Raw genomic sequence first — 72089 nt, 5'->3', positions numbered from 1 at the left:
CACGTCCCAACATGTGTTTCCAGTAACGCGGTTTGTGGCCGCTTTCTTGTTCTTATCGCTCCTCCCGTGACCTTTGCTGGTTACAGACTTACTGACTGGAGCCAGGTGGATTTGTTTGATTTCTGTTGATGTCATTAGGAAGAGGAAGTGCCAGAAGGGATTACCTCAAGTTTAAACCTATTTCCAGCAGAGTCCCGGGGCCTTTAATTACACATCTTGGGTCTGTTTGGTCAAGAAGTAGTCAAAGATGTGCTTTTTATCTCCCTCGGGATCTCCTGTGACTGGCAGCATTCCACGTGTGCCTGGCGTGCCTGCGGACTCCAGGCGGGCTGGTGGGGGTGGGAGGGGGTGGGGAGGGGTGTGGGCGGCTCACGGGAGGGGGTAGGGGAGAGGGGAGGACTCCAGCCCGGCTGGCGGGCGTGAGAAGGGGGGGGTGGTACGGGGAGGGGGGAGCCTGTGGCGTTCAGAGCAGAGCCTTTTGAAAAGCAGGGCTGGGGAGTCCTTGACTGGACAGGAACATTTTGGGGGTAGAGACAGTAGGGGGAACTGCACCCAAAGAGAATCAAAGATTTCGTTGAGGGGGGGGGCGGTAGGTGGAGGGGGGAGGATATTGGTCAGCTACTGCTGAGCCACAGTCACAGTCAGAGAGCTAAATGCCAGCCAGGTCCAAAAGCAAACTTCTGTTCCCCCTGACCCACCTCCCTTCTTAATCATCTCTTCTTTCTTTGTAGATCTATTTCTTACCTTAGCACTGAAAGAGTAACCCAAGTCCCATGGTAGAAAATGGCCGGCCCTGGGATGGACCAAGAGATGCTAGCTGTGGAACAGACAAATGCCCTGACTGCTATCAGTATGCCTGGCCAGAGAGATCTGACTACCCGCTGGTCCTCAGAAAAATCCTTCCCACTCTAACTTTTCCAGGTTCCAAGGGGCCTCTTCCCCATACTACCATGTATTGTTGTCTTTTATTCAACTTGCCACATAAAGTCATTTAAGGCCCGAGACCCAAAAGCTTAACTTGTAAAATGCAAATTTGAGGGCGGGGTAGTGTGTGTGTGTGTGTGTGTGCCTGTGCCTGCCTCATAATCACTGCTATCATTTTGATGAGGAATGTGGCCCACAGACTCCTGTGTTTGACATTTGATTCCCGGCTGGTGGTGTACAGCTTATAGGACTGATGTAGCCTGGCTTGCTGAAAGGGATGCAGGGGTGCAGGGATGCAGGGGTGCAGGGATGCAGGGAGCAGGTCTTGAAGGTGACATCAACTTCAGGTTTTGGCTGAGACCTATGCTTCCTGATCCTCTAAGAGCTCCGTGGCTGCCTGTGACAATGCCTTCCCTGCCCCCAGGACTGTCACTGTGAGCCGAAATCTGTCTTTCCTCCTGGAAGTTGCTTCCTTTGGTTATTTTGTCACAACGAGAAGACAGTCACCGAGGGCCTTGGCACATTTTGGATCAACAGTGACGGCAGGGAAATAGGAATTATTCTCTCCCTGTTTGTATTAAAGAGAGCTGGCCAGGCTAATGTGCATTCATTTTTCAGATGATAGGATTCTAAGTTTTCCTTTAGCTTTTTCCTAAGTGGGTATGGGATTTAGGAAGGAATACAGGGTAAGAATGGAACCGGGGACAGGCAAAATTTAGCCGGAGGTTCCTTCATCCTAGTTGGGGACTCTTTTGTTTGAATTCTACCCCTGGCAAGACTACTCTCTATTACTCATCCACCGCAGGATCGAGCCATTTCTCTCTCTCTTTTATTTTTTTTTTTTCAGCCATTTCTCTAGGCTAGAGTGCACAAAGAGTCTTACCAGTTTCTAAATAACAACAACGACAACAACAATAATAATTTTTGTCCTGTTGCCTCGGCAGAGTAACATAGGCAGGTCCTGAGAGACACAGGTGTAGTAGTCTCCCTCAGAAGAAGTGCCTCTGTGGGGTGAACCCACCCACTGGTGAGGCTCTGAGCATCACCGCCACATCCCCAGCCTACTTCTGAGAAGGAGAGGTGCTGCCTGGAGTTGGTGGCCCTTCTCTGTGCTGCAATGTAGACAAGTAGCCCTTTAAATCCTGCACCCTGTTTTTCCAAGGCTAGTACTAACACCATGCCAGAGTATTAGAGGCTGCTCTCACAGGGCAATACCAACATGATGCTGGAGTGCTAAAGGATGTTCTCATGGCTTTATGGTAACACAATGTTGGTGTGCTAAAGGATGTTCTCATGGTATTACGGTAACACAATGTTGGTGTGCTAAAGGATGTTCTCATGGTATTACGGTAACACAATGTTGGCATGCTAAAGGATGTTCTCATTTTAATGTTTTAGCACATCAGTGGCTACTTCATGGGTATTATTCAGGGTGAGACTGAGTAATGGCCAGTCTAATTAGATAATTTAAATAATAAGCTAATGGTATAATGATACACAAGTAGCACAATTCAGGAAACAGGCATTTCCCCCACTGCGTGCCAGCTAGGTAATTTAACCAGTGTGCATGAAAACACAGAAGTCTGGAGACGGCCTCACCCAAGGGCTGGGGGTTGAGAACTCCCAGGTTCAGAGTCAGATATTGTAACACATGTCTGTAATCTCAGCACCAAGGATGCTTTGGCAAAAGGATCAAGAGTTTGAGGCTAGACTGGCAAGACCCTGTCTCGAAGCAAATCAAATGTATCAAAAAAGGGATCAGATCCTAGATATGTTATTTCCCTTGCTCTGTGATCCGGGGCAAATCATCTCTGTCTCTCTCTCTCATGTACCCCAGGCTGGCCTCACACTGACTATACAGCTGAATTTGACCTTAAACTCTGGTCCTCCCATCTCTCTCTCCCTCCCTCTCCCTCCCTCTCTCTCTCTCTCTCTCTCTCTCCCCCCCGCCGCCCCCAAGTGCTGGGATTTCAGCTAAATCACAACTCTTTAAGCTTCAGCGTCTTCATTCCTAAGATAGAACTTAAAATTTGTGCCCCATGAGACTATTCTGAGAATTAAAGGCGCTAACACTTACAAGGTGACTAGCAGCAACTGGCATATAGCAAGGGATTGGAAAGGAGGGGCAGTCTAAGTGTAGAACACTAATACTGTCCTTAGTCAAAAGGAGACCAGGTGCAGAGGAGACTGCTCAGCAGTTAAGAGCACTTGTCGCTCCTGCAGAGGACCAGCGTTCCCTTCCCAACACCCACACAGTGGTTCACAGCCATCTGGAACTCCAGCTCTTTGGTACCCGATGATGCCCTGTTCTGATCTCTGTAGACACTAGGCATGCACAAGGCACACTGACACACAGGCAGCCAAACGTCTGCACACATTAAAAAAATAAATCTAAAAAAAAAATTTAAGGCAAATGCCAAGAACTCTTTTCTGTTTTAAGAACTTTTTATTAAAAAAAAAAAAAAATTATTTTGAGGCTGGATGTGGTGGTGCACGCCACTGATCCCAGCACTTGGGAGGCGGAGGCAGGCAGATCTCTGTGACTTTCAGGCCAGCCTGGTCTAAAAAGTGAGTCCAGGACAGCCAATGCTACACAGAGAAACCCTTGCTTGAAAATACAATGGAATAGAGCTGGGCGTGGTGGTGCGCACCTTTAATCCCAGCACTTGGGAGGTAGAGGCAGGCGGACTGCTGTGAGTTCAAGGCCAGCCTGGTCTACAAAGTGAGTCCAGGACAGACAAGGCTACACAGAGAAACCCTGTCTCGAAACAACAACAACAACAACAACAAAAAAAAAAAAAAAAGAAAGAAAGAAAGAAAACGGAATAATGCTGTTGTTGTTGTTACTGTATTTTGTGTGTGTGTGTACGTGTGCAGATGTGTTACAGTATGTGTGCCCCAGTGGGCAGGGTGGACATGTGGAGGTCTGGAGACAACTCCTGGGAGTTGCTTCTTTCCTTCCATTACTGGTTGTCGGCCTTGTCAACAGCTGTCTTTACTTGCTGACCCATCTCACCAATGTGTTTTGTTGTTGTTTATTTGTGTTTCCCTTCCTTCCTTCCTTCCTTCTTTTGGTTTTTTGAGACAGGGTTTCTCTGTGTAGCCCTGGCTGTCCTGGAACTCACTCTGTAGACTAGGCTGGCCTTGAACTCATCGATCTGCCTGCCTGTCTCCTGAGCACTGAGATTAAAGGTGTGCACCACCATTACCTGAGCTTGTTTTGCTTTTTCAAGACAGGTTTTCACTATATAGTCCAAGGTAGCCTCAAACTCACAAAGATCCTCCTGCCTCAGCTTCTTGAGGGCTGGGACTACACACCTGGTCTGACCTCAGGGGACTCATTTCTAAGAAAAGGCTACTCAACTGCCTTTCTGCCCTGAGGGTAATTGTCCAGGAAGCTATAACCAATCCAGGTCAATCTTTACCACAGAATTGTTTCTGAGAAAATATTCAGAGACATCTGCAAGTGTTTCCCAAAGAGCTCACAAACCTCCAGCCCCTAGGAAGACCTCCTTTAATCTCTTCTAGGATACTACAGATCTGGTGAACAAGGGCTCTCTCTGTCTACTTCCACACACCTATGGCTTGGACTCACCTTGACCCTAGATGCACTCCATCGGATTTCAGTTGCCCTTGATGGCCTCTCAGCTAGCCCAGGCCATGCCACCTTTCCCTTCCACATGGGCAGAAGGGCTTGGAAAGTAGGGGTAAACTACAGTAACTAATACTGGGGGTGAGCTGCTGATAGGGTGGATCTGCTTTTTTTTTTTTTTGCCATTTCTGTTTAATCACCACAAAACCCTTCTGTGCTCTGAGCATCCCCTGGTGACACCTGGGGGCTGATCTGGACAGTCGTGGCTCACAGTGGTGGAAGTATGGTGAGAGAAAGGCAGAGTTCCCTATATCATATCAGGTAACTGTATACAGGGAAAACCTGTATCTTTAGTCCTGGGGGCTCGCCATACCTACCACTTCACAGATTCTTACCAAGCAAGACTTAGGAGACGTTTTCTAGAAAATTATCTACTGACCGAATGTTCAAGCAGGACATGTGGCTAGCTCAAACCAAGGCCTTCCTGCATCACAGGAGGTGTTTGTGTGTGTGTGTGTGTGTGTGTGTGTGTGTGTGTGTGTGTGTGTGTGTGTGTGTGTGTGTTGGGGGTGCATCAGGACCTGGTGAGTTTACCTTCTCTTTGTTCCTGTGTTCCCAAAATGAAGTCAAGAACAAGCCTAGAAACACTCCTTTTGAAAACAGAATACCGAAGCATGGGAGAATGGGGAAATAGAAGGATCCAGAGGGTCCTAGAAACCTACAAGAACATTATGATGGGCCGATCTAGGCCCAGGGGTCCTGCTCAAACTATGGCACCAGCCAAGGACAATATGTGCAATAAACTTCGAATCCCTACCCAGATCTAGCCGATGGACAGGACATTCTACACAGTTGAGTGGGGAGTGAGGACTGACTTTCGCACGAACTCTGGTGCCCCATATTTGACCATGTCCCCTGGACGGGGAGGCCTGGTGGCACTCAGAGGAAGGATAGCAGGCTACCAAGAAGAGACTTGATGATACCCTGTGAGCATATACAGGGGGAGGAGGTCCCCCTTCAGTCATAGTCATAGGGGAGGGGAGTAAGGGGAAAATGGGAAGGAGGGAGGAATGGGAGGATACAAGGGATGGGATAACAATTGAGATTTAATATGAATAAATTAATAAAATATATTTAAAAAAAAGAAAACAGAATACCTCAGACAGGGTTTGTGTGTTGTTTTGTTTCCTCATAACCCCGGAGTACTTGCAGCTCATAAAGCTGTGTTTTCCGTGAAGCACTTTGTCCTAGAGTCTGACTCTGCCACCTTGAGAAAGCTGGGCTTTCCTGGGGGGCTTGCTGGTCAAGATGCAGAGTCGCAGCTGCAGTCTCACCAGATCTAGGCCATCCGCACCAAGCTCAAGGCCGAGAAGCACAGCACTGGGGCATTCCTCAAACTGAGAGAAGATACGTGAAATAGAGCAAGAGGCTGTAGATTGCTGCCTTTCATTTTTGCTGTAGATCCTCACTTAAATATTGGATTAAAAAAAAGTTTGATTTAGCCACATGTGGTGGCACATGCCTTTGATCCCAACACTTGGGAGACAGAGGCAGGTGGATCTCTGTGAATTCAAGGCCAGCCTGGTCTATGTAGTGAGTTCCAGGACAGCCAGGATTTAATAGAGACCCTGTCCTGAGGAAAAACAAAACAAAAAACAAACAAACAAACAAAAAAAAACCCAAACCATTCAACTTGGCGTAGACTAATAACACAATGAGCTCTCTAAATGTAAGTGAATTCGTTCCTACGTATGCCTCAGTCATCTGTCATTTCAGCGGCTTCAATCCTCTGAGGGAAGACAGACTGTGTGGTCTTCACGTGATGTCTTCCTGATATGGTAAAGTGTTTGCAGGCAAGAAGAGGTCTGAGTATATGGTGGCACACACTTGTAACCATAGCACTGGGTTGGGAAGAGACAGGCTTCCTGGGGCTTGCTGTCTGCGCCGCCTAGCCTGCTTGGTAGGCTCCAGGTTCATGAGGAACATGGGCTTGGCAAAGGGTACTTAAGAAAAAAAAAGTACATTGGTGTTTAGCTGCATGTATGTCTGAGTGAGGGTGTCAGATCCCCTGGAACAGGAGTTATAGACAGTTGTGAGCTGCCACGTGGGTGCTGGGAATTGAACCTGGGTCCTCTGGAAGCACAGTCAGTGCTCTTAACTGCTGAACCATGTCTCCAGCTCCGGCAAAGGGCACTTCCAACCTGAAGATGTAAGCCTATTCAATACCTGGGACCCACGTAAAAGTGGAAGAAGAGAACCAACCCTACAAACTTGTCCTATGACCTCCATACATGGGCCGTAGCACACAATCCTCTACACACATTATACGCACACACAATTTTACACATGTATATTGTATACACACATCATACACACGTGCACACACATCCCTCATATACACATACGATAATAATAGAAATTAAAAACAAACAAAACGGATAGCACCTAAGGGGGTGACATTCAGGGCTGGGAGTATAGTTCGGTGGTACAGTACTTGCCTACCATACACAAGGCCCTGGGTTTGAGCACTGAGGTGATTAAAGTACGGCCCGTGAAAAATCAAACAGTGCTGAGAACACAGTAAATAATAAAGCCACCTAGTACCGTGGCAAGCATTTGGGACAGCTGTTACATATTCACTAAAGGTTTACCGCACCGCTCAAAGTCAATTGATGCAAATTGACAATCAACAGAGAAACTGCATCTCTTGGACACTGTATGGTTGAAGACCTACAGCCAACAACGGTCACCTATGACCAATCTTGTCACGTAATACAAATGGCCTAGGAGGGGCGCTGTAGTTTTTGCCTCTGCAACTCAGCAAATGAGCACCTACTGAATTGTTAGTGTTTTGATGGGATTAAGTGTTGAAAATTATTTGCTGTGGGAGCGAGGCTTTGCTCGCTTGGTGGTAAAGAATGCGAAGTAATCCTTTTTCTACTAATCGTCAGGGAGCAAATGAATAGCACATGAGTTTCTACACAAATACTTGATGGCATATTACTAGAAAAGCAGCTGACCACGAACTCTCATCCGGCTGCGGGACAGGGAGGAGAATGGCTTAATGAAGCAGGGACAGCCTACGGACAACCTGCAGGACTGCAGGACCGAGGAAAGGCGTGGGATCTGAAGCTGCACAGTCCGGAGAAGAAAATGAATGCCCTGGGCTTGAATGACAGGCTAAGGCTTTTAGTGTCCTGTCCCTGGATTGAATGCTGGAGCTGCCCCGGGACAGCTGCAAAGTGTAGTATGCAGGGTACCGCAGCCTACTTTATCTTCTTAAGTTTTTAATCCTTTTTTCAAATATATGTTTCTATATGCATGTGAGTATGTATGTGAGTATATGCAATGCACGTGTGAGCAGTTCCAGAGATGGAGTTACAGCTCTGAGCCCTGTGACACGGGTGCTGGGAACTGGACAGCAAACAGGTGCCCTTAATTGCTCCATCTCTGCAGCCTCTACCTATATCATCTTTATTTAGAACTCAAAACAGCCCTGGGGCTGATGATGGAGCTCAGTTGGTGCAGTACACAAAGCCTTGGGTTCATTCCCCCAAGATCTGACAAATCCGGTGTGGTGCCATGTGCCTACACACGGAGAAGTCAGAAGGTGCAGAGGAGGACCAGAAGCTCACAGGCATCCTCTGCCACATGGTGAGTTGGAAGCCAGAGTAGGCTATACGGGACCCTGTCTCAGAAGAAAAATAAGCCCAGAGAAAGCATGTTAGTACATAGATGGGAAGAGCAAAGCGCGGGCAGGGCAAACAAATGAGCTAGGATAAGGGAGGGGGAGCCCTAGGTTAACTAAGAGCTTCTTTTGAAGCATTTGGCTTTATGAAGAACGTTGGTAGGCTTCTAAACAAGAACAACAAACCAAATTAGCGGGTGATCATCACGGCCTGAAAGATGGAAAAGCTTCCAGCACCACCAGTCTTAGTAACTTGTCTGTTGCTGGCATAAAGGCATAAAGTGCCCTGACAAACGCAAACCCAAGGGCTTATTTGGGCTCACAGTCCGAGGCAGAGTCCATCGTGGTGGGGAAAGTTGAAGCCGCAGACACACTGAAGAAGAGCATAATGAAGGCCTCTGTCCAGCTCACTTCTCCCTTTTATACAGTCCAGGATTCCAGCCAAGGGAATAGGGCTACCCACAGTGGAGGACTCTTCCATCTCAATTAGCCTAATCAATATACTCCCCCACAGGCATATCCAGAGACCATTTCCAGCTGAGCAACAGTTAGGATTAACCATTACATCACGTAAGACAGAGGAGCACTGTAATAAATATTTATCCACATCCTGACTGGCTAGTAAAAATTAGTGTTTACTGAGCTGGAGGTGTAGTGCTTAAGAGAATTACTGCCTGGTAATACACATGTCCATGAGGAGGTAGCATGCGCGCACACACACACACACACACGTGCACAGAGTATTTTCAAATAAAGACCCAAACAACACTACAAGAAACCATGTATAGGCAAGCCTGGTGGCTTTATGCTTGTTGTCCCAGCACTAGGGAGGAAAGGGCAGGAAGATTGCTGAGTCTGAGGCCATGACTTGGGCAACACAGTGAGTTCAAAAGGCCTGAGATATACAGTGTGAGACCTTGTCTTAAAACAAACCAGCCATCAAATGGCTTTAATTCATTTTATACAACATAGTTCCTAGTCATTTTATAAACAAAAACAAGCTTGTTGAAATGAACCTTATTCATTTATTTTTGGTTTTCGAGACAGGGTTTCTCTGTGTAGCCTTGGCTGTCCTGGACTTTGTAGACCAGGCTGGCCTCAAACTCAAGCGATCCATCTGCCTGCCTCTGCCTCCCCAAGTGTTGGGATTACAGGCTTGCCACCATGCCCAGCTGGAATGAAAAAAAAGAAAAAAAAAAAGGAGTCTAGCACTCAGGGGACAGAGGCAGGAGGATCTCTCTTAGCTCGATGCCAGCTTGGTGTATACAGCAACTTCTCGGCCACACAGGGCTACATAGACCCTGTCTTGAAGCAACAACAAAGCTGTATAATTATGTATAGTATCCAGAAACTGTATTTTTTTTTTAAAGGTAGAACTTGGAGCTTGAGAGATAGCTCAGGGGTTAAGGACACAATGCTTTTATAAAGGACCCAGGTTCTGTTCCTAGAGTGGCTCACAACTTGGAACTCAAGTTCCAGGGAGGTGTCTCATGCCCTCTCCTGGCCTACACAGGCACTGGAGGAACATGGTACATCTACATACATGCAACTAAAGCACTCATAAACATAAAATAAAAATAAGGTTTTTTCCCCCCTCTCGATTTCTCTGTTTAACAGAACGTGCCCTGGCTGTTCAGGACTGTTTTGTAGACTAGGTTAGCCTCAAACTCACAGAGATGCCCCTGCCTCTGCCTCTAGAGTGCTGGGATTAAATGTGTGTGCCACCACTGCCAGTTTGCTGCTCTCCTACACCCTGTGCCCATGGCCAGCAGCTCACAACCCACTGTAACTCTAGCTCTAGGGGCTCCTCTGGCCTCACATGGCATACACACACAGACACATACACGGACATGGACACACACACACACAAAGAAAAAAAGTAGAATTTGGTCACTGGTACCATAAGGGGTTACCCAAATCTCATTTGTGTTGCTTCTGAGGGGGATAAAAGACCATACATGGAGAAGATGCCTCAGTGACTTGGAATGTAGGCAACGTTTCTTGGCTTCTTTTCAGCTGTCTGATGTCACCCAAGAAGTGCTCCAGAGAGCAGACTTAGATAAACTTTTGACCTGTCTGGCCCTGGTTCCTAAAACTTTTATGGGGAGGTCACCAATAAACTAAGTGTGTAAATGCTCTGCCATCCAATTAAAAAACAAAAACAAAAACAAAAAACAGCTACCGGTGCTTACACTACATATTTTCTGCAAAACATTTATTTACCGTTCCTTTTAATAAAATAAACTCACTGATACATAAAAAGACAGTAAACATATCCACAGCCTGCTATTAAACTTGATATGTTTTTACTGACAATCTTTAATACACTGTTTTTGGATGGATCGGGCATTACTTGAAAACAAGCACCCCATGAGGATGTGGATGAGATTAGCACCAACGCACAAATTCAGCCATTTGTTCAAGTGTGATGTCTACCTTGAGAGTTTCAATGTCTCCACTGCCTGTTAAAATGGCCAATATACTTCTAGCAATGAGTCACTTGTGTAAAAATGCCACCATAAAACACATTAGACTGTGGGGGGTGGGTGGGTGGGTTTCTGTTTTGTTTACTTAACTTTAAACTGTAGTCTGGTGAAATTAATTCATCACGTTCTCACCACAGTACTACAGGAGCAGGAGAGGAGAAGCTCTCGGTAGGTACCCAGTCTGCTCTTGGGGACAGAGCCTATGTAAAGTGACCTGACTAAAGGACGGACTTTTCAAAACACTTCCCCTCTCACCTACCCCCAGACAGGATTTCTCTGTGTAGCCTTGACTGTCCTGGACTCCCTTTGTAGACCAGGCTGGCCTCGAACTCAGAGACCCTCCTGTCTCTGCCTCCCAAGTGCTAGGATTAAAGGTATGTGCCACCACTGCCCAGCCATGTTGGCTCTCTTTTATGAGGTCAGGGGTCCTGCAATCAGCTGGCAGTCTGGATGACCACAGTGGGACAAAGAACAGACGGTGTTCATCTGCTCCCCCACCCCCCACACACCCCAGGTGCTTACGCTATGGTCCTTGCCAGCATCTCCAAATCTTGACCCTCAGGGTAAATATTCTAAAGGTAACATGAAGGAATGGCACACCAAGAAAATCCCTTCAGAATAAACAAGCGTAGCTGGGCATGGTGGTACATGCCTGTGATGCTGACAGGGAGGTAGTAGCAGGTGGAGCTCTGAGAGTTCGAGGCCACCCTGGTCTACAAAGCGAGTCCAGGACAGCCAGGACTACACAGAGAAACTGTGTCTCTAAAAACCAAAAACTAAATGTTTGCAAAAATAAGATCCAGATAGTGATTTTTTTTTTTTTTTTTTTTTTTTTTTTTTTTTTTTTTTGAGTTCTAGATAAAGGGCTAGTCAGAACTGATATGGCTTAGGGGTAAATGTGCTTGTCCTGCAAACCTAATGACCTGAATCCAGTTTCTGGATCCCAAGAAAGATAGAACCAAGTCCCTAAAGTTGTCCTCTGACCTCTACACGTGTACCCACACTCACATACATACAGTTCTTAGACAAAAATAAAAAATCCAGCTGGGCATAGTGGCACATGCCTTTAATCCCAGCACTCAGGGAGGCAGAGGCGGGCAGATCACTGAGTTCAAGGCCGGCCTGGTCTACAAAGGGAGAAAGAGTCCAGGACAGCCAAGGCTACACAGAGAGACCCTGTCTCAAAAAACTAAAAATAAAGAATAAAAAATCCTGGGGAGGCCGAACCTTTCTGAATCACTAAACTTTTATTTATTTTTAATATTTAGTTTTTTTATTATATAAAAAAGTGTTAGATCCCATGGAACTGGAGTTACAGACAATTGTGAGTTGCCATGTAGGTGCTGGGAATTGAACCCCGGGTCCTTTGGAAGAACAGCTCTTCACGACTGATCTATTTTTCCAGGCCCCAAATCACCGTTTTTTTGTTTTTTGTTTTGGTTTTTCGAGACAGGGTTTCTCTGTGTAGCCTTGGCCATCCTGGACTCACTTTGTAGACCAGGCTGGCCTCGAACTCACTGCGATTCGTCTGCCTCTGCCTCCCAAGTGCTGGGATTAAAGGCGTGCGTCACCACGCCTGGCTAAATCACCGGATCTTTAAAGATGAAACAGCAGTAAGAATAAGCTGATCGAAGGTAGTTTACCAGCAGCTTGATTCGTTCACTCCTTTCCCTCGTGGGAGATGACACAGGACAGTGGACAATATTCACAGAAGGTCCCACCAGCCAAAGCACCGGCTGAGAGCAGCCACAGCACGTATGTTGGTCTTGCTGTTTTATCTGTCACTGACATGGGCCATATAAACATCTAGAACTCTGAGGCATTGCACAGGCTTCTGCTCCCTTACCCTTGAACTCTTCTCATCAGAGAAGGGTCTATCATGTTTCTGTTTTTTATTTATTTTGTGTGTGCCCTCTGTACATGTGCAAATAAAGTGGGATGCTTCCTCAGGGGTGACCTGTGAGACAGTCAGCGAGAGTGGGATGCATTGGCAAAGGTGATGGTCTGCCTGTGGTCATCAGTCTTCTCTTAGCTCTTAGACTGCTGCTCATAGAAGTGGTTCACAATCGCAAACCCAGCTGCACGCTGCACTCAGGCCAGGCTGCCTGCATTTCTTTTTTCCTTTCTTTTCTTTTCTCTTTTTTGTTCAGACAGAGTCTCACTGTGTACCTCTGTCTGGTCTGGAACTTGCTATGCAGACCAGGCTGAACTCAGAGAACCAAGGTATCACTTCTTAACCAGAAAGCAGTATCTGGATTCTGCGTTTTCTAATAATGCTGTGTCAGGGATCCGTCCATTCACCTGCCTGTCCATCTATTTATATTTCCTTCAGGTTTTGTTCCACTTTCCCCCACCAGGCTGTATCACTCTTCAGATGTGACATTTATTTTTCATTGTCACCTTGGCTGGACTTAGGATCACCTACGAGTTACACATTTGGACACACCTGTGAGGCTGTTCTGAATGAGGGTGACAGGTACTCTGGGTCCCTTGTCTCTGCTTCCTGGCCAGCACCGAGGACCAGACTGCTCCCACCGCCACATCTTCCCTCCCCTCAGTGCTGCACTGTCTCCCTTCTTAAGCCCCGAGCCAAAGGAAATCCTTCTTCCTTTTGGTCACAGCAATGATAAAATTAACGAGTACATCAGACAACTGAAGAAAAACAATGAGCCCTGCTTCTTCCTAGACCTCCAGGACTCATCTTCTTCCTAGACCTCCAGGACACATCTTCTAAGATTTCAAGGAAACCACTTTCCCCAGTTTGGATATCTATCAACACATGATCACTAACAGATGGAAAATATCTTTTCATTTCCCACATAAATGGGCTGCTGCTCATACTGCTGGGTGGTGGTCACCAGGCTTTGTGAATTTTAAGCACAAGCTCTACCACAATGCTGTGGCCCAGCCATAAGTGATCTTAATTAACTGCTTTTGGAGAAGGATGAACAAGATGCAAAGCAAGTTGGGTGGTATAGATTTCACAACTCCCATGCCAGCCTCCAACCTGAGCAAATCTCTGCATAAATGCACGGCCATCCCTCTTCCTCCACAATACTCTGCACTTAGGTTTAAGAGATTTACCCTGGTGGCTGGAGCGATGACTCAGTGGTATGTATCGTTCTTGCAGAAGACCGAGTTCACATACACATACACACACACACACACACACACACACACACACACACACACACACACAGAGGCACACACACAGGTGCAGTTAATAAATAATAAAAAGTCTGGTGGTGGTGGTGCACACCTTTAATCCCAGCACCTAGGAGGCAGAGGCAGGTAAATCTCTTGAGTTCAAGGCCAGTTGTAGGCCAGAGTTAAGTGGTGAAGCCATCTCAAAATCCAGTAAATAAGAATAAATCTTAGATTTACATTGTAATTTTACTAATTTGTTTTTTTAAAATGCATTTGTTTAAAAAAAAAAAACCGTGTGTGTGTGTGTGTGTGTGTGTGTGTGTGTGTGTAAATGTGGAGGCCAGAAGAGGGTGTCAGGTGTCCTTTGGCGCTCATTTTTTTTTTCTCAGCTACTCTGAAAGCCAGCAAGCTCAACAATACTTCCTTGATGCTAAGGTTTACAGGTGTGTACTAGACTCCAGACTAATTTTGTAAATGCTAAAATCCAGTCCTCATGACTTTGTACAAGCAAATGGTCTTCAACCCTGAGCTGTCTCTCCAGACCATGTTGTTGTTTAATGTTCCATTTCTGTATTTTTTTAATGTGTATACATGTGTGCTTTGCAAGACTTTATGTGCATCATGGGTTTTTGGAACTCCATGGAGGTTAGAGGAAGACATCAGATCCCCTGAATTGGTGTTAGTCAGTTGTGAGCTGCCACATGGTTATGGTAATCAAACCCAGGTCCTCTGAGAGCAACACGTACTTTTTTTTTTCACCCCAAGACAGGGTTTCTCTGTGTAGCCCTGTCTGTCTTTGTAGACCAGGCTAGCCTCAAACTCAAGAGATCTGCCTGTTTCTGCCTCCAAAGTGCTGGGATTAAAGGTGTGTGCCACCACTGCCCTGCTGTATTCTTAACTACTGAGCCATCTCTCCAACTTCCCTTATTTTCTTTTAAAATGATTTTTATTCTTACTTTCCCCCTTTGTGTATGTGCACAATGTCTGTGTACATATGCTATAGAATATATGACGTATGGCAGTTAGAGGGCAACCTCAGGTGTTGGTTCTTATCTTCTAGTTTGAGTCAGAGTCTCTTGTTTTCCCATTGGGTATGGAGGGCTAACTGGACCACAGAGCATGGAGGGATGTTCCTGTCTCCACCAGTCTTCCTACAGAAACACTGGGGTCACAGACACCCACCACTGCATCTGAGTTAACATGGGTCTCAAAGACTTGAACTCAGGCCCCCAAGCTTGCACAGTAAGTGCTAAACCCACTGAGCCATCTCTTCAGCCTAATGTCTTTTTGTTGCTGGCAGGAGAGGGGTGGTGGGAGTGGGGCTGTACTGGAGACAATGCCCAGGTCCTGTGATTGCTAGGCTGGTACTTCACAGACCTATCCCTACTACTTGCCAACTGATGGCAAGTAGATGACAATGCCTTTTGGAAAAAAGAAGAAATGAAAACAAAACAGTCTTTTAAAGTAAGGCTCAGGATCAAATGTAACTGGACCCGTTGAGTAATACTCTCACCCTTCGTGTGGTAAATCGTGAGAAGGGTACATGAGGGATTAAAATACTTTGCAGTGGGGCTGAGTGTGGTGGTGCGTGGTTTTATTCAGAGATAGGCAAAACTGAGCTCAAGGCCAGCCTGGTCTACACAGCCTGAGGTACAAGGTGAGACCCTGCTTCAAATATAAAACCAAACAATGGGGGCTGGAGAGATGGCTCAGAGGTTAAGAGCACTGACTACTCTTCCAAAGGTCCTGAGTTCAATTCCCAGCAACCACATGGTGGCTCACAAGTATCTATAACAAGATCTGGTGTCCTCTTCTGGTGAGCAGGCAGAATGCTGTATACATAACAAATAAATCTTTAAAAACAAAAAACAAACAAACAAAACCACTATGCAGTAGACAGAGTGCTTAAAATCTTATCAACAGGGAAAGCAGCCTGGAAAACAAGCTCTTTCTCTCTCTTACACACAAGCAGTGCTTTCACAGCTAGGAAGCTGTTGGTGAGACAAAGAGCTGGCTGTAAAACAGCGTCCTACTGGAATGGGGGTGAGGTTGGGTGTGCTGGCAAATGCCTGTAGTCTTGAGCAGCTAAGGCAAGACCAATGCTGTTGAGTTTGAGGCTACTCTAGGCTACATAGTAAACCCTAGCCAAGCAGGGAAAAACGCAATCTTGTCTCAAACAAACAAAAATAGGGCTGGAGAAGTGGCTCAGCAGTTAAAAGCGCTTGCTGCTCAATCAAGAGGTCCTGAGTTCAAATCCCAGTCTCTCTAGATTGCTTGTGAGCAAGCCTGTGGTGCATTTTCTTGACTGATAATAGATGTGGGAGGGCCCAGCCCACAGTAGGTGGTGCCATCTCTAGGAGGTGGTCCTGGGAGCTATAAGATAGCAGGAGAGAACAAACCAGTAAGCAGCACTCCTCATGGCCTCTGCTCCAGTTCCTGCTGGCAGGGTCTTGCCTTGAGTTCCTGCCCTGACTTCCCTTAGCAATGGATTGTGTTGTGGGACTCTAAGCTGAAATAAACCTTTCATCCTCAAGTCGCTTTTGGTCACTGTGATTTGTTTTCTCTTTGAGATGGGGTTTCTTTGTGTACCCCTGACTGTCCTGGACCAGGTTGGTTTTGAACTCAGAAATTTACCTGTCTCTGCTCCCGAGTGCTGGGATTAAAGGCATACACCACCACACCTAGTTTGGTCATGGTGTTTATCACAGCAATAAACCCCTAAGACACAAGAAGTTAAAATTTTTAGAATATATTCTGGATTACTGTGTAAGATTAGAAAATGTTTGCACAATCAACAAATGTAAACTCCAAAATTAAACACTGATCTACAGTAAAAGGTGCTACACAAGAGACATTTATTAATGTTCTATTGTATTTACAGTTTAATATAGCAACCAAAGTGAGCTAGCACTTGGGCAGCAAGCACATCATTCTACAGACTTAACAGTTGTAAAAGCAAGGAGTACAGAATGTTAGGGATCCTCTCAAAAGTTCCAAATTAATTCTTTGCTCCTGACCCTCTGGGATTCTAGCCATACAGTTTACATAATAACATTTAGTATTTAATCTGAATCTGCCTTTGCCCTTTCCATTTTATATGATGACACACACCTTAAAAATTCCTTTGTACACATTAACTACAGAATGAAAAGGTAATTTCTGAATATCGACTATGAAAAATTAATGCTTATTTATCAATTGAGGACATTTTTTGTTAACACTACAATGAACTTTGCACTATGGTTTTGCTTCCAGGTGTTCACACACAGTACAATTAAACATATTTCTAGGTTAATTTGAACAGGAAATATGGATTATGTGCAGAAATGCAGTCATAACCAAAGTTTTGACTTTTGAGAAAACCCCTTTTTAAACAGCCAGCCTTATACATAGCTTACACTAATCTGTAGTTTCAAATCGGCTTTGAGATGGAGGATGAATAAAGCAAGATTGCCCCCTACTGACTACAGGGACATGGCTCATGCTATTTAAAATGACTACAAACAATATATAAGGCATTATTAATAATACATCACAGACTTGATTGCAAGAGCTTTTCCAAACATTAATCACTAATGATTTGATGATTACAGAATTCTGCATTAACTATTAACATTTTACACCTAGGAACAAATAGAGAGAAATGATCTTTTTCAACAGTACTTTATTTTTTAAAGCAGGTGACTGTCCTCCATTCTGGTAGTGACTCACTTCCTGCAGGTGCTCTCGCTTCTTGAGGGACTTCATCAGTGCAGGAAGGCCTTTGCCAGAACACATCTGCCAGAGAAGGACACTCAACAGTCAACCTCATAGTTAGCTTGTTATTTTGGCTAAGAGCAGGGTGTAGTCACAGAAGACAAGACGTTTAGAGACATGTGTGGTGCATTTCAAGATCGTTTGGACAATTACTATACATGGACATCATAGTAGCCAATAAACAGTCAATTTTCAGTTCTTAACATCACCCTCTGCCCCCCTTCCCCACACACACACTATAAATAATTGGCATGCTCTCTAAAGACTTATTTTATGTGATGGTGTTTTGTCTGCATGTATGCCTGTGTACCACATGTGTGCAGTACCCTCAGAGATCATTAAGAGAGCACAGGATCCTCTGCAACTGGAGTTAAAGATGGTTGTGACCACCATGTGGCTGCTGGGAATTGAACCCAGGTCCTCTGGAAGAGCAGCAAGTGCTCTTAACTGCTGAGTCAACTTTCTAGTCCCAGTATGCTCTCTTTTAAAAAACTGGGTCAGGGAGCCGGATGTGGTGATGCACGCCTTTAATCCCAGCACTCAGGAGGCAGAGGCAGGTGGACTGCTGTTGAGTTCCAAGCCAGCCTGGTCTACAAAGTGAGTCCAGGACAGCCAAGGCTACACAAAGAAACCCTGTCTCAAAAAACAAAAAAACTAGGTCAGGAGTTTTTCACTCTTCTCTCTTCCAACAAAAGAACAAAATGGAAATGGCAATTCTTCATCCTATACTTACTCTCATTAGGACAGACTAACACAGGACTACTTCCTACTGTATCTGTTGTTACTATTCACTTGACAATTCTATCAGATCACACACAGAAAAAATTCCAGTGAGGATACCAATGATATCCCCTTCTATATAAACTGTGGCAAAGTTAGAAAGTGAATGTAAAAATCACCTGTCTTATCCCACAAATATGCTTTAGAAATCTTAAAGAACCAAAGAATTTGGTAAGCATGTTTTTCAGAATATATGCAGTTCCTAACCAACTTTAAAAAAAAATATGTATTTATTTTATTTATTACATATGAGTGCTTTATCTGCAGAAGAGGGTATCAGATTACATTATAAATGGTTGTGAGCCACTACGTGGTTGCTGGAAATTGAACTCAGGACCTCTGGAAGAGCAGGCGGCACTCTTCACCACTGAGCCATCTCTCCAGCCCCCTAACCAACTTTTAAAAAAGATTAATTTAATTTATTTATTATTATGAATATGGTGCTCTGTCTGCATGTATACTGATGCATGAAGAGAGCATCAGATCACATTACAGATCTGAGCCACCATAGTTGTGAGCCACCATGTAGTTGCTGGGAATTGAACTCAGGACCTCTGGAGGAGCAGTCAGTGTGCTCTTAACCTCTGAGCCATCCTCCAGCCCTCCTAACCTACTTTTAAGAAGTGATATGACAGAAATGTATACTTCTAAAATGATGTCTGGCTGGGCATGGTGACATATGCCTTTAATCCTAGCATTGGGAGGCAGAGGTAGGGGGATCTCCATGAGTCTGAGGCCACCCTGATCTCTAAAGTGAATCCAAGACAGCCAGGACTATTACACAGAGAAACCCTGTCTCCAATAACAAGTAAAATAAAAGTGATATCTGTGTCTATGTGTTTCCCTGCCCTCTTCTCCTGTTTTAGGACTTGAATTCAGGGCCTTGAATGCTTAAGCAGATGTGTGTCACTATGCTACATTCCCCAGGCCTGTACATACATACTGGTTTAGTTCTTATGGAAATAATGTGTGGGAAAACTTCAAGTAGCTCTTTACTGTAATGCCAGAAGAAAAAGCACTAAAGACATATACCACTTTAACAAATATAAGAGACTACTTTTTGGCACCCAATATTGGGTTGACAACCAGACAGGCTCACATGTAAGCCTTTAGTGTCCTTTTTCTATCTCTCCACATTATGGTTAAAAACCGAAACAAACAAAAAAATCAAAACCAACAAAACAAAACAAAAACCTTGTTTCCCATTAGACTGTATAAGTTTCAAAAGGCTACCACCATGCAAAGAAGAGTCAATAGTGGAGCAAGTTAACTTACTCTTTAGCAACTGCCAACATTTCCCACAACTCTAAGTTCTGTTTGTTTGGTAGCCTACTGATATGATTGATACAAGTGCATCTGTCTTTTACACCAAGAAGACAAGGTGACAGGCAGAGCACAGCTCCCATGGATGACACCACAGAGGACTGTCAGAACTGGAAAGGTGAGCAGAAGCAGAAGGGAAAGACACTGCTGCCACCTGGAGGCTGTTCTCTGACAAGCAGGAAAGCCAATGAATCAATGACCGCTAAATCAAATGCCGCCTGCAGGACTCGCTGGAGAATAGGTGTGCGCCCTGGACACTTAGTTCATGCTGCTTTATAAACAGTTTTATCGGGATTCTCAAAGTCAAAACCTGCCACTCAACAGTCACTTAAAGATCCTGCTGGATGACCCAGACCAAAGCATCTGTCCTTGCTTCTCAAATGCAGCCGAAGTGTGACCAGCTGTCTCCTGCTCCTGCTGTCATGCCTTCCCCAGCACGCTGCTCCAACTGTGAGTGACAGTACGTCCTACCTTCAGTAAGCTGCTTGTCGGGAGTTTTGACACAGCAAACTATAAAGTAAGCACTGCAGTGGGTTTGGTGGCATGCCTATGATCACAGTGGATCTCAGACTAAGCAAGGAGGAGTTCAAGGCAGTCTGATAATCTATATAAACAATGTCTTCTCTTAAAAAAAAAAAATTTGCTGAGTGCTGGTAGCACACACCTTTAATCCAGCACTCAGGAAGCAGAGCAGGCAGATCTCTGAGTTGGAGGCCAGCCTGGTCTACAGAGTGAGTTTCAGGATAGCCAAGGTTACATAGAACAACCCTGTCTTGAAAAACAAAACAAAACAAAACAAAAAACCAAAAGGAAGAAAAGAAAATGAGTTTGCTTTAAAATAAATTTGAGCAACACTATATGTACTCAGCAAGTTGTATGTATGTGTGTATTTTATGTATGTAACAATAATAATAAAGACAAGGTTATAAGGGGCTGGAGAGATGGCTCAGAGGTTAAGAACACTGGTTGCTCTTCCAAAGGTCCTGAGTTCAATTCCCAGCAACCACATGGTGGCTCACAACCATCTATAATGAGGTCTGATGCCTCTTCTGGTGTGCAGGTGTACATGTAGGCAGAACACTCTAAACATAATAAATAAATCTAAAAATAAATAAGTAAAGGTAAGGTTATGAATTTGACATTTGTGAGTTGCAGGAGTACTAGAAGTGAAGAAGGGGTAAAAATGTAAATTCAGTACTCAAGCATGAAATTCTCATTTAAAAAATCAACAAGTATTGGGAAGTAGAGGCAGGCAGATCACTGTGAGTTCAAGGCCAGCCTGGTCTACAAAGCGAGTTCAGGACAGCCAAGGCTACACAGAGAAACCCTGTCTTAAAAAACCAAAAACAAACAAAACAAAACAAATAAACAAAAACAAAAACAAAACCAAGAAATGAGTAAGTAATAAACTTTTCTCCTAGCTGACAAGGAAACGGGGCTGCCGTGGTTTTAAAAAGGCTGTCAAATCCACCATGTTTCCCGTGCAAGTGCCTCGGAGTTGTTGTAGCCACAGTGGGACCCATCACCCCAGCAACAGCACTCGCTCTCGCTTCCCTGCCAGCACCAGGTGTAGTCTATGAAAGCACACTTCTCAGTGAAGGGAGGACATTAGCGCGGTCAAGTAACAAAAAGGGGCACATTTTCTTTCTTCTGCTTCCATGGGCACACAGTTAATGGCACTGTGCCTATCTGGAGTGATCCCTTCTAACTTTTCTTATCAAGATGGAACAGCTGACTGAGCTATTTAGTTAAACTATGTACTTTTTCATCTGTTTTGAGACATATTCAAAGTTAGCCCTTAACTCATCATCCTCCTCTCTCAGGCTTCCCAATATGAAACTATGGGCCCCATCCTGTCAGTGTAAGGGTATCTGAGCACTGTTCTACCACAGCCAAAAACTCTGTAACTCCTGCTTCAGTTAAAGTCTCTATGCTTTGTGCTTTTAGCCCTGGCTTTCCTGGAACTATATAGACCAGGCTAGCCTCAGATATACAGAGATCCACCTAATTACCAGTCCAGTGGAAGAAGTCTCTATTCAAACACCCTCTGTAAATACCAAGTTCAGTCCAGAATGAAAGGTGTATTATTTTCTGCCATGGAATTACTTCTGAAATTCCCTACCCGTGGTCTGTGGCAAAGGTAAACCTATAGCTAGGTTTTTGGTTTTTTTTGGGGGGGGGGGGTTCGAGACAGGGTTTCTCTGTGTAGCCTTGGCTGTCCTGGACTCGCTTTGTAGACCAGGCTGGCCTTGAACTCACAACGATCCGCCTGCCTCTGCCTCCCAAGTGCTGGGATTAAAGGCATGTACCACCACCGCCCAGCTAAGGTTTTAACTAGGCTATCAACACCAAAGAAGGTCAGACTCAATGAATTAACACCATAATACTTCACACAAGAGGTTTTATTTTATCTTTTAACCAAAATATCTGTTGACTTAAAGAAAGCAAGCGTTCTACATGTGGATCTATATAGAGAGGTTCTAGTCTTTTCAATGAACAAAGGTCACTCATAACCTTGTTTCCCTCCAAGGGATTCTCAAGAGTTAACTGGTAAGGAAACAATTAGAACTGTAAACACTGCTTTCAAACCCAGTGCCTTCACCTGGTGGTTTGGACGCCCTGAGCACATCTCAGTGATTTCACACCAACTAGCACAGAGTTGCTCAACTGCTTATGTGCAGTTTCTGAGAACCACTGAAGCACACCACAGAAATCCCTCTCAAATAATTTCTTGACCAGCTCCCACAACACTGTCCTAAAAAACTGGTGCTGCAAATTATAGCCTGGCTGATTCATGACTTTCAACATAGACCACTCAGAAATACCCCCAAGTGTTTAGAAAATCAAAGCTATAGAATAACACAATTCTCATCGAAATCCCTAACACAGGACAGAAGAGTGCTAGCCAGCCCTGTCCTGGCTACTACTTGTTTATTAGAAGATGAAGAAAGCATGCAATCCCCTAGCATACCTATACCTTCCCTGCTTCTCTTCCCTTCTCTTTCCAAGTGGGGATCAAGCCTTGTACACTGAGTTATAACCCCAAGCCTGTCAAACATCCTTCTAAATGAAAAATGAAGACAACAGACAGGTGACTTCAGTCCACTGGGAAATTCACAGCTACCATCACATTCCTACAGGGTGGTTCTGTTTGCAAGGAGGGCCCAGGGCCACCCTGAGTCTGAGCTGAGTTGCAGTCTATCTGCTCTCCACTGCACCTCACATAGCCAGCTTCCACAAGCTCACTCCTACTATCATTTAAGGTTTGTGACAACTGCTGCACACAGCTATCACAATGCCTTCTCTGGGCCTTCAACTGGACTGGCTTTTAAGTGGTGCTCAAGGTTTTATTCTATCAAACACACAAGTTCCAAAGCCCAAGGGGCAAAGAATCAAGTTCACAAAAGCATAGCCTGTTCTGTCAGAGCTCTCTGCTATATTCAAGGGATCTCACCTGTCAGGTAGCTGCTGGTGAAAGATGGAGTCAGCCATTGGGGAAAATTGTGCTAATCGAAGAGTTCAGGGCTTAGTTTTGTTCCAAGGAAAGGAAAAGTCTCACTCTTTCCTTTGGATCTGAGCTTCCTTAACAGCCCAGTGATAAAATCTGGGTATAAACCCAAGCAAGAGGACCTGTTCCTAATGTACCTGCTGAGCTCAACCAGGCCATCAGTGCCCTACCCACACCTCCCATTACTGAGACATTTGCCTGTATGTTGCCAAAGTATTCTCTTCTTCCCCTTTGCCCTCATCAACAGTTTCCTGCAAACACCACCCCTCCAATAAAAATAGGGAACGACAAGAACTTTTTAAAATGCTCTCCTAACAATTTATGTATCCGTATCACAGAGTCTCACTTTAAACTGATTGGAAATTGGCAATGCATCACATGATCACAATAAGAATAGAACATATCTCCCTTCCCCTCCTCCAATACCTTTAATAAATAAAGAGAACTCTGGTCCTGGGGAGATTTGAGAAAGTTTCTGGCATCTTCCGAACTTTTGCATAATTGATAAATCCTCTGAGAAACAGGAGAAAGCCTAATTAAAAAAAGAAAGAAAAGTCAAGAATGAACTTCTAATTTATTAAGTCTCTATCCCAGAATTTCCCCCTTGTAACAGGAACATGTCATTTTCCTGCTGAAGCCTATTAACATTGGCAATTTCCCCCAACATCTTCAAAGGATTTCTCTATCAAATTATCCACATCTCAACAGGAAGGCATACTCTCAAGTGTAAATGCCTTTTTTGCACAGGATCTAATTGGTCTCAAAAGGAAATGAATGTAAAATGGGACCAAACATTTACATCTGGAGGCTTCACTGGGAAGCCTATAGAATCTCCCTGCTGAGTTCCCAAGTAACACCCACATAATTAACTCCAAAAGAAGATATTACAAATGGGTTTTGTTGTTTGTTTTCTGAAATATGGTCTTAGCACACAACTTGCTTTGTGAACGAGGCCAGCCTCGAACTAATTTTCTTGCCTCCTTCTCTGGAGTTTTCTGGGATTATAGGCACACACCACCAAAACTTTGCTCTTCAAGTTTAATTCTAATCTTTTCTGTTATTTAATTTTCTGCCAACAGTATGCAACCTTGTCCACTAGATGTCAGCACACACTTATGTAGAACTCCAGTTTTGTACTTTTTTGGGTGGCAGTGGTGGTTCCCAAGACAGGGTTTCTCTTTGTAGTCCTAGCTGTCCTGGAACTTGCTCTGTAGACCAGGCTGTCCTGGAACGCACAGAGATCCACCTGCCTCTGTCTCCCCAGTGCTGGGATTTAAAGGTGTCCACCACCAACACCCAGCCCCAGTTTTCTATTCTTTTGTTTTGTTTTGTTTTGTTTTTTGTTTTTTGAGACAGGGTTTCTCTGTGTAGTCTTGGCTGTCCTGGACTCCCTTTGTAGACCAGGCTGGCCTTGAACTCAGGGTGATCTGCCTGCCTCTGCCTCCCGAGTGCTGGGATTAAGGGTGTGCATCGCCACGCCCAACTCAGTTGTCTATTCTTAATGGTGGTTTGACAGCACCAGACTCACACATTCACCCCTGAGGTGATGATGTGCCCTTTAATAAAAACACACTCTTAACTCTCCTTTCAGAGACACTCTTAAACATGATTTTAATACCATTATTGAGATACAATACAGTGTTATAAAGCTAACTGCATACAATGCACTCAGTTTTCATGTATTTACTGACTTGTACAGAAGTACGGGCTAACCCCACATGCTGGTTCTTCTGAAATGGAAGGAAGTGCCGTCACTGGATGAGGGACCAGCAGCACCATGTAGGAATGGATCTGCTATATAATTCAAGTGGTGAGAAAAGTTTACAATTTTAAGATATTTATATAAAGTATCTTGATTTTAAATGTTGCCAACTAATTAAAAACAACTTTAAAAATAACTAGGATATGCTAGGCAGTGGTGGTGCACTCCTTTAATCCCAGCACTGAAGAGACAGAGGCAGGAGGACATCTGAGTTTGAGGCCAGGATGGGCCACAGAGTGAATTCCGGGATAGACAGGACTCACAGAGAAACCCTGTTTTGAAAAACCAAAATAGGGCTGGAGAGATGGCTCAGAGGCTACAAGCTGCTCTTCCAGAGGTCTTGAGTTCAATTTCCAGCATCCACATGGTGGCACAGAACTATCTATACTGTGATCTGATGCCCTCTTCTGGCCTGCTGGCGTGCATGCAGGGAGAGCACTGTATACATAATAATAAATAAATAAATCTTAAAAAGAAAAAAAAGAAAGAAAAACCAAAATAACAACAACAACAACTGGGGCAAACAAACTATTTAGTGTTGGTCAGCTATAGCTTCTGAGCCATCAGCTTGGGTATGCGCTGCACAGATCCCTACAATGTTCCCAAAGAGAGAGTGAAAACACTTTAAATAGAGGGTGTGTACACACACACACACACACACACACACACACACACACACACACACACACACACGTCACCCTCTCTCTTTGCTTATAATGAAATATAACACAACAAGAAAAGTCAATAATAAAATATCAATCTGTCTTCCAGGAAACACTGATATAGAAAGCTATCCATTAAATGTATTTATATTGCAAACAAGCCATCTAAAAATGCCTACTATTTCTTTTTTGATCCATTTGGAATTTGGGCTGCCTTTCAGCCAGTAGGTAATCAGTTTTACTCTCATCATCTTGCAAATAGTGCTAGGGATTAAAGCCAGGGACTAAGCATGCTAGGCCAGTGTCCTAGGCCATTAAGCTCAACATCCAACCCAGCTTTTCTCTCAGAGTCCATCTGAGTGAACAAACAAGCCAAAAATTATTCCTCCTGAATCACTCATTTTTATTAAACTTGTGCAAATCAAGGGAGGGGAGATTCAGCCTTTCTCTTTCTGGACTCATTAGACCCAGTGATCAACAGCAGATAATGCTCCTGTGCAGGAGGGAAGGGTGCCTTGGGTGACGGTGTCAGTAGCACACATGGATCGGTTGACTAGAAAGGCGGATCTCAACTCTCAAGTTCCTGATAGGCTTAGGTGTTATGCTGAACTAGCCTGAATCATGAGCAACAGTCCCACCAACATCTCTGACAGAGGATACACAAAGGGTGTAATGCAGGAACTAGACATGGTGGTGCACTTGGGAGGCAGAGGCAGGAGGATCAAGCAAGCTCAAGAATTTCCTCATCTACATAGTGAGTTCTAGGCCAGCAATAGGGTACATAGCAAGACCTTGTCTCAAAAACAACAAAAAGAAGGCAGTCAAACTGTGAATCTGAACACCAGCATGGTGGCGCACAACTATAATCCAGGACGTGAACAGTCCAGGCAACAACACAGTACTAGGTCATCCTCAGCTACACAGCAAGCTTAGGGCCAGCCTGGCCTACATTGGGACTTTGCTTGAAAAAAAAAAAAAAAAAAGAAAGAAAGAAAGAAAACAAACAAAAAATAAAACCAAAGAAAGCCAGGCGTAGTTTCACAAGCCTTTAATCCCAGCATTTGGGAGGCAGAGGCAGACAGATCCTGAATTTGAGGCTAGCTGGTCTACAGAGTGAATTCCAGAATAGCTACAGCTACACAGAGAAATCCTGTCTCAAAAATAAACCAACAAAACCCCCCCAAAAATCAAAAACAAAAAAAAAAGAGAAAAGTCTAAACCAGGAAAGAAAAGATTTTGGCAACAAGCAAGAGTCGTATCACGAGTACTAAAGCTTTAGTAGGAGAAAGTGATGGTGTCATAGATGCCCAATGCCAATCATCTTTGTGCTTTGTTTTGGGGACAGGGTTTCTTGTGTAACCTTGGCTGTCCTGGACTCTCTTTAGATCAAAGAGACCGCCTGCCTCTGCCTTCCCACGTGCTGAGATTACAGGCATGAGCTGATGTGCTCAGCTCTCATCTTTCTTTTTAGACCTTTGCTTTTAATTATATATATGTCTGTGTTGGGGTTATGTGCAGGTGAGTATAGGTACTCTCAGTCAGACATGGGTGCTGAGAATCAACCTCGGGTCCCCTGCACCTGCTTTGCAAAACCACTGTGACTCTTAACCACTGAACCATCTCTCCAGCCCCATCATCTTTAAGAGATACTGGGTGGCTCTCTATTGCTTTGTAGATATGACAGCAATGATGAGTATGGCCTCTGTTACTGTATCACATGTATTTCCTTATAAAAAACAAAGCCACAGTAAAACAATTCACCCCAGTACTAATGGTTACTTTAATGATTAGAAAGAAAATAATTTAAAATTAGCAAGAAAAGTAAAAAATTAAAATCTGGAGATTAATAGCCAGATTATCTTAATGTGTGCACGCACACGTATGTGTGTGTATATATGTTTTTTGTTGGGGTTTTGGGCTTTTTATTGTTTTGATTTTTTGAGACAGTTTTTTTGTGTAGCCTTGGCTGTCCTGGAACTCCCTCTATAGAACAGGATGGCCTCAAATCCAGAGATTCACCTGCCATGGCGAATTTAATAATTTATTTTTTTTATTTTATGTGCCTGGGTGTTCTGTCTGCATGTATGGCTGTGTGAAGGTGTTAGATCTTGGAGTTATAGACAGTTGTGAGCTGCCACGTTGGTGCTAGGAATTGAACTCAGGACCTCTGGAAGAGCAGTAGTGCTCTTAAACCACTGAGTGTAGTTTTAAACCTTCCTTTCACTATAACGTTTTCTTATCAATGATGAACTACAGAATTTTGGAAACCCCATAATTTCAAAAGTTATGTTTATTAGAGCTATATAAAAATTTTCTGTGGTCTACTGACAGATATAAACAAAGATGGCTCATATACATAATTAATCCAACAGGTTACAGTACATTTATAGTCAATTTAGGATTGAGTTTGCAAGCCATCTGTGGCACTAACTTATGAGTAGAAAAAATCCACACTGGAGAATCATCAGTATGCCCACTGATCAGAAGTAAACAAAGTAGGAAAAGCACTTCACAGACTGTATTAATATGTATGCTACTCTACAGCTGGAAACTACCTAACCTTTAAGGAAGAAACAGCTGAAAATAGCATTTTATTTTATTTTTTACTTTTTGAGACAGGGTTTCTCTGTGTAGCCGTGACTGGTCCTGGACTCGCTTTGTAGACTAGGCTGGCCTTGAACTCACAGTGATCTGCCTGCCTCTACCTCCCAAGTGCTGGGATTAAAGGGGTGCACCACCACTGCCTGGGTGAAAATTGCATTTTAAATTGATGGTTAATACTATGCAGTAAGACCGGGCTTTGTTAAAGTAATTTTAGCTGTCTTAAATTTAAGACATTTTTAAAAAAAGTTTAAGATAATTTTTATTTCATTTTCTCATGTTAAAAGTACTTACCTAAAACCAAGAACACCCACCAGAGCCAGTACTGGCCATCAAAGTATCCAGGGAAATAGGTGGAAAACTGAAAGAAGAAGAAAAAAAAAGGCAAGGACTTTATTTCAGCCTAACATAACAATGTGTTTCTTTTCTTTCTTTTGTTTTTGTTTTTTTGAGACAGGGTTTCTCTGTGTAACCTTGACTGTCCTGGACCCATTTTGTAGACCAGGCTGGCTTTGAACTCACAGAGATCCTCCTGTCTCTGACTCCCAAGTGCTGGAATTAAGGTGTGCACCACCACGCCCGGCTACACTTTCATATATTAGTTTAGGGGTACTAAATTACTGTATGTCCACCACATGAATGCTTGGCGTCTGAGGAGGTTGAAAGAGAGTATCAGCTTTCCCTGGAATTAGAGCTATGAGCCACCATGTGGGTGCTGGGAATCAAAACCAGGTCCTTTATAAAAGCAACTAGTAACCACTGAACCATCTCTAGCACTACAATAATTTGTATAAAATAAGATTTACTTATTTCTAATTTGAAATTATTTCAACAAATGCAAACTGACTTCTTCAAATGGAAAAAAGCCTCTGAAGTTCTCTACTCTATTATGGACTCCTTATTTTTCAAGAACACAAAAGAATAGGTTTTGTTTGTGTTTAGACCAGGGAAGGAGGGTGGGGAGTGGGGGGCATGGAGGTTTAAGACTGGGGGGCATGGAGGGACGGGGTTGGAGGGTGGGGAATGGGGGCATGGAGGGATGTGGTAGGAGGGTGGGGAGTGGGGGCATGGAGGGATAGGGTTGGAGGGTGGGGAGTGGGGGCATGGAGGGATGGGGTTGGTATGTAGTTCAGGTGGATTTAGTCTTGCTCGTTCTGCTTCATCCTCCCAAGTGCTGGGGTACCATGCTTGTGCCACCATACTCGGGTCTTAGTTTTGTTAGAAAAATCCCTGGGATGGTAGTCCATGCCTGTTACCTGACAATTCTCCACAAACTATTTCCCATCTAAACAGGTTTCTAGTTCTATTGTGTGCATCCAGTACCAGTACTGTCTCCATGCCAGTGAGGCCCAGTCTGTTCCTAGCCTTGATTTCTGTACTGTGTATCATGTACTTCATAGTAAGCCTGTACTTCTGCCAGAACTGGCACAGTGCATTCTTTTGGAGGTAAGAACCAAAGGCTTCTTAAAAGAGAAAAAGAATACAGATGGCCACCAACAAAAATGATTAACTTAGTCAGGTGTGGTGGTACACACCTTTAATGCCTGCATCAGTAGTCAGAGGAAGGTGGATCTCTCAAGGTCAGCCTGTTCTATAAAGTGAGTTTCAGAAAAGCCAAGGCTATTATACAGAGAAACCCTGTCTCAAAACACAGCAGAGAGAGAGAGAGAGAGAGAGAGAGAGAAGAAAGAAAAAGCCATTAACTTCATGATAGAATGTGAGCATTCAGTAAAAACCATCTTTTGCCTTTGAGTCTTTGCCCAACCTTGTGATGGATAGGGTGAAACAGTCTCTCAGGATGCTAAGTGGTGGTAGCCAGCCACAGCTCTCAGTCAGCCTCCAGATCAGAGACACTAGGCTGTGCCATTCTTCAGGATGAATATATTAAATGCATGTGCAATTCACAGTCCTCTGTCAAGTACTGCTGCGTTTCCATGTGGTATCTAAACCACCAGCTTTTAAACCTGAAGAAAGCAAGAACTGTACAACAGGCGGAGATCTCAGCTCTCCCTGTGGATGCTGCAGTGCTCATCTATGAACCTCTATGGAAGGATGTGCTTTGGTAGGGAATAAAACTTTCTTAGGTGTTTCTGACCTGCTAAGTCATTCTGAGCTTGGTTTTCGTTATATTCCAAAGATACCTAATAATGTAAGTTCACTCTTTCTATGTAATAGTCTACTTTTTTTGGCCATTTTGTTAAAAATTTAGTGTTTAATAGATCTGTAACTAATTTCACTTGTCTTTGGAGGCCCTCGTATCCAAAGCCTGAGATTTAAAATGTTGAATTTCCTTTGTCCACGGAAGACAGCTTCCAAGATCCTCATGAATCCTTGAAATGACAGACAGTTCTAAACTCTATGCATATGTATATATAGTCTTTCTGTACATATGGACCTTTGATAGCTTGATTTATGAATTGAGTATGATAAATACCACTAAAATAACTAATAATATACAAACTTTTTTTTTTCTTTTTCTTTCTCCCAAGACAGGGTTTCTCTGTGTAGCCTTGACTGTCCTGGACTACTACGTAAACCAGGCTGGTCTCCAACTCACAGAGATCCACCTGCCTCTGTCTCCCCAAGTGCTGGGATTACAGGTGTGTGCCACTGCACCCGGCAGACATACATCGTTCTTTAAAAATAATCTTGCTGCTGGAGAAGTGTGTGGCTTCTCTCTTGGCAAATCCAAACTGCCAGCATTCCCACTTTCGCGATTTGGGATTATGAACCACAAGTACCATGATACCAAGATGATCTGATAACCTGAGCAAGGCAAGTTTTGAACAGGATGATCTGAGAAATTATTACTGCTCCATAAGGTATGTCATTTAAAACTCACCAACTGGGGCGAGGAATGGCAGTTCATGCCTTTGATCCTCGCACTAGGGAGGTAGAGGAAGGTGGATCTCTTTGAGTTCAAAGCAAGCCTAGTCTATACAGAAAGTCTCAGTACAGCCACGGCCTAATAGTAAGACGCAGTCTCAAATCAAAACAATGAAACAAAAAAACCCTTAAACAACTTTAACCAGAGGTAAGTGAAGCTGAAAAACAGAAATACAGAAGGTGCCAACGCATGCTTATTTTCTTTTCTCTCCTTTCTTTTGCGCGCGCGCGTTTGTGTTGGTCCTAGGCTTCTACCTTGTTAAAAACAGGGTCTCTGCATGCGACACACGGATGCCAGCTGGCCTGCTTCCCTTCCAGAGCTGCTTCTCTTTGCCTCTCATTTCCCCACAGGAGCATTGGTATTACAAAGCACATACTACTGCATCTGGCTTTTATACAGCTTTTAAGAAGCTAAAATCATAGCAGGCATGGTGGCACACACCTGTAACCCCAGCATTTGGGAGGCAGAGACAGACAGGGCTATGTAGAGAAACTCTGTTTTGAAAAAACTTAAAAAAACAAAACAACAACAACAACAACAAAAAAAACAAAATCAGGACATCATGATTTTGTGGCAAGGACTTTCACACCACTCATTTCCCTAGCTCCCAATATTTTCTTTCTTTCTTTTTCCTTTCTCCCCACCTCTTCCCCACCCCAACAGGGTCTCTCTGTGTAATCTTGGCTGTCCTAGACTTGCTTTGAAGACTAGGCTGTCCTTGAACTCACGTGATCTGCCTCTGCCTCCCAAGTGCTGGGATTAAAGGCATGCGGCACCACGCCTAGCACATTTTATTTCTTACTAAAGTAACATTTCAAATTTTAAAAAGAAATGACGCCTTCTCTTGGACTTGGGTCTTAAAAGTCCGTGAGTTTTGACTGTTCGTTTTTTCCCGATGTTTAGGAAAAAAACCCACAGTTATCTAATATTCAAAGAATTTTGTATTCTTAAAAAGAGCCAATGAGTTCTTTAGAATTGCTTTGAAAAACTGAAATAGCCAATTAACATCCTATTATATATAGGTGTATTGTTTACATGTGATATGCATGCCTGATGCTTTGACACACACAGAAGCCAGAGCAGGATATCAGGTATCTTCCTCTACCACTCTTCACCTAATCTCCTCACAACAAGGTCTCACTAAATCAGAGGCTTGCCTTTTTGACTAGCCTGGCTGGTCGTGAACTCTGGGATCTGCCTATCTCCACTCTCCTCCAATGCTGTGGGGGTTACAGACATGTAGTTATGCCTACTTCTTTATGTGGGTGACTCAAACTGGAGTTCTCATGTTTGAGAGCAAGCGCTATGTGCACTGAACCATCTCCCTAGCCACAGCACACCAATTCATAATAATCTGGTTTTGTCTGCCAGGATAACAATAGCAACAAAGCCATCTAAAGACAAAGGATAATTATTTTGTTTGCTTTCTGTTTGTAGACAGGATCTTTCTGAATATCTGAATAGCTCCTGCAGATCTGGAACTCACTATGTAACTAAGCTGGCTTTGAGCTCGCAGGGATCTACCCATTTCTGCTGGGATTAAAGGTGTGGGCCCCCCATTTGCGGCAGCAAAGTATACTTTAAAAAAGTATTGATGGTGTGTAATAATAGAAATATATATGTAAAAAATTTAATAAATATAAAAAGTATTGATGGGTGGGAGAGGTGGCTCAGTGGTTAAGAGTACCTCCTGGTCTCCCAGAGATACTGAGTTTAACTCCTAGCAACCACATGGTGGCTCACAACCATCTATAATGTGATCTGATACCCTATCTGGCATGCAGGTATACAGCAGATACAGCACTCATAGATCTTTTGTTTTTTTATTTTATTTCTTTTTTCTTTTTTCTTTTTTTTTTTTTTTGAGACAGGGTTTCTCTGTGTAACTGCCTTGGCGTCCTGGACTTGTCTGTAGACCAGGCTGGCCTCAAACTCAGAGATCCGCCTGCCTCTGCCTCCCAAGTGCTGGGAGTAAAGGTGTGCACCACCATGCATGGCTAATAAATCTTAAAAAAAAAAACAACCCAAAAAACTGTAATCCCAACACTCAGAAGGCAAAGACAGGTAGATCTCTATGAGTTCGATGCCAGCCGGGTCTACAAAGCAAGTTCAACACAGCCAAGGCTACACAGAGAAACTCTGTCTCAAAAAACCAAAAGTACTGATATTAAACCCACTGGTAAAACTGGTTCAACATATTTGCTTTTTATTTTTGATTTTCAAGACAGGGTTTTCTCTTTGTAGCCCTGGCTATCCTGGAACTAATTATGTGGACCAGTCTGGCCTCGAACTCATAGAGACTCACCTGCCTCTTCCTCCTGAGTGCTGGGATTAAAGGTGTGTGCCACCGCTGCCAGGCAACATCTAAGCTTTTAAAGTGTCAGATCCTGAACATGCACGGCAGCTCCATCAAGATCATCAGCCACATCATTAAGGAGTGTTTGGAAAACACTGGGGATGATCAGAGAGCCCTGGGTTCCAAGAGACCTAGCCTAAGCTCATCCTGGGCTTACTGAAGAATTTCCAGAGCCCCAGGCCAAGCTTCTTTTGGACCTTGGCTCCCTCTTTTTTGTTGTTGTTGTTGTTGTTTACTGAAACAGGGTTTCTCTGTGTAGCCTTGGCTGTCCTGGACTCACTTTGTAGACCAGGATGCTTCAAATTCCCAGAGATCTGCCTGCATCTGCTTCCTGAGTGCTGGGATCACAGTTGTGTGCCACTGTGCCCCGCTTGGCTCACTCTTTAAAACCATTTTTTTATAGTTGTGTGGCTTTGAACAAATTAAAGCTAGTTTTGTTGTTGTTGTTTTGTTTTGAAGAGTCTAGATGTTCTAGAATTTAAATTATTTTATGCAGTTTCACCTGGGTGTTCTCATATCACTGAAGACATGCATTGCTATAGTTTTATAAAAAGAAATTTCCTAATGGAGCAGTAGATACTTTTGCATAACCAGTCCTAGAAGGAAAAATTAGGGAAGGATAGACAAACTCATGAGATTAAAATTTCAAGAGAATTAACATGAATGCCTGTCTTTTCTGAAACAGCAAAAGATACCCTTTGTATCATACAAACGCCACGGACTGTACACATCCATTAGCATATTTAAGCATCAGAACAACCTGTAAGACACATCACCTGCTAGACCTGAACATGAAACATGGAGACAGGAACTGTGTGTAACTGATTTTAGCTCATTTTATCATGGAAACAAAGACAAACCAAATCATCACTTTAAATATTGAGATAATAAACAATGAAAACAAAAATATTCAAAGTCATTCTAGTTACTGCTTCTCTTCAGAATCTATGTTCTCTGCTGTGCAACTTACCCTGACAATAAGGATCCACTTAATTAGAGAAAGACCAAATCCTGAGATGGCCCCATACCTTCCCGCAGCCGAGGTGGTCAGACAAAAAGACAAGAAAAACCCAATCCAGTTGAAGAGGAACGCCACTGTGAGGGTGGAGGGAAAAGAGCGTTAGCCAGTGACAGGAGTGTTCTCTGCAGCAGTCTCTGCTCACGTGGCTTTTCTCCTTGGCCACCTGTGTCAGCCTCTCCACAAGCACCCTTTCTTTCATCTTCAAAAGCAAGAAAGAAGCTGGGCGCGGTGGCGCACGCCTTTAACCCCAGCACTCAGGGGGCACTGGCAGGCGGATCACTGTGAGTTCTTGGCCAACCTGGTCTACAAAGCAAGTCCAGGACAGCAAAGGCTACACAAAGAAACCCTGTCTCAAAAACCCAACCACCCCCCCGCCCCAAAAGCAAGAAGGAAAGACTAATATGCTTTATCCTCCATGTAAGCTGCTCTTTGTGCCCAACAACCTGCTCCTATCTTTGCTGACATAAAGGCTTAACAAGTAAACTAAGCATCTTGGATATTAAACTGGAGCCTCCAGATAAATGTGATTCAAGTTACTCATCCTCCTGCTCTCTGTCTTCTGACAGCTCACAGCATCACTTCTCTTGCACGGTGTTTTCTGTGCTTTTAATGGAGTAAATAAAATAGGTGCTCACTGGTAAGTGAGGTGCACAAAGACAAATACTTAAAACAACATAAAAAGGGAGAATTCAGATTAACTTTGATCTAACAGAAAAATAAGCATTTACAGAACAAAGTTGTTGCATTCCTACTCTGCCATCTGAATAGTCAGAGGAGTGACAGCAACGGGCCCTGTGAGCCTGGAAGGTTAGACTTGGCTCATGTAAAAAGGCAGCACCAGTAACTGTTCTAGTCATACTTCCCACTGATGAATTCAGAGCCCTCGGGTTTGCAGAAAGTGACTGCTTGGTATATACTTACTGAAAAAAGTTAACATAAAAATCCCATCGTTTCCTATCCTCAGCTGGTCAGCGTCATCAAAATCATCCCGACCCACAAAATCTTCATCCTAAATGAAAGAGAAAGAATAAGGCAAGGTCATAATGAATTATTTCTAGACAAAGGAATGACATCAGGAAAAACACAAGGAGCAAATACAAGTATCCAGGAGTACATTTATTACTGGCTCAATTTAGAACTATAAGCATTAAAAGTTGAACATCTTTGAGCAGAAATGAATCATCCCCAGAGCTTTCTAAACTAATTACTTATTTATAGCCCAAGTTACTAGTCTTCTTATTAGTTATTATTTGTGCTGTGGACTGAATTTAGGTTCTTACCTCACAAATGCCAAGCAGGAACTCTACCATTAAGCTATATTTCTAGTTCTATGCCAAATTCTCTCAGCTAGGCATAGTGGCACATATTTAACCCCAGCACTCAGGAGGAAGAGGAAGTTAGACCTCTGTGACTTTCAAGACAGCCTGGTCTACACGGCAAGTTCCAGACCACCAAGGGATGAATAATGAGACCCTACCTCAAACAAGAAAAAATTACCTACACATGTGACTTAAACTCTGGAGTGCCGGCTACCCAGGTCTGTTGGAGGCCTATACTATCAGGAATCCGGAGCCGACTGAAGAGGCAACTTTGACAACTTAAGTGCTTCCTGAGGCTGACCCAAGGAGCAAGGACAGACTGCTCATCCATGAAGAGCACACTGCTCAGCACTCTGTCCACTGCTCAGCAACATAAGCACTTGTTTGCATTGGGATATAGATCTGACAGCTCATTCCTTACTGGAAGACACAATCTGTCCATCCTAATCTGAAAAGACAATTATTACTACAGTCTAGAAGGAACATGATCCTGGCCAACACCAAGATATGTGGTCTACCTTTTCAAATGATGTAGACTATGTATTGAGAGATTTGAAAGTAACTTGGATATAACCTCAAAGTAAAACTGCCCACACTTTATCCATAGTTCAACGAGGGCTCTTCAAATGAAAGCAAATGTCTTCAGGACAAATAAAACTGTTTTTACAGCAGAAAGATATGGGAAGATCCACTCCAAATGCTACAGATGCTCCCTCTGGAGACTGGGACCTATATAGATGGGCACTGGCAGGTAGTCACTTTCTTTTGTGATTTAACAAACTTCCTCCACTGTTGGATTACTTTATGACACATCAGTTGTTTTATACTTTTAAAAAATTAGCAAATCTCTAGTATTCTGACTTAATATTAAAAGAATAATGTGATGCCAAATTTAAATTAGCTCTGTTTTAGTATTCATTTTGCAGAACTACTCAAAGATATACTCCAAAGATAACTTGAAGTAGCTTCTGAGAGCACTGTCTTTATCCTGAGTTTTTCTTTGTGTCCTCCCTATGTTCCGTGGCTCCTTCCATACATTGTTACTAGGTTCACGCTTTCCAAATACCACTAGTCCTTTCATGCTCTTGTTCAAAACTTTGAAGAATCTCCCTGAGCTACACACCAGCTGCAAATGTCTCAGTTTACTGTTCCGAGGATGAGACAAACAACAGTTCTGGTCACATCTCCAAACTCCCTTCACAAACTCCTTGCTCACATAAAACTAATTATGTCCACAGCACTGCTCTGCCCATGGCGGAACAGATACGTGTTCTGGGCTTTTCCCTCTATCAAAATTCTAGGTCAATCTTCTCCCTATGATCATTTAGTAAAAAGACACAGTTCTTAATGTCCACAGTTCCTGTGCAGTATAGATCTAGCTTTTACCTAAGCTGGATGTTAAACTTCATGTACCGATGCAAACAAATCTCCTTACTTACCCACTGCAAACTATATTGCACCCTGTATTAAAAGTAGCTCTATAGATCTACCTTTAAGTAGTTCCTAAGCACACACACCTGTCTGAAGAATTTTAAGTGTTCTTTTATTAATAGGAGATAATTTCTACATGGTCTATCCAACACAGATTCCAACAGGTCTGCAGAGTACAGTGACACACTTACATGAAAAGGATGAAGGAAAAACTTAAAAAGAAAGAAAGAAAGAAAAGGCTGAAGGAGACTCACCTCTCACTTGAACACTGGGCAGAAGTTAAACTCTATTAAAAGTGCTAGATCAAGTAGGGTGTGATGGCACATGCCTTTAATCCTAGCACTGGGGAGGCGGAAGCAGGCAGGTGGATCTCTGTGAATTCGATGTCAGCCAGGATTACAAAGCAAGTCCAGGACAACCAGGGCTATTACACAGAGAACCTCTGTCTGAAAGGGGGAAAAAAATTGGGTAGACCAGAGAGGGAGCACTTCTTTTGGTGACCTAATAGAGGCATTGATGTGGCTGGCACAAAAGGTAAGACCCCATGACTGGAGTAATCCGAAACCTTTCCTTGCAGGTAAGATGTGCTGTAACTGGTGTAAAGACTTCTTCACTGGCCATGTAAGTAGGCTGTTGGGTATGCTTGCTAAGTTGGCTAGGGCACAAGCTCTCCTTGCTGCCTCCTCAGGGCTGCAATGTTAGACCCAATAAAAAAGATGCTTTTGGGGTCTTTACTTGTCTACTTTTAAGCAGAGTTAGAAATCCAAGGCTGCACAAGAGCAGGCACAATAGACGGTGATGCCTACTGCTGCCACTTGTTGAGTGTCTTTTTATTTTTGATTCCTTCCTTCCGGTATCCCATATATCCCAGGCTGGCTATGCAGCTGAGGATGACCTTGAACTTCTTCCTGAATCCTCCTGCTTTCACTTCCTAAGTGGTGGGATTACAGGTATGTGCAGCCATGTTTGGTGTATGCTAGGCAAACACTCTACTGAGCTCCACTCCTACTCCTATCTGCATCAATCTTAAATCTCTGCTAGGTTGTATCACATCCAATGCGCATCTCCAGCAGGCTGGAAGGGATCTGCATTTACAAATGGCATACTCTGGAATGTTGGAGGCACACAGTTTATCTAGATGATGCTAGGTCTCATGTGGTTAATTCATGATGCCATTTGTATTTCTTCTCATAGGCATCCCTAACAGCTATGAGCTAATACCAAATATTAAGTGTATGTGCAAATCAAGACAGAGCAAGTATATTTCCTAAGTACTCTCCTTCTACTCAGGAGGCTTAAAAGGGAGGTGGCAGTGGCAATATCCTTAGAAATACAGCAAAATGAGCAGGTCATTATTTTCAGGAAAAGAGGCTTATTATTCCAAAAGAAAATATATGTGTTTAAAATTAGCTGTACCCAAGACAATTCTAGTAACTCAACAATGGATAAAGAACTTATTTCTGACTAAGCAACCCAAAAGCAACATAGAAAAAGATAAGTGCTTACTCTTCCAGGAACCAAAGGGATCGTGGCTTCGGCCTTGGTTCTCTCAGCCTCGTCATAACTGGGCAGTGTTGTAGCCACATTATAAGACGGGGGCTTTGGAAATCCAGATTCATCTTTGTAGTCAAAATATGCTGCAGAAAAAAAGAAAGTAACAAAATCTAACTGAAGCAAAAGACATAAGTGAATTTAACACTCAGGATGATTTTTAAAAAACAGATTCGTTCTAGCACTCACAAGGCATAGGCAGGTAGATCTCTGGGAGTTTAAGGACAGCTTGTTCTACAGAGCAAGTTTCGACCCAGCCAAGGCGGTACAGTAAGTACAACAAACAAACAAACTAACTAAATTAAAAACTTATTTTATATCCTTATTTCCAATTGTTTTGGACCACTATGAATTTAAAAGGTATTTATTTCTGTGATAATGGGGATCAAACCCAGGGCCTTGCACACTCATTACAGGCATCAACTATACCACGGAGCCACCTCTCTAGTAACTTAGCTATGGAAAACACTTAGGCTAACACTTTTCATGAGCCAGCATGGTGGCAGATGTCCGAGATGAATGTTATAGGGTCACAAGCTCCAGCCCAGCCTAGGCAACTCAGCAAAATTTCCTGTCAAAGGATTGAAAAGCCTTCACAGGAGCCAGGCATGGCAGTGAACAACTCTAACGCCAGCACTCGGGACGCAGAGGCAGATGGATCTGTGAGTTCAATGCCAGCCTGGTCTACAAAGTGAGTCCAGGACAGGCAAGGCTACATAGAGAAACCTTGTCTTGGGAAAGAAAGAATGAAAGAGAAAGAAAGAAACAAACAAAGAAACAAAGAAAGAAAGCAGGTGGACAGACGAACCCCCTAGTATGATCTGGGCTGTAATACCTCAGCCGCAGAACATTTACTTCATATGTATAAGGCCCTAATTTCAGTCTCCATTACTGCAAGCAGACACCCAAAGAAAACATTACAGTCACTGGTAAATTATTAAAAGCGTTCTCCCTCAGGGTTAGAGAACAATGGGCTGGAGAGAAAGCTCAGCAGTTACCAGTGCTTGCTGCCACTCCAGAGTGCCCACTTTAGTTCCCAGAACCCCACTGAGAAGCTCACCACCTCTTGTAACTCCAGTGCCAGGAGATCCCATACCCTTCCTGGCCTCTGCTGGAACCATACAAACACAGGTGTATGTAAATTTGAAAAAAATAAAACAAAACCAGTAAGGATATACAGTTAATAAGCCATTAGCTGTGCCTGAATATATCAACAACAAACAAAAGCTCAATAAATTGAAGGTGTGTGTTTGATCATGTTTCTAAGTTGGAAGGCATTACACAGATGCCAACTTTTTGTGTGTCTGTGGTATATGCATATATGTTTGTGGTGAACATGTATGTGTGTAAGTATACATGCATATCAGAAGGCTAGAAGTCAACATTGCTTATGTTCCTCTATCACTTTCTACCTCTCCCCCACCTAGTTTGTCTGTGGGCTTTATGAGAGGGTGTTTGGGTGTGTAGCGCACGCTAGTGTGCAAGTTCATGTGTATGTACACATACAGAGGCCTGAGGTTGACCTTCCTCTATCACTCTTTGGTTGGTTGGTTGGTTTGGGTTTTTGGAGACAGGGTTTCTCTGTGTAGCCTTGGCTTCCTGAACTCACTTTGTAGACCAGGCTGGCCTCAAACTCAGAGATCTACGTGGCTCTGCCTCCCTAAGTACTGGGATTGCAGGTATGTGTCACCTTGCCCAGCTTACTCTCTATTTTTTGAAACAAAGTCTCTCACTGAATCTGGTTTGATTGGCTAGCCAAAGAGCTCCAGCTTTCTCTGCCCACTAGCATTGCAGTTAGAGATACACATGAGATCCTATTTCAAACTCACTCTGTCTCTGTCTTTGTTTCTCCCCTCCCCATCTTGATAAAGACATGACTCTACTATCTAATTGGATTCATCTACTAGATATTATTTCTGGTTATAACCCCTATGTAAAAAGAAAAATTCTTAAAAAGAATCTAGAATATAGATGAATAAAGTAGAAGTATTTGAGAAAAAACATTTGAACTGATTAAAAGTTGGAGGCAGGAGGGCCAGGAGTTAAGGCAAGTCCCAGCTACAAAGAGTTGCTTGCATGGGCTATGAGACCCCGCCTCAATAAACAACACAAAACTAAGCCCCCTCCCAACCCCCTGTTCTAAATTTACAAGTACAGAGGATAGATATTTAAATACTAGTAAGGAAGGAATGATTCTGGCTAGTAAAGCATAAAGGACTTTTAACTATGAATGAAACAATGAATCCAAACTCTTATTAGTGAGATGGATACATTTAAGGGAAGAGCAATATTTATGATCATGGGTTGAGTATAGTAGCACACACCTGCAATCCCAGCATTGGGAGCAAGAGGACCATACAGCATGAAAGACATGAAAGTGATTTCTTTTCCAAGTATTGGTGTTCTACTCCTTTGAGCACTGTTTGCCTCGAGGGTCAGGGAACAGACCCAGGGCCTCACACGTGGCAGGCAAAAATCTACCACTGAGCTATCCCAAAGCTCCTGGTGTCCTAGTCATAGGCTGATTCTGAGATAATCTACAGCTCTTCAAACATCTGAATTTAGCAAGGTAAATTTTAGGAGCTCACAAATAAAGGAATCGTAACTACTATAAGGGAATAGAAATGCAAGCAGACCAAGATTAGAGTTTAGAGACTAAAGCCAAACTAGAGGTGAAATGTTGACCTATGTTCTACACAATTAAAATGGTAGTTTCAGAACCACCTACCAATGGAATCAATCTCATACCAATTGTCAACAGATTGTACAAGTGCCATAATAAAATGATGCTAAGGCTGTCAAGGCTTTATAAGGATGAATGTCTTTGTTTCCCTATGATGAGTAGAGGGTGGGGTTCAGCAGTGATCCATGGTTCTATTTGCCACTCTTGCCACAATCCTGTTTTAGAGAATATGGAAGTGGTTCTATTAAAACTGGTGAACTGGAGTTGAAGCAACGGTTCAGTGACTAAGAGTACTTGTTATTCTTGCAGAGGACCTGGATTTGATTCCCAGCACCCATGTGGTAGTTCACAACGATCTGTAGCTCCAGTTCCAGCAATTATACAGTCTCCATGCAAGTAAAGCATTCTCATATAAAATACATACATCTAGTTTAGAAAGAAAATTGGTGAACTTTGAAGAAGTACAGCAGAAATGATTATTGGAAACTCTTATCAAAAGTCCTACTGGCTGGGCAAGGTGGCGCACACCTTTAGTCCCAGCACTCGGGAGACAGAGGCAGGCAGATCTCTGTGAGTTTGAGGCCAGCCTGGTCTACAAAGCGAGTCCAGGACAACCAAGGCTACACAGAGAAACCCTGTCTCAAAACAAAACAAAACAAGTCCTACTAGCTTTGTTTTTTTTTTCCTTCCCACACAGGAGAAGCTTCTCTAATGAAGAAATTATGAAATACAGGTGATCACTCAGTTCAACTCTTCCTTGTGTTTCTTTGGTTTTTTGTGAAACAAGGTCTCATGTAGTCCAGGCTGACCTCCAATTTGCTAAACATCTCTCCAGCACTGAGGCTGCAGGCATTTGACACCATACCCAGCCTGTTCCTTAGTTTCTCCTTTCTTTATGAGTCAGATGAAAGCAATCTGAGCTCTCTAAGAAGACAGCATGGTAAACAGGGTTTTGGGCCTTTGGCTTCCAGAGTCTGACTTCTTTCTGCTTTGCAGAGGGTCATCTTCTCTGTGTGCCTGCCAGTGTGTGTCTATTTCCTCACCACTAATAAAAGCCCTTCTTTACCAGCTGGGGGGAAAAAAAGGAGGGGCTGTTAATCTGGTTTTTAGAGTCAGATATCTGTAACACAAATTGGGCTACAAATTAAAACACAAGCCAAAGACAACTTATGGAAAGCTCATGAGAAGACAAACACCAACTAACAATCTACGGGGCAAGTAAGTGTCAGTGAGGCCTGGCCTCAGACCCACCTGCACTCTCTGCAGAGACGCTGCTGTAAGGGGGGGGAGCGTCACCGGCAGTCTGCTCGGGCTCCCCAGACTCCTCTTCATTCTGCAACTGAATAAAATGTCAGATATAAACACACACATAAAGCAACTGGAAAGATGCAAACCTGAAACCAGAGTACCCTATCTGGAAGGTTACCTGGTACTGTGTTTGTTCTCCACACCCTGAAACGTGAAAGCTCTTTTTAAAAGTAACCTATTCCCAGGATTTCTATTTTATAGAAATAATCAGACAAAAAGAAAAAAGTTACATAAGAATGATATTCCAAGTAGGCACGGTATATTCATGTAGTCCAGCACTTGAGAAGCTGAGGCAGGAGCATCAAGAGTTGTAGACAAGGCAAGACTGGACTATATAAAATATTAGGCTTATCAAAACAAAACAAAATCCAGGAAAGGCCCAGTGTAGTCCAAGCTTGCCTCAAATTTTTCAAGTAGCTAGTGACCTCCTGATCTTGCCACCTCTACTCCTCAAGTGTTGGGACTACATTTGGCATCTGGTAGGACAAAGAAAATAGGCAAACCAAACCTTACCATTTTATTCAGTTTCTGTGCAGAGGTTTAACATTTACGTAACCAAGACAGTGATGAAAACATAAACTTCTAACCTGTTAGCACACTGCCTTTTCCCTGTCTCCACCTTGTTCTGGGTGCTCTACAGCAGAGCTGAGTCTCCAGGTCCTCTAGTTATTTAAACAGCTCACACTGAGTGTGTGTGTGTGTGTGTGTGTGTGTGTGTGTGTGTGTGTGTGTCTGTCTGTCTGTCTGTCTGTCTAGTGGGCTGCTATGGATGGCCCACCCCAAGTCATTGTCATAAAACAAGAGATGTCTCAATAGATTAAATTCTTTTTAAACGAGCTGGCCTAGACTGGAGGTAAGCTATAAAAGGAATTTACTGATGTAAGCAATAAGGACTGGTCTGGTTTTCAGTGTTACTACATAGGAAGTCAACTGAGGTGCTTGTAAAACACACCAGCTCCTGCACACACTTTACCAAGAAGTCCATGGTAAACTGAGACAGAACAGACACTGGGGATCTGACATGAAGCAGAGCCTGCATCAATTGCTGTGTTATCCAGAACTAGATTACTACAGAAATTTAACTTGGGCCATATTCCTAGCAGCATCTTCTATCTAGATACTTTTTGCCCCACCTCCACCCCTACTCCTAGTAAAACCTAGTACAAACATTTTACCAGATTTTCATCTCCAGGCCTTGGTTTTTTGAGACAGGGTTTTCCTGTCTCCCTTCGGCTGGCCTGGAACCCCAATCCTCTTGCCTCAAATAGTGGGATTAGAGGCACACGTTTTGATTCAGGCTTGAGCACATTTTTTAGCTCTAACAATCTAATTGTAAATTTAAGGCACTCTTGATGGGTGTGATAGCACAGGCTTGTAATCCCAGCACTTGGGGAGGGAGAAGCAGGCGGATCTTTGAGAGTCTACAAAGAATCCAGGACAGCCAAGGCTACAGAGAAACCCTGTCTCAAAACAAAACAAAACAAACAAAACCCAAAAACCTTAAGGCATTCCCAAAATAATTGCATTGTAACCTAAGGTAATTTTCTCCCCAGGAATGAAAGCATATATGTAAAATAGCTATAGAAAAGCAGATGTTCTAAGGACATCAAATAGTAAATTATTCAAAGAGCTCCTAGGAGCAGGGGTCTCTTCAACTAATGGTCCTAACATTATCTGAAGCCCTAAAAAGATACTTTGTGCCTCCTTACAACTAACCAGTACTGTATAAGAGATGACAGTACCAAGCAGGAGATACAAGATGATCATTCAAAAATGCAGACTTAACCATAGCAGTTGATACCAGTCTGTATTTCAACCTAGTCTGACATTTCTAACCTGCTTTAAAATTCTGGAGTCTTGTCAAAGCAAGCATGTTTACTCTACACAACTTGGTTTCAGAAAGGAAGCCTGGCAGTTCTAAGAAACACAGATATTCAGGAGGTAAAGAGGCCTGCCAGGCCAGTAGCTGTAAGACAGGTTGCTTGTCTCCTAGCAACCTGGAAATGTGAAATGTGATCACACCCCAGCACAGTAACAGATAATAGATCAGAGAAATTCCAGCCTTCTCAGAAACACCATCTCTTTGGTGAAGAAACGAGAAACATTACTAGGTCAAGATTTTTTCCCCCTCTTAAAATTCAGTATTTTAGAATCATACATTTCCAATTAAAAAGAGGAAAAAGAAAAGAAACTCCCCCCAAAACATTACAACTATGGAGGCTCCACATGTTGGGCTAACCCCCAACTCACTGTTCTCACAGCCTCCCCCTCATGCTGGAATCTAATTACTTCCACACTGCTGGCAGTAAGATTAGCCTTGGAAAAGATGCTCTAAAACAAAACACTCTGCAGGAGAGGGAGAAAAGGTAACCGTGGTCCAAAGGCCACATGTGCTGATCGCCATCTATGTTTAGTGATGACTTGCTGAACAACAGAAGCGTAATCGCCTATATTCCTACACTTTGGGGCCTCAAGTCCACCAGTGAAGTAGTGAAATATACGCACCATAACTAAGTGTGCGAGGAAACAAGTTACTTGGTTCCACAGTGGATTTTGCCCATTTTCCTGTTCTGTCCCTGGGAACTTCCCTTTCTGATGCAGCCTATCCAGCCATGTCCCTTCAATTTAGAGAACCTCCCTCTGGATTTCCACTCACGTGTTTCTTCTGGGTCAAGGCTGGAAAGGCTCCTACTCTTCTGTCAGCTGGGTCAAGCAAGGCCAGATCCAGCTTAACTGTCACACTATGGGCCTGGCTGTAGTGGGTCCTTGAGACAGGTCTAAAACGGGGAACTCAACCCAGAGTACACACAGTGGCACTGAGGAAGGAGGGAATGGTCTGGCGGTGACTCTGGAGACTAACAAATAACACTGGAGCTACCATTACATCCCTTTTGCTAAAATTCTAACCAATTTTATCTTTATTGTGATACACAATAATGGCATGTTTTCATAAACAAAACTAAAAAATTACTTACAAATGACATACAAAAAGCCAGATGTAGTGGCTCAGACCTGTCATCTCAATACTTGGGAGGCTGAAGCTGGAACACTGAGGGTGAGTTCTAGGCCAGTCTGGGCTGCTACACAGTGAGATCTTGCCTGCGCAACAAAGGAACCAAAGTGCTAAGTTTAATATGGAACTATCTATCTTTCCAGCAAGATGAAAATAAGCTAATAATATGAAACTTCAAGTGGCTTTTTGCTTTGTCACACTCTTACCCTGTGTCCTGACTTTCTTTCCCATATCCCTACTTGGTGCATAGTCATAATCTGCCATGATATCTCTTGGTCTTGATAACCTTTGATTTAAAAAATATGTATCTTAAGGGCTGGAGAGATGAATTGGCAGTTAAGAGTACTGACTGCTCTTCCAAAGGATCCACATGGTAGCTTACAACCATCTGTTACCTATGCATGTGGTATACCAACATATATGTAGGCTAAACACATATACATATAAAATTTAAACATTAAAAAATGTATCTTAGGACTAGAGAGACAGCTCAGTAGTAAAGAATGCTTGTTCTTCAGAGGACCTGAGTTTGTTTCTAATACTTGTAGCACATGGCTCACAACCACCTGTAACTCCAGCTCCAAGGGTTCCAGTGCCCTCTTCTGGCCTCCTGGGGTACCTGCACAAACCTGGCATATATATACAGAAAGACACACAAGCAAAAAATAATCAAAAGCTTATAAAAAATAAATCTTCTAAAAAAAATCTACGAAGAGATGCTATTGTCTTGTTCTTAAGGTTAAGCTTATAAAATATAGTATTTTTTAAAAGGGAATTATCCTCTTTTGAATCTAAGTACTGAACTCTGCGTGTGCACGTGCACATGCGTGGTGTGTATATGTGAATACTGCTGTGGAGCGCCTGTGGAGGTCCCCCCACATCATGCTTTTGAGTCAGGCTCTCTCAGCTGCCGTATGACACATTCCAGGATGTGTGGCTCCATGTCGCTGTGCCCATATCACTCCCTGTGCTGGGCATCACTGAATCGGGCTACTCAAAGTTGCTTCTGTTAAACCTCTTTATGACTTCTGTAGTGCGGATTTCTAGCTTCTGTGTAGCTAACAATGACCTTGGGCTCCTGGTTCTCCTGCCTTTCTCTCATCTCTTACCTTTTTGGAATGTATAGACTGTGTCACTCAGAAATAAGGCCCAGCCAGACGGTGAGAACTATACATTTTCTATTACATCTAATGCAATCACTGTGACACTTTAACCTCATTAAATTCTTTACTTTTTTTTTTTTTTTTTTTCCTGTTTTCTTTTTTGGTTTTTCAAGTAGGATTTCTCTGTATAGCCTTGGTTGTCCTGGACTCACTTTGTAGACCAGGCTGGTCTCAAACTCACTGAGATCCACCTGCCTCTGCCTCCCCGAGTGCTGGGATTAAAGGTGTGCATCACCACACTTGGCTCTTCCTTTTTAGAAAAAAATTATTTATTTATTTTAATTTTATGTGTATTGGTGTTTAGCCTGCATGTTTATCTGTGTGAGGATGTCAGATCTTGGAGTGAGTTACAGACAGCGGTGAGCTGCCATGTGGGTGCTGGGAATTGCACCTGGGTCCTCTTAATCCTCCCCTACCTTTAAAGTGTTTTTCTTGTATTTATGAAATGTATGAGCTCTAGAAGGGGAGCTCAAGTTAAAGGCAGTTACGAGCAACCTGAACTGGCTGGGAACTGAACTTGGAAAATCAGCAAGTGCTCTGAAGTACTGAGCATCTCTCCAGCATCAAACTCTTTATTGCAAGAAGAGTTCTCCACTAACTTGCTATTAACATATTTTTGGTTTTTGGAAGATAGGGTTTCCCTATGTAGCCTTGGTTGTCCTAGACTCACTTTGTAGACCAGGCTGGCCTCGAACTCACAGCGGTCCACCTGCCTCTGCCTCCCTATTACAGACATGTACCACCGTGCTCAGCTATATTCTAACAAGGTATGAGAAACTCAACTATAAAAAAGGCAACCTAGCCAGGTGGGGTGGTGCATGCCTACAATGCATGAAAATCCTTGAAAAACCAAAATAACTCCCCCAAAACAAACAAAGCAACTTGATCTTAAAATGAGCAAAAGAGGGCTGGCTGGAGAGTTAGCTCACTGGGCAAAGTGCTTCCCTGGCAAGCATAAGGAATGAGTTCAGGTCCCCAGAAGCAGTGGGACACAAGCAGAAGGATAGCTTGGGCTTGCTGGCCAGTCAGTCTGGCCAAAATGACAAAGGCCAACTCCAAGCTCAGTGAGAGACCCATACAATGAAACACTAGTCAGCCAGAAAAAAAAGGATAAATTGCTATGACACAAACAAACTTTGAAAACACTATACTAAGAATAAAACCACTAACAAAATACCATATTGTATGCTTTTATTTATATAAAATGTTCCAAAAATGCAATTTCATAGAGAAAGAAGGATTAATGGCTAGTGGTAGCTAGGATAACGGAGGAAGAGTAGCAGCGGACTGCTGATATGTCTGAGTTTCTTGCAGGGTCAGAGATAGTAGTAAAACTGGCTTAGAAATTAAGATGGGGGGGGGGGCTGGAGAGATGGCTCAGTGGTTTAAAATGCCACCTGCTCTTCCAGAGGTCCTGAGTTCAATTCCCAGCAACCACATGGTGGCTCACAACCATCTATAATGTGATCTGATGCCCTCTTCTGCAGATAAAGCACTCATATACAATAATAAATAAATAAATAAATCTTAAAAAAAAAAAAAAAGAAATTAAGATGGGGATTATGCTTATACAACCTAATGGAAATAGTTTTTAAATTACTCTTTAAAAGAGTAAGCTTGAGCTGGAGAGATGGCTTGGGAGACTAAGGGCACAATGCTCCAGAGCATTGGCTACTCCTGCAAAGAACCCTGGTTCAACTCCTTGCACCCACATGGTGGCTCATAATCATCTATTAACTTCAGTTCCAAGGGATCTGAGCCCTCTTCTGATTTCTAAGAGTACCAGGCACACACGTGGTGAATGTACACACATGCAGACAAAACATTTATATGTGTAACTAAATCTGAAAAAAAAATTAAAGAATATTTTAAGGAAATAATTTTATTTTTTAAATGTTTTTATTTTTAGGAAATACATTTTAATATCAAAATGCTTTATTTTTGAAAAGCGAAATCTATCTTATATAATTCTACTTAAACAAAACTTTAACTGTTCTACATCACTATTTACTTGCTAAGTCACTATCTGTCGCCCTCAATGAAAAAGATCCCATCAACAGCCCCACAAATCACCATAGAACAGGTCTGTAAATGGGTGAAAATGACAAGCACAGTAAATTACTGTTTAAAAAAAAAAGTTTCCTGTGCCTAGAGAGATGGCTCAGTGGTTAAGAGCACTAGATAATCTTCCAGGACATGGGGGTTCAATCCCCAGTACCTATGTGGTGGCTCACAAGCATCTTGTAACTCAAGGTCCAGGAGATACAATACAGGCACTACATACATGGTGTGCACAAACATGTATATATGTATATGTGTACACACATATATGCACATACATACATATATACATACATACATATAAAGCATACATATACAAAAATAATTTTAAAATTTGTTTCTTTAATATCCAGTCTTCCCCTGGGAGAAAAAGCACTACAACCAAGACATCAAGAGACAATTAGGCTGAGATCCCACTGTAAAAAGCCAAACATAAGGATGGATGGTGGTGAGTTTGCTCGTTTAGTCACTTTAAATCCTGGTCGTAGCTCCACCCTTCCTCTCCTCCCAGTCCCACCCTCCTTCCCTCTCCCCCTTCCCACCCACTCCAGCTCATCAAGTCACAACAGGAGAGAGCATGTCCTCTTCCCCTGTGTCCTGGCAAGGCAGTGCCTCCAGGGGTAAGTGATAAAAAAGCTGGAAACAGAGTCCATGTCAGAGACAGCCCCTAATCACAATAGCAGAGGACCCACATGAAGCCTGAGGTGCCCACTGGCCAGTACTATACAGAGAAACCCTGTCTCCAAAACAAAACAAAAACAACAACAAAAAAAAACCCCCAAAGATGAAAATCATTATAATTACTGTTTAATCTTTAAGAGCTGTTGTTAAAAAACAAACAACAACAAAAAACTTAGAAAGATAAACCAAGTCTAGCATGCTGATACATTTCCTTAATCTCAGCTCTCAGGAGGCGTAGCAGACATCTGAATTTGAGGCCAGCGTGGTCTACACAGTGAACTATCGGTCATATATAGTATTATTGCATATATAGTAAAATTGTCTCAAAATATGAAAATATATATATACATACATATAAATATTGCAGTCATAGCCCTTAGAGTATCCAACAGTATCAGAAGTAAAATAATATAAATATGTAAATCTTCTAATAGCAGAATGAAAAAAAATGCACCAAAGCAAAGGAAAACCAAGTGATGAGCACAATGACTTATAAGTGTGTAACAGACAGAATGCTTCACTCTTAACAGGCAATCCTTTTAGAAAGGCTGTATTCGGTCACATTGACAAGAGAGACAAGAAGGCAGACACATAATAGGCATTCACTTCCAATTTAACTCACCTAAAAAGCAAAACTGAGCCAAGTCACAGCTCATCTACAAAAGCACTAAACAGCTGCAATTACGGTGCCAGCTCTTGTCTTTAAGCCTACTGACCTAACAGCCTCTGTGCTATCTGTATGGCCAGGCCACACCTGGCTCCCCTAGTATCTTATGTTTATACCTCAGTTATCACCCCCATACCCTTATCTTGAGCAGTATTTCTCAGTCAATCTATCTTGACTATTATTTCCATAGGAAATCTTTTTCCAAATTGTGCTGTGCTTAAATATGCCTAAAAATAGCTGGGTGGTAGTGGTGTAGGCATCGGCAGCAGAGCATGCGGCAGCAGAGCACGCCTTCGATCCCAGCACTCCAGAGGCAGAGGCAAGTGGATCTCTGAGTTCAAAGCCAGCTTCATCTACAGAGCAAGTTCTAAGACAGCTAAGTCTCCAAGAGAGACCTTATCTCAAAAAACAGAAACAAAAAGCCTAAAATAAACTACCCTTCAAGTTTGAACCAAATCAGCTATTCAATTGTGTTCAAGTGGATTTCCTTCTTGCCTTATAGGGACTGACACTATTGACACTAGCTATGGTGGGTGCAGAGACACCCCGCCTCCAACACACATGTACAAGTTAGAGTCCCCCATGCAACTCACTGGTGGAATACCTGCCTAACATACAAGGTTCTGGGTTCAACTCCCAGCACTGTAGTTTTTATGTTTTTAATTAGCTGGGTGTGTGGCAGACAACCTTTAACCCTACCACACAAGAAGTCCAAGACAGTCAGTAAGAACTCAGTTTGAGGCCAGCCAGGTTACACATTAAAACTATCTCAAAAAAAAAAAAAAAAAGTTTTTATTGAATTTTAATGAAGACAGGCAGTACTCTTAACAATAACAAAAAAACCCAAGGTAACTGAAAAGCTTAGCTACTTATAGATGAATGCTATAACCAAAGAAGGGACAATGACAATGGCTTCAGGAGTGATCTACAGACAGGGAGCACCCCCATTACTGCTGCCATGGGAAACGTGTTAAACATAGACAGCACTAAGGGGGAAAGAAAGGGCCTTCTGAAACACTGAAGGTTCTCTGTGGAAAAGCAAACTTGTGAGAGAAACAAACCAAAACCAAAACCAACCCACTGATGACCTGGGATAGAAAGCCACAGGTGCTTGGTTTATTAGCATTCTTTTTGGGAGACAGAAATATATCTCTCGGGGCTGGAGAGATGGCTCAGAGGTTAAGAGCACTGGCTGCTCTTCCAAAGGTCCTGAGTTCAATTCCCAGCAACCACATGGTGCCTCATAACCATCTATAATGAGATCTTGTGCCCTCTTCTGGTGTGCAGGTATACACTGTAAACATAATAAAATAAATCTTAAAAAAAAAAAAAAAGAAATATAACACACACACACACACACACACACACACACACACACAGCTTTCCTGTGCATCAATAAATAAATAACATCAGGGAAGAGATGGTAGCTATATAGCTAATGATTTAAAAAAGAGACAGCAACAAAAGAATAAAAAACAGAAAGAGAAAAGAAATCTCTAGGCTTTTTCCTCTTTAAAAAATAATCAAGAGTGAATACGGATGGTAGGGTGAGTGTGAGGGTAAGGATGCCTGGCACTGAGCCTTAGAGCCTTAGAACCTAAATTCAATCTCAGGAACCCACATGGTGGAAAGACAGAAAGGACAGAGCAGAATCTTCCAAGCTGTCTTCTGACCTCTAGTGTGTAAGCATGGTGCGCATGCACGCACGCACACTATGTTTTTGTTTTTGAAGAAAGAAACCTTGAACATTCACTATTCAACCTGTAATACATACCATAGTCTGATGGATACAAATAAGTATTTAATAGATCTTTGTGGTACTTATACAGAAAATTTTTATATCAAATTTTAATTCCTAAAATGTTTTTCTTTCTAAAAAAACCAATTGACATATTCACTGAACGAAATCTTTTCCACTGGCAAGATAGCAAAATTAGATATACAGGCTAAAGTCAACAGCCATGCTGTGACTTATATTACATTGCTAAATTGTGTGCTGTTTGAGCTTCCTGAAACGCTGGCTCTGGAAATGGAGTTACTCCCCTCTCCTCTAGAACCAAGCATGTTTATCTCAAATAGTCCCTCAAGGCCCCTTGAACAGGGATGGGCTGACCCTCCTCTCTGCTAACTGTAACAGGGAGGAAAGAGAACAGCAGAACAGTCCAAGAGTAGAGATGCTGTGTCCCTGACAACTAGAAAGTGAACCATTTTCAACAGAGTTACTATTGTTTATCCCAGAATATAAAAATGTCAAGAAAACCCAGGCCAAAAAAAAAAAACTCAGTAAGGAACTCCAGCTGTGTGCCTCAACTTCCCGAGTAGGTTTCTGCAGGGTGTTGTAAGCACCAGTAAGCAGCATCTATCTGCTGCTATTTGTTCTTTCACTTGGGAGACTCACTGGAGGAGACATTCTGCAAACTCCACCACCACCACCTAAGGGTCTCTCCCAATCCAGAACTCCAGCTGGCTGCCTCACCTGTTTTTCCCAGTTGTTTTCTGGTCAGTGTTTACAGGCCCTTAATTTGATGGTGTTTTGCTCTATGTCTACTGCTGTTTGTATCACTTGCTATTTATTCCTTTACTTTTGCTTAATAATCTCACTCATTTAAAACAAAAACAAAACAAAAAAGGCAGGCATGGTGTGCACACCTTTAATCTCAGCACTCAGGAGACAGAGGCAGGTGGATTCTGTAAATTCCACGATGACCTGGTCTATATAGTGAGTTCTAGGCCAGCCAGGGCTACAAAGTAAGATTATATTAAAAACAAAACAAAACAAAGAGAGAAAGAGAGAAAAGCCTACAAAGCCAAGCAACAAGAGGACAGTAGAATTGTGTAATTTTGGTTTCTTTAAAAATACAGAAATATTGTAATATGCTTTTGTTTTAATCCCAGGTGAAGGGGTATGGAGCTGCCTTGCAGCAGCTGATTATGATTTGCCTCATGCTCTGGTGAGGGCATGATTTTGCCAGCTTCAGACAGTTTCTGCAATTGTGTGACATTTGAAATTCTGGGGACTTTTCAGAGAGTATATAAATGCTAGGGTCTCTAAGAGGTGTGTGAGTGGAGGGAGTGTTAGATGGTTGTTGGTCACAGTTTAAGTAGCTGTTTCCAAAGAAAGAAGAAGAAATTAGATATCCTGATGGCAAAGATCATTTCTATGCCCCCTAATCAGCAGGAAGCAGTCTACTAATTACGTGGTGCCCGTCAGGGATCTCTTTTCTTTCCTCTCTATCTTTTTTTCTCTCATGTCTAGTGTTAAGGGGTTGAAAGGGTGGAGACCGGTGGAAGAAAGAAAGAAAGAACCCATGAAGTAGCAAACACCTACAAAGAAGTAACAACAAACCCCGGAAAGCTACAAGTGACATCAGCAAGGGTATGGGTTCATCAGACATGGGAGAGTGACTCCTAAACCAGAACACAAAACAAGCAACCTGTTTCACATGATCAAAATGCTCAGAAATTGTTGACAAGCTGGGTTGAAAATGATTTAAAATCAGAAAGGAAGGCTGCAGGAACAGTTAAACACTGTAGAAGGCATGCACCTTCTCTAGCATGCGTGAGCCACAGGTTCCATCCCCTACACAAAACACAAAAACAAAACAAAACAAAAAACAATTCTCCGGAGAAAATAAGAAGACCAGGAGCTTTGGGGAGACATCAGGTTTTTTGTTTTGTTTTGTTTTGTAGAAAGAGTTTCTCTTTGTAGCCCTTGCTGTCCTGGAACTCCAAATGTAAACCAGGTTGGCCTTGAACTCACTAGATCTGTCTGTCTGTCTGTGCCTGAGTGCTGGGATTGAAGGCATGTACCACCACTGCCCAGCTAAAAAATTGGAGTTTAAGGCAATGGGTGACATCTAGAAAAAGAAATGATTGAAAGATCTGTATACTAAATAGTGAGATTTCCCAATCTCTTCCCCTAATCATCTCTGAGGATACTAGCAAACAGGCTTACTCTGGGAAAACTGGCCAGTCCCAAAGAAAAGACTCAAAGATAATGATACTCAAAACAAGCAAAAATACCAAACCAGCCTCAAGACTGGCAAATTGGCTCAGCAAGTGACAGCATTTTCTGCTGTCTGATGATCTGAGTTGGACTCCCTGGAGCCCACAAGTTGGGAGCCCACTTTCTCTCTCTCTCTCTCTCTCTCTCTCTCTCTCTCTCTCTCTCTCTCTCTCTCTCTCACACACACACACACACACACACACACACACACACACACACACACACACACACACAAAAGATGTATGTGATGCAAAACTGAATTCATTCAGCATTTGTATATTTCACATTAGCAAACACTGAGGCTATCTATTGCAAAACACAACACAATTCTTGGCCCTGGGCCCTGGCACAGGCCCTGGGTTCCCCAACACAGCAAAAACAGAACACCAAAGTAAAACTGAGGTGGGTGAGGTGGCACCAGCTCATAAGCTTAGCGCTTGGGAGGCTAAGAAAGAAGGACTGAGACCCTGAGGTCCCCTGGGGATGCACAGTGAGACGCTTATCTCTAAAGAAAAAACCGTACTTTACATAGTCTAAGACAAGCCACAACATTTTAATAAAATCAACACAGGATGAGTTTTAGAATTATCTTTCCTACATTATAAAATGTATGCTGAGAAGAAATTTTGTAAAATAAAAAAAAAAAACCACATAAGAAATAAAAACTCCCAGAATTCTTGAGAATATTTTTTTTATTCTTTCAGAAGTGTACAAGCTATAATGTTTTCTACTCAGACACTGTAGTGTCTGGAAGTTAGAATTTTTAAAGAGGAAAAGTTCATTTCTCAGAAATGAAAATTTAAAGCTCTAAACTATACCCTTAATTAGGGATAGCTAGGTACAACAATTTACCAACACACACAGACGCACGCACGCGCTCACACAATAATAACCAGTGAAGGTATGCCTACCCACTGCTAAGGCCCTTTCCAACATTAGAAATTCACATTTCAACATTGTTACTAAATGTAAAGTCTTAGGATCTAAAATCATTTGGATTAAATCTGTTTGAAAGTTGTGAGCTCAAAGTCAGACTGGTCTACAAGAAAGGTAGAAGAAGGTACTCCATAAAGCTGTGTCTAGTTTACACACATGCATCATGGGATAGATGCGCTTTCCCTATGCCCTGCTCCCCAGACACTCACACACACCAGTAACTGATTAAAAAAAAAAAAAAGCAAGATGCTTTTTAGGGAGCTGGATAGTTGGTTCTGTGGTTAAGTGCATTTCTGGCTCACTTTCCAGCACCTACAGTGCAGGTACCCACACATAGATGGTATACACATACACACATCTTTTTAACTCATAAACTGGCAGATTAGACACCAAGGAGAAGACATTTTTAAAGGCTTTTTTTTTTTGGGGGGGGGGGTCTCTCTGTGTTAGCCTTGGCTGCCCTGGACTCCCTTGGTAGACCAGGCTGGCCTCGAACTCACAGCAATCCACCTGCCTCTGCCTGCTGAGTGCTGGGATTAAAGGCCTGCACTACCATGCCTTTTTTTAAAAGAAGGTACTTTCTATGTCTGAAACTATGTACCAATTTGTAAGGTTTCACCATAAACTTACCTATATATTCTTGAGTGGCATTATCAGGGCTGGGAATGTAACTCAGTGGTAGAACATTTGCTTTGCATGTACAAGGACCTGGGCTTGATCTCCTGGCATGGGGAGCAGAGTGGTGTGTGTGTGTGTGTGTGTGTGTGTGTGTGTGTGTGTGTGTGTGTGTGTGTATGTGTGTGTGTGTGTGTGTAAAGAAATTTACTAAAGCAACACAAATTCCATCTCTCTGAATCAAAGCCACTAGTTTTTATTTTCTAGTCACCCACAAAATCAACAATAAAGTTGAACTCTCCAAATGGAATGAGTCCAACTTCGTTTATAAAGGCTAGAAAGGCAATGTCCTTACCATCACACAGCTACTTCCTGAGAGAGGTGGGGCTGCGGCCAATTCAGGGTCTCAGAAATGTGTACATTCTCCTCACTTATCCCCTTTACATAGGCTTCAGCCCTGAATGTACCTCAGTGACAGACACTTGCCTGGCACGATACGGCCCTGGCTTAGATCCTCAGTAGGGTGGGAGGGAAAGAGAGGGAAAATTATTTACTAAGGACAAGTTTTAAATAACATTTGAATGCTGTAACACAAAGCTCTCACAAAAAAAAATTTTTTTTCAGAAATCTAAGAGGACTATTATTGGTTTCCTAGTTTACAAATTTCCCCCAAAATTTACAAAGGCAACAAAGTAAATTCTTTAAAAGTCTGTACTTTTTTAAAAAAAGAAAAGGCAAACATTAGCATTAATAGAAACATGAAAAAACTCACTATTTTTCTTAAAAATATTTAAAAAGAAAAAAGGCACCGGAGTTGTAAAAAAATATGCAATTTATAGCACAGAATGAATCTTAATAGTATGAATATTAAAAGTCCATTTAGGTAAAGCCAGGCATAGTGGTGCACGACTTTAATCTCAGGCAGAAAGCAGACCTCTGAGTTCAAGGCCAGCCTGGTCTACATAGAGTTCAGGACAGTCAGGGCTACAAAATGAGACTCTGGCTCCAAAAAACTACATAAAACAAAACAAAAACAAAAGAAAAGGAAAAGAAAATCTATTTCAGTGGCAGAATAATGGGCAGAATATGACAAAACTTTATCTTATATATGTAGTAAAGCCCCTTTCTCAAGAGAGCAGGGGCAAAGGTAACTCTAGAACCTAGTAGTTGACAACTGTGTATGTGTCTGTCTTCTGGAGAATAAGTTTCCCAGGTGTATATGAGCTAATAATTCTGCTACCAATATCTATCTATCTATCTATCTATCTATCTATCTATCTATAGATATAGATACACACACACACACACACACACACACACACACACACACACACACACACTAAAACTGGAGAATTAACTAAACATCCTAAATGGTGGGAGCCAAATTTCTCACAGTTGAAGTGGGAGTTTACAGATTAGATGAATAAGCCAGTGTGAGCCATGAACTTGAATTAGAGTTGGACACATAGTATGAACTTGGCTTTGGATAATTTATTTATGCAAATATTGTTTAGGGAGGCAGATATAAAATGCACACATGCAGCAAGTTGAACGCAGGGTTCAACACTCAGAACTTTCTTTACAGAGGAAACAGCGTTTCTTGGGGAACATGAATCATTCTAAGATGGCATAAGGAACACACTAGATGAGACTAGTCCAAAAAGGAAGTGCTCTAAAACAAAACAAACATGTAGGTATGTCGAAAGGAAGCAGGTGTAGGACACAGGACCAACTGAGAGTTCCCAGTGGTCAAAGCCAGCACTACACAGTAGTACTGAATTATGTTGTCAAATACTTATAAATATTTATGAGTCCATACAGACTAAATAAGCTAGTGGAGAAGAATGAATGCCTCACCTATAAAAACGGCAAATACCCTGCTTGCAATATTAGCCTCACAAGAACATACATCCTAGGTGTGACAGACAGACATGATTCCATAGATAGATAAGGCAAAATAGGGAAGGTCTTCAAATACCCCAGAGACGCACAAAATACGGTATTTAAAGATTTTTTTTAAATTGTTTTAAGGATTCTTTGACAATAAGACATGTTAACTCTTGGCAATACCCAGCCTACTTTCAAAGATGATGATGAACATCAAAGAACATCGTTATGGAGATGGCTTCAAATATGACAAAGCAGCTACTGGGAAAAATGTCCTCATTTTGGCTACAGACAAAATTCTGCCTAAAAATGGGCAAGCATGGATGCAGGCAGAAACAACGGTCAAACTCTGCCAAGACAGAGTAAGCAAGTCCTCAATAATTTCTGCCTCACAAATATGTGTGTCAGATATACTGGCCAGAAGGTTGAAGATGATGCTCCAACATTATAGAGAGTTTTGGGTGACTGTTCAGGCAGCAAACTCTCTTGTCATTTTTTTTCCCACCTTGGAAGCTACTAACCTGAACTTCCTGTTTACTCAGGTAATTAATTTATTCCTTCTCAAATCTCTGATGTGGTTGAAGACCAGAGAGTTTAGTTTTACAATTAAGCTTAGTTGTTTAGGGGTTAAGATATTTTAAGGTCTAGATAGATTTTTTTTTTAGATAGATGTTTTAAGTTGATAGAGATGAGATATGATAGATATTTACATTTAGAATTTTAGACTCACCAAGATAGGAAAGATGCTTTCTTCAAGGTTGCCAAAAACAAACAGCCAAGACACTATGAATGTAACATTAATATAGTTCCTGATTGTTTCATTAAAAGAAAGAAAGAAAAGTATGTAGTCAGAAAACTGAGGGAGAGCCTAATTTATAGGCAGGGCGTACCTGGTGATATCTACCACACTTGTTTTAACACTACACTTGAATTAATGCAAACCGTGTTTCCACTAGCCAGGGACCAGAAGCACCTGTATGCAAGCACAAATCCCATACACGTTTACCACCTGCCCAGTTTACTGGCAACAATGACTCAGTGGGAGGGCAGGGTATAGAATCTTCAGCATTAATCTGCAACTAAAGTGAATTTCTGTATCTAAATAGGTATGGTCCTCTACAAGAATATGGTTCTCATATTTTGATAAGTTGTACTTATCCAAAGATAACATCAAAACAAAGAAATGTAAAGATTCATTCTAAAGCCTTTGTAATGCCAGCATTGTGAAGGCTGAAGTTCAAGGCCAATCTGTGGTACACAGTGAAACCCAGCCTAAAGCAGAACATCGAAGTCATTCTCATGGTAAGATTTATTTTGATATAGTATAGTATATTGTAACTGATATTTGAAATAAACATGCATGCCTAGGACCAACAGTGACAAGTCCTTAGAACTGGATTCCCTTGGGCAGCTCAGTTGAGTTTTGGTATCTGTCCAAACCAGGAAGTTCTGTTCGGTTTACAGAGCACGGACAGAGTGATGAAGCCAATAAGCCATGGCCAGTGGACCCAGCCAGAAAGCAGGAATGGATCAAGAACCCACCAGTGCCACAAAAAATGACAAGGAAACCAAAGCTTGCCAAGAGTCAATTCAAACACACGGGACAGTCACAGTTCTGTAGTTCCTGACATTTACAAATCCTATTTCCATATTTCTAACAGATTAAAAAGAGCTCTCAGGAGGATATGGTGGCTCATGCCTGTAATCCCAGCACTCAGGGAGGGAGAGGCAAGTGGATCTTTTTTAGTTCAAGGCCAACCTGGTTGACAAAGCCGAGTCCAGGACAGTCAAGGGTATACAGGGCAACACTGCCTGGAGTGGGGGGAACAAAAAACAAACAAACAAGACAAGACAAAACAAAATAAAAGAGCTCTCAGGGCTGGCAAGATGGCTCAGTGTATAAAAGGCAGTAGCCACCAAGCCTAATCTCCAGGAGCTGCACGGTAGGAGAAAACCAGATCCTGAAGGTTGTATTCTGACCTCCACCCACATCCACAGGTAAAAAATAAACAGAATAAAAGGTTTTTTATACTTTTTCTAATAAAAGGTTTTTTTAAAAAAGATCTCATGATACTAACCTCATGGGGTCTGCATAACAAGTTTCAGGACAGCCAGGTCTACTAAGACTTTGTCTCAAAAAAAAAAAAAAAAAAAAAAAAAGCTGAAATACAATACCATTAAGAAATTATTTCAGGCCGGGCGTGGTGGTGCATGCCTTTAATCCCAGCACCCGGGAGGCAGGAACATGTGGATCACTGTGAGTTCGAGACCAGCCTGGTCTACACAGCAAATCCAGGACAGCCAAGGCTACAAAGAGAGACCCTGTCTCGGGGGAAAAAAAAAAAAAGGAAAATTTTCAGGCCAGATGTGGTGGTGCACACCTCTAATCCCAATTTACAGGTGGCAGAGGCAATCAGAGCTCTGTATATTCAAAGCTAACCTAATCTACATAGAGAGTTCTAGGCCAGCCTGTCTGAAATAACAATTATAGTAATAGCATTTCTCAAAAGATATTATATAAACAGCCAATGTAATGAAAAAGAATAATGTACCTAACTAATCATTTAGGAAAAAGAAATCAATACTACAAGGAGATGGCTGCACAACCAGCAAACAGATGGCTACTGTCAAGAAATCAGAAGAGAGCTGGTATATAACTCAATGGTATAGAGCTTGCCAGGCACAAACAAGGCCTGCTTCCATCCATCCCTAGCACTGCAAATAAGTAAATAAGCACGTAAATAAATAAAATAGTCAAACTGTTGTTGAGAACATGGAGAAACTGGAATCTTTGTATAATGTTGGCAACAATGAAGATGGTGTAGCTGCTATGGGTAACCAGAATAGTAGTTCTAAGAAAACTTAGAAAGAGAATTAACAAACCATCCAGGAATTCCACTTCTAAGTATATTCTCATTAAACTCAAAAGCAAGGACCAAGAGATATGTGTATACCCATGTTTTCACTACATTATGCACAAAGACAAAACTTCCATCAGTAAATGAATTTATTTTTAAAAAAATGTAGCACAAGCAAGCCTAGTGGCACCAGCCTATAATCCTTAAACCTGAGAGGCAGAGGCAGGAGGATCAGGAGTTTAAGGTCAGTCTCAGTACGTGTGTGTGTGTGTGTGTGTGTGTGTGTGTGTGTGTGTGTGTGTGTGTGTGTGTGTGTGTGTGTGTATATATATATATATATATATATACATATATATATATATATATATATATAGTGGGGTCAGGTCATGATACAAGAGACTCCATCTCAAAACAAACAAAAAAGGAAAATAAGTATAAACAATCAAAAAATAAAAATTGTTCAGCCTTAAGAAAGGAATTCTGACGTTATATATGAATGAAGCTTGATGACATGCCACATGAAACAAGACAGTTACAAAAGGATAAATAGCTGATTGCATTTACACAGGCTGGGATAGGCAAGGTAGAGTATTGTTTAATGGGTACTAGACACGGGGCTGGTTTCATACATATGTGAGTGCACTTAACGCTGTCAGATTTAGTACTTAAAAATACTTAGGGTGGAAGGTGCTTGGTGGCAGAGTATTTTGTTACCTTGTATAAAGCTCTTGGTTCAATCCCTAGCAACAAAGATGATAAAAAGTTAATATGGTATATTTTGTTTATTTTACACAATTCTAAAAATTTTCAAAGAAACAATGTATCACTCTTCCATAAGCAATCTACCCATGCTTTTAAGAAGACTCTCACTGTTACCTGACAGGCCTGGAGTCTACCATCCTACTGCCTCAGTCTCCAGAGCACTGAAAGCACGCGAAGCACCACCGTGCCCTGCTTCAAATCCTTTATACATCTTCACTGATGACTAACCATTGGCTACAAATGCAGCAAATAATCTTTATAACTGACAAGACAGCAAAGACATAACCTATGATATAACTTTTAAAGCTTTAAAACAAACATGCAAAAAAAAAAAAAAAAAAAATCACATGGGCACTACCTAAGCCCTTCTTCCAAGATCATGGCTTCACAAACACACAACTTCACCTATTAAAGGGGTGACATTCGTTCCCTCATCTATCAAAATGCCCTTTCAGAATACTCAGAGGCCTTACCCCAAAAAGCCTGGCTTATGATGTCATCTGAATGCTACACACACTTACTGGTGATAACTGCAAATAAACAGCTTCCTCAGCAGGCAATGAGTTATGTCTAAAACAGCACATTCTGTGGTTTGTTTTTATGTACACGGAAGCACCATCTACTTACATAGGATCCAAATCCAAGTATCTCAAAGCATCTGGCATGAGGTAGCAAAATTAAGGATGCAGAGGTAAAGATCTATTACAAAAAGGAAAATGGATGACCAGCAATTAATGTCCTCTTGGAGACAGTCACAGCTGGGCATGAGCCTACCTAAGCCTTTTTGAAACACTGCTCCATATATCTGGATATACTCTTAGTTTTTAAATTGGGGGGGGGGGGAGGGTGGGATCATGCTACAGGGAAACTAAGCCCAGGCTATCTATAAGCACTGTCACTGTACTAATTCAAGTTGTGCACACATCAATAAAAACCCATAAAAGCAAAGGAAGCCAGCAGTGAGCATTTCTGAATGAATCATAAAGCTTTCCATTACAGTCATTTGGCTGGAGGTCCACCAGATCAAAAGAAGTCAGAGCGGCCTTTTGTAACAGCCTAAAGAGTGCCACATTCCTATCAAGTGGCCTGGACAAGTCCCCAGCATTCTATAATTCAAAAGCCTTTTAAATATGTATAGTCTCTGATCATACACTACAAAAGAACAGTTACAGGTATGTGGAAAACAAACAAGTGAATGAAAAAAATTATAAATACTCTTAGGAATTACCAATAGGTAGTTAAGTTATGGCTCAGCCGTATAATTACATGCCATACTAGCATAAAAATAGCTGACAGAGGGGCTAGAGACACAGTTAGTGGTGCAGGGCTGACTAAAAAGGTCTTGGTTGTAGGCCCTACCCTTAGCACTGGGAGAAAAAAATGGAAAAAAAAAAAACAGATTTAAAAATCCAATTTTATTAATGATTGTGTGCCGTTGTACATGTATATGCGCAAGAACACGCACATATGAGTGAATGCACATGCTTGGGACTAAGGACCCATCCAAATGTGATTCGCACACAAGTATAAAGATGTGCCCGTATAGACATGCACGAGTACATAAGACACACGTACAACAACATCTGCTAAAGGACACAGCCAGTCTTTGGGCCAGGAGCCTTTTATGAAGGTAAGTAAATGATTACTCTTTTAACTACAATTTGGCAGCTTTGTGAATTTGAGCAAGACACTGAGACCCTTAGAGAGTTGACTTTGCTGTCTACAGAATTGGAACAAACCTTGAGTCACAAAGGTGTTGCAAGGATTCAATGGAGATGTAAAACTGCACCTGCTGTGACTGGCACACAGAATGAACACTAGCACTCCTTATCTGTGCACACACACAGTGATCGCAGGTCTGTGTATTTACACAACTCTACTCCACAGGAGTATGTGCCCAAGTATTACCTTTGCTAGTCTATGGGAACAGACTTGCTGGACTTTTTTGGCTTTCATGTTTTATAGTTTCTCCTAGAAGATTTTTAAAAATGCTTTATTCAAATTCAAGATTATTTCCTCAAATGTATTTTGTTGTTGAGACAGGGTCTTCCTGTACCTCAGGCTGGCTTTCAACTAATTTGGCAATCCAGGCAGGTCTTAAACTTTCAATTTTCCTGCCTCAGCCTCCTTACTGCTAGGATTTTAGACATGAGCCACCACGCCCAACAAAATAATTACTTTTGAGAGTAAGGATATAAAGATGGATCATCTCTAATATACTTTAATTCTGCATAATTAAAAAGCTGCTAAACATTAAGCCAACAAAAGCATAATTTTAATACTCAACAAATTTTCTGTATTCTAGCAGTCAACCAGCCATTACTCCATAGCTCAGTAAGATGGCAGGCAGTACAAAGAAAAGCCACAGCTCTTCTGCTTGTTTGCCCACCCAAGTCGGATGGAAAAAAAATGACACTATCAGGTTCAGGGGATTTGTAAACAGGTTGATGAGAGTCTAGTGACATTTGTGACTCGAATTTAGTATTACAGCAGGGAAGAGCCCGAAGTCTCATCCAAGGTCATAGAATAAAGGCACTGAAGACATAAGCATCAGACTGCACAACCACAATTTGGGATGTTTATGAAACCAGAAGGCTAAAACCTTAACTATAGTCATTTCAGGAGCAGAGGAGGAGGCGGGGGCGGAAAGAAGGGCGGATTACAACACACGCTGAAGACAGCAAAACAAACCAGCAACTGACCACGCCAGGGTTAAGCTGCAACACGCTTTAATCGTACTGGTTTTACTTCTACAACGTAGTGAACGCAGATCACTTAAATCACGCCATTTTATGTCGAAAGAGCAGGACTAGCATTTTTGTATACAAGTTATACTGAAACATTTGAAATGGATGAAAACAGAACCAGCTGCCCGCGTTTCGGTCAACTCTCTGGCTCAACGCCCACAAATACAGGATGTTTTAGATTAATACCTCTAATATTTTCCTCGCAAAAGTCTCTAAATTCCCGAGAAAACCTAGCCACAAACCGGGGGGCGGGGGGGGGGGGAAGAAGGGAATCTCTTTTCCCTAGGGCCTCAATTTACAGACTCATACAGCTGGTAATAACCCAATCATCTGGCTATATTCCCTCCCTAGATATGCTATTAAGTCTCTTGAAACGTCATTTCTAAGCGTGCAAAATACACCCGGCACACGCCCTGCAGCCTTACCCTAGCCCTACATTTTGGGGCCTCTCTCCAGCCAAACATCGCCTCTTCCAAATCGATTGAAAGCTGCGGGCTCCTTTCTCTCGCTTCATTTTTTGACTCCAGTTTTAAAAGAGAGCGAGGGGGGATGGGTTTGCACAGAAATGAGGCTCTGAAACCCTGAGTAATCGCACCTCGCCGACTACAGCCGCCGGAGGAGGTACCTACGGGTGATTTTGATCTTTTCTTCTGAACCCATTTCCTTTGCCTTTTTGGCTTAATTTATTATTTTTTTTTTTTTTCTCTCCGCCCTTCCCCACCCCCCACCCTCCGACTTTCCAGTGACATCAAACCAAAGCTGAGAAGGAAAAAAAAACGGATGCCTTCAGGTCTGAGAGACCTCAGAGCGCCACGAGTTCGGCTTCCCGGCCCCGCCCGACCTGGGAACCGGGGTTAACGAGGTCCCTCCCGGCTGGCCCGAGCAGCGACGGGCCCAGGCCCCGGGGTCCGGCCGAGGCCCGGCGAGGCCTGTAAAGCCCCGGCGTCGAGTGGCCGGCGGAGGGCGGGGCGGGCCCGGGGCCGCTCACCTGCTGGTACCCGCTACCGCAGGCCGGCTCCACGGCCGCCAGCGCCGCCAACGCCAAGGCCATGGCGCAGCGGGCCTCAGGGAAGGAGGTCGAGCGAGAGAGCTGAACGGGCGCGGGCGCCGCGGCTGGGGGTCGCGGGGAGGCCGAGAGGTACGCGCCGCGGCGTATGGATGGCCGCTGCTGACGCCGAGACGCTCTCCGCAGGCACTGAGCGCCGCTGCCGAGGCTCCGCCGCGGCCCCTGGGGAGGAGGCGGGGACGACGACGACGACGCTGCGCCGCCGCCCCGCCCCCTCCGCGCGCCGCCCCGCCCCCTCCGGGCCCGGACGCGCCCCTCGCGGGCTTCCCCACCGAGTCACCGTAGTCGTCTGCAAGCAGGGTTGAGGTTCCCATCCTTTCCCTTCCGAGCTGCCATCCTCGCACGTCAGGGGTCAGCCAACCACGGCAGGGTCCCGCCAGTCAAGACTCAGAGTATGTATGTAAAGTCACAGTTAAATATCCTCAAAGTTTTGTTGTGACACGGCCTCTTCCTTCTAGTGTGACGTGCAAACTCCAAAGAATCTTACCTTCTGACCCTATACAGAAAATAATTGCTGACCCTAAATCTTAGACTGGATCATTTTTAATAGAGCCTAATGTACCTGGCGATTGATTAGTAGCTCTTCTGTTGATTCAGAAACCGTATTGTCTGAAACAAAACTCTCTTAGGAAGTGGTATGGAAACCAAGTCTTGAAGAATTTATCCAGATAGCAGGAACATATGCTGAGGCTATGACAAGAGAGATTTAGCCTCGCCGATTGAGAGGCTCTCATCACTTGGGTGTAGGAGTTACTATGGGCAGTGGTTCACATGTGAGGAAATGGGGCGTGAGGATTCACTATTTTACCCACTGACCCTGAGCTGATGAGAGAAAAAGCTGGAATGTAAGCCTATTAAGCCAGCTTTCTTAACCATTATCACACAGCTTAAATTATAAGTTTTATGGAGGCAAGGCCTTCCATTTTCTACAGCGTATGAACAGTATGGCTATACAGCAGACAGACCGGGCTGTTTCTTTTTGTTGTTGTTGTTGTTTGTTTGTTTGTTTTTCGAGAGAGAGTTTCTCTGTATAGTCTAGGCTGTCCTGGACTTGCTTTGTAGACCAGGCTGGCCTTGACCTCACAGTGATCCGCCTGCCTCTGCCTTCTGAGTGCTGGGAGTAAAGGCATGCGCTACCACGCCTGGCCCCAGAGGCTGTTTCTTTATATCACATCCAGCCGGCTAGAATTGCTTCTAAAAACATGTCCAGCACGTATTGGGGATAGGGGAGAATTTGTCACTCCTTAAAGCATGCTAAATTCCTGTTTCTTTTCCACTGTTTTTCCAAGTTAGTACTCTTCAGTTGGTTATAATAGTAGGCCTATCTTAGCCTCTAATTTTTAACTTTAGATCTATCTCTATGTAATAGTTCTATTTTAAAAACATAGCTGTTTTGAACTACCTTAAGATCTTCAGATATAGAAACACATTATAATCAATAAAAAATTCGCCGGCCAGTGATGGGCAGGCTTTTAACCTCAGCACTTGGTGAGTTCGAGGCCAGCCTGGTCTACAAAGTGAGTCCAGGACAGCCAAGGCTACACAGAGAAACCCTGTCTTGAAAAACAGAAGAAAAAAAAAAAAAAAAACCCAGCACTTGGAAGGCAGAGGCATATCTTTGAGGGCGCGAGTGTGTGGGAACGGCAGCCAGGGCTACACAGAGAAACCGTTTAAGAGAGGAAAAATTCTAAAGAGCTGGAGAGATGGCTCGTCCGGTCATTAAGAGCGCTAGCTACTCCTCCAGGGGACCCAGATCCAGTTCTTAGCACCCACATGGTGTCTCACAACCATGTGTAAGTCCAGTCTCAGGAGATCTGACTCCTCTTTTAGCCTGTAAGAACACTGCAGGCACAGGGTGCACAGACATACATGCTGAGACACACCATACACACAATATGTATTTTTGAATAACATCTAGATATGTATATTTTTCAGTCTGTGTCTTTCCACATTTGAGCCCTTACATGGTTCCCTATATCTAAGCATTAGTGTTATATTGATTTGCATTCTGGGAAAGGAGATAAAACCTAGTGATATGATAAGCTGGGATGTCTATTAAGCTGCTTCCTCCCTTCTTATTTATTTATTTATTTATTTATTTATTTATTTATTATCTTATGTACATTGGTATGTTTTGCTTGAACATTTAGCTGCGTGAGGCTGTCAGATCCTCTGGAACTGGAGTTACAGACAAGTGTGAGTTGCCCTGTGGTTGCTGGAATAGAACCCTGGTCCTCTGGAAAAGCAGCCAATACTCTTAACTGCTGAGCCATCTCTCCAGCCTACTTCCTTTCTTTCTTATTTGCCCTTTTCCTCTTGAGTGCTGGGACCTGAAGCCAGTATTTTGTGCACCCAAGGCAAGCACCCTACCTCTGAGCAACATGTCAAATCCAGAAAGACAAACTCTGCATGTTATTTGCTACAGCAACCAGACAAGCATAGTGTCCTTCCATGTGGCCTTATATAAGGAAGGAGGGGGGAAAGTCTGATTTGAAATGTAAAAGCAGCATATATCATCAGGGGAAAATAGAAATCAGGCTACTTTGTCTAAATTTATAAGTAAGAAGGAATAAAAAAGCATATGTCTGTCCTGTCACATATGGCTGTTGCAGCAACTGCCATCCTCTTGCCGCCTTTTCCTAAAGGAGGAGTTGCTATTCTTCCAATTCTTCTTTCTCTCTTAATATCTATATATTGCTTGCATGTGAGCCCAGATATATAGCCTAATATAAACAATAGCCTTCCTCACAGGAATTGCTCTCAAGAAAATCTATCTCTCACTTTTTTTTTTCCAAGACAGGGTTTCTCTGTGTAGCCTTGGCTGTCCTGGACTCACTCCGTAGACCAAGCTGGCCTCAAACGCACAGCCATCCACCTGCCTCTGCCTCCCAAGTGCTGGGATTAAAGGCGTGCACCACCACACCTGGCCTATCGCTTACTTCTAATCCCCCTTTCCAACCTTCTTTTCTTTTCTTTTCTTTTTTAATACCCTCAACCATAGTATTTTGAGAAACAACATTTTGGTCTCTCTCTCTCTTTTTTTACCTTTTGAGTTCCCTAAGCTTTTAATATACAAATCAGGATTATTTGTCTTAATTCAATGAGTGTCTAAATTGGAAATCGAAAAGCTTTTCTCTCTCTCTCTCTCTGACTTTCCAATGACAACAAACCAACACTGAAAGGAAAAACAGACACCTCCAGGTGGGATCCCCCAGAACACAGGGGGTCACTGCTGCAGAGGGCTCCAGTCAAGAAGCGAACTGCAGGCGACTGTGGACTCATGCCTGGTACACACTGAGCAAACAGTGAGGGCAATCCAAGGCGGTGGTGAAAACTGTACCCGGCTTCATCTCCAGATGTTGTCGAAGAACTTCCACTATAAAAGTGATTAATTTCAGATTGCTGCACTTAGAAACTTATTTCCCCAGAGAGCCACAGCAATATTTTCCATGTGCAGTACTCTTCATGTGACTTGCCAACGCAGAATCATCTAACCTAGGAGAGAAAGGAAACATTATGGAGAAGAGGGAACATAGCTCAGTGTCGGCATCGCTTTCCTCCTCGAACTTAGATGAAATCTCTAGAATAGATGTGGTCTTCTGTCTTCCATATGCACAGGAGGCTTGACCTAGGCAGTGCTCACCTCCCTAAGTCTGCACATGTCTGCTCAATTTGTTCAAAACCTCAGTAGTCTATCATCTCGCCTGAGGCCCTGGGCTGTTGCAGCTAGTCTGACAGGCCTCCAGCTGAGCCATGCCTTTTCGCCAGCTGAGCCATGCCTTTTCGCTTCTCTTCGATGGGTGTTTGTTTGTTTGTTTGTTTGTCTGGCCAAGAGCTTTGTTAAGGGCAAGGGTCATTTCTTCATACGCCAAATGAAGAGGTTAGCCGCTGCTGGCCGCTGCTGGTGTAGAGCACTTCCTGGATCTTGGATGCTATCACACAGCATCTCTCTAATCCTCATAATAAATTCCCTCGGCAGATGACTGGATTCAAGAAATCCATAGCACTGGTTCAACTAGGGAGAGATAGGGCCAAAGTGAAGATTCGGGTCTGCCTGACTTTAAAAATGTGAACACTGCTCAGTGCATGCAAAGAAATACAGGGCATTGACGGGCCAACCTTTGGGTCTTCACAGTGACACAGAAGATAGTAAGCACACATCTAAGATTATTTTTAATGTAAAAATTCCAAGTCAGAGCTAAAGTAATAGAGTGCTTTTGTATCATGAGCAAGGGTTTAATCCCCAGCAAAACACACACACACACATGCACGTGCACACACACACACGCAGGCACACACGCAGGCACACACACACATGCACACACACTACACCACAGGCATGCATGCGTGCATATAGAATACTACTTACTCTACGTACATGCTGTGTTATCATTGGATCAGAAACATAGCCATGGATGTTACCAAAAAAAACCAACAACAACAAAAAACTGTCATGGCTGTTGCCATGGTTTGAATGTTGCCCAAACGTGATTCCTGATGGAGCAGTACTGAGTCAGACATGGTGGCACAAGCCTGGAGCCCCAGAACTTGAAAGCTTGAAGCAGAGGCTCACCACTTCAAAGCCAGTGCAAGCTACATAGTCAGAGCCTGTCTCAGAAAACAAACAGAAGGTTACAAATGTTACAAATGCACCATGGGTTTGGCATCTAATTAGAGGCCAAGTTGATTGCACAATTGATAGGGACCCTGAGAGGAATGAAACAAAAGATAACAGCAAGACTAGTCTGCCACGGATGAGCACTAATGTTTCATGACAAATACAAAAAGACATATGCTAGAACTAACTCCTTTATCTTAAGCAAAGTATATGCTTTATATTCCTATTTTGTGTTTGTGTTTTGTTCACATATGTGCATGCCTGTGTACTACATATGTGCCTGATGTCCAGGTAGGTAAGAAGAGTGCATCGAATGCCCTGGGAACGAAGATATAGATGGTGGTTGTGTGCCGACAGGAGAGTTCTAGAAACCAAGTTCAGGTCCATTGTAAGAACAGGTGCCCTTAGCCACTGAACCATCTCCCCACCAAGTATATACGTCACATTTGGGTGTCCCGACATTCCCAAGAATGACGCTATAATTGCACTGTATGAATTGCCACATTTGATTGTGCAAGTGTGTGCTGTCCAGCTCCAATGAACTTCCTCTTTATCCTCCTTTTTCGTTGTTTTTTTTTTTTTTTTTTTTTGTTTGAGACAGCATTTTGATGAGTGAGTTTGGCTGACCTAGAACTCACTGTGTAACCCAGGATGGTTCTGAACTCACATAAAACCTCTTGCTTCCACTCCTGGGTGCTGAGATTACAGATTATGTACCACCACACCTGGCTCTGAGTGATCCATCTCCAAAAGAAAAAAAGGGGGGGTTGTAATATTCATTATACAGCTAGGGGTCTTTTTTTTTCCTTACGGATAACACTTTATTTGTTCAACAAGAGGAGGCAAAAGGAAACATTAACCGTCATTTGGGAAGCGTCATCCACAAATGTGAAAGTAGCCTTTCGAAAGCACAGCTAGGGGTCTTAAGAGACCAAAATATGCCACTTCAAGATATGCTTCTTTTTGCTTTGTTTTGGTTTTTTGAGACAGGGTTTCTCTGTGTAGCCCTGGCTGTCCTGGATCTCTCTTTGTTGACCAGCCTGGCCTTGAACTCACAGAGCTCTGCCTGGCTCTGCCTACCGAGTGCTGGAATTAAAGGCATTCACCACCATGCCTGGCCTTTACAGAGGTGCTGGGCATCTGAATGCCAGTCCTTGGGCTTGCACTGAAAGCATCTTACCAGCAGAACCATGTCCCCAGCCCAAAATATGAGTTTTAAAATAAGGATTGTGTGGGTATCACGTTGTGCCCTTCCCAAAGATATTCTATATTCTATAAAACAATTTTTCCCCAGACTGTGCCTTGGCCTGAGAGATTCCATCTTACCAGCAGCGGCTGACTCTATTTTGAACATGTGGGTTGACTGCACCTGAGTGGACATGTGAACAGAACCATCTGTCTGGCACCACTCACATGGCACAGACTGATAAATGACTTATTCCTGGGAGTAGAATGTTCCTCATAAATTTATCTGTGTGAGATGAAATTTTCAGAACAAATGTGTGTATTAAAAGCCCAAGAATGTATTGGACACACCAGACCAAGGGAAGTGTGTGACTCTCTCATCTGGAGCCAATCAAGGGGTGAAAAATAACACTGTCATGGCCATGACCCCCACCTGCCATCTGTGTGTGCATCAAGGAGCAGACAGGCAGAGAGACCTCTTGATTATCTCAGCAGCGTCAACTTGACTTGGCCCCCCAGATCAAATTTCTGTCCACCCATCTAGACCTTCCATCTGTCTAAGAATTTGTTCACGCAAACCTGGTTCTGCTCTTTGCTTCACTTTGCTCCTGCAGCTCAACTCTTACCCTAACGCCTAACCTTATAGCCAGCAGCTAGCAGCTTCTCCAGCTACTTCTGCCACCCAGTTGGGTCCATCACCCTATCAAGACTCCTGCATTCCTATCAGTTTCAAGCTTTGACCTCTTATGCCTTCTTAACCCTTTGCAATCTCTCTGTAACCTATCTACAAATAGATATAGATAGATAGATAGATCCGTTTAATCTCAACACACGGAAGGCAGAAGCAGGAGGGTCACTGTGAGTTCAAGGTCAGCCTGGTCCACAAATCGAGTCTAGGACAGCCAAGGCTACACAAAGAAACCCTGTCTTGAAAACAAAAAACAAAAACAAACAAACAAAAACAAAAACAAACAAACAAACAAAAAAACAAAAGAAAGAAAGAAAGAAAAGAAAGAAAAAGGTAAAGACAGTTGCTGCC

The 72089-nt window shown here is 42.8% G+C and overlaps 1 protein-coding gene across 1 annotated transcript; it reads right to left on the bottom strand.

Annotated features, from left to right (window-relative positions):
• Positions 1–16891: 16891 nt before the first annotated feature.
• Ndfip1 (Nedd4 family interacting protein 1) lies at positions 16892–65395 on the bottom strand. Its single transcript, XM_051163921.1, has 8 exons — positions 65170–65395; positions 42729–42816; positions 38750–38880; positions 35415–35502; positions 34443–34567; positions 28524–28590; positions 23631–23736; positions 16892–17614 (listed from the first exon to the last, which is right to left on the bottom strand). Exons 1-7 carry the CDS (start codon positions 65230–65232, stop codon positions 23633–23635), a joined length of 666 nt encoding a protein of 221 aa, XP_051019878.1. The 5' UTR covers positions 65233–65395; the 3' UTR covers positions 16892–17614; positions 23631–23632.
• Positions 65396–72089: the final 6694 nt, after the last annotated feature.

The sequence above is a fragment of the Acomys russatus genome, chromosome 20, assembly GCF_903995435.1.
Source record: "Acomys russatus chromosome 20, mAcoRus1.1, whole genome shotgun sequence".
In the NCBI taxonomy this organism is placed as follows: domain Eukaryota; kingdom Metazoa; phylum Chordata; class Mammalia; order Rodentia; family Muridae; genus Acomys; species Acomys russatus.
Note: the sequence above shows the minus strand (reverse complement) of the source record. Positions and strands in the feature narration are given on the sequence as shown.

Bases quoted from the DNA above. Each gene is read 5' to 3' on its own strand.
- Ndfip1 (XM_051163921.1), bottom strand. From the start codon at position 65,232: ATGGCCTTGGCGTTGGCGGCGCTGGCGGCCGTGGAGCCGGCCTGCGGT. The intron at 35,503-38,749 runs GTAAGCACTTAT...TCTTTCATTTAG, and splicing joins TCCCTTTGGTTCCTGGAAGA to GATGAAGATTTTGTGGGTCG. The intron at 28,591-34,442 runs GTAAGTTGCACA...TTCTTCTTTCAG, and splicing joins AGTGGATCCTTATTGTCAGG to TTTTCCACCTATTTCCCTGG.